This window comes from Martes martes, assembly GCF_963455335.1.
Source record: "Martes martes genome assembly, chromosome: 7".
NCBI classification, from domain to species: Eukaryota; Metazoa; Chordata; class Mammalia; order Carnivora; family Mustelidae; genus Martes; species Martes martes.
This window is the reverse complement of record NC_137894.1, coordinates 87012037-87084125: the sequence shown is the minus strand read 5'-3', so window position 1 is coordinate 87084125 and position 72089 is coordinate 87012037. Positions and strand designations below refer to the sequence as shown.

The 72089-nt window shown below is 38.0% G+C and overlaps 1 protein-coding gene across 1 annotated transcript; it reads left to right on the top strand.

Annotated features, from left to right (window-relative positions):
- Positions 1 to 36858: 36858 nt before the first annotated feature.
- Positions 36859 to 71730, top strand: FBXO33 (F-box protein 33; the record flags this gene model as incomplete). The annotated part of the gene is made up of 4 exons (XM_080809508.1): positions 36859 to 37466; positions 67473 to 67583; positions 68101 to 68786; positions 70357 to 71730. 4 exons carry the CDS (start codon positions 36859 to 36861, stop codon positions 70626 to 70628), a joined length of 1677 nt encoding a protein of 558 aa, XP_080665634.1. The 3' UTR covers positions 70629 to 71730.
- Between the last annotated feature and the right edge of the window lie 359 nt (positions 71731 to 72089).

The window sequence follows — 72089 nt, the reverse complement described above, 5'->3', positions numbered from 1 at the left end:
TTATCATGCAATTCATTGTTACCATGGAAGCTATTTCCTACTTTCCACATTACCATAAGTGACAATGTTGCTGAACTTTCTGGTTACATATCAAGGATATTTTGACTAACTCCAAATGATATTTCTTCACTTTTTTAAAAAACTTCACAGACTTCCTCAAGAGCTATTAGGTTTCTACCAACAATCTTTTCAAAACTCTCCCATCTCCTGCTCATTGTCTAGTCCAAGTTTGGCTTCAGCTACTGCTACATTTTTAGGTTTCTCTTACATGGCACCCCACTTCCAAATGACAGAATCTATTTGTTTCAATAACTGCATAACATACTACCCCAAAATTTAGTGGCTTAAAAGAATATTATTTATTTCGTTCAAGAATCTGCAATTTGGGCAGGGCTTTCTACTCCACTCAAAGAAGATACAAACAGTAACAAAGAATAGATGCTTATAACAGATATTAGTGTATATATGAGGGTCACAAAGGAGTTAGTGATTAATTCCATCTGGGAAATAACAGAAAAAGTAATCCTGAGCCAAAGTTGGGTGCTGACATGAGGAGGAGAAGGAATTTCAAAACGGGATCATACATAAATAACTGCAAGTGTATTGATATAAATAAGTCCACTGAGGAAGAACAGAAAGGAAAGAACTAGTTAAGAGTTGAGGCTAAAAAGGAAGGCTGGGAACAGACAATGTTTCTATAGAAGTAAGCAAGAGGCCTGGGATCAAAACAACTCTACCACTACCAGAAGCTACAACCATGGGGAGTAGCAGCTACTGGAAACTACTGGGAACTGGGAAGAACAACAACTACTTAAGAAAGGCCCCTAAGTTGTAAGAAAGAATGTCAAGAAGTGCTGTCAAAGAGACAGGTTGTCAAAAGGTAACACTTTAGTGGTAACTGATAGAAAAGCCACCAGTAAGAAAAGCAAGAAATGTCTTCAACTGAACAGCCAGGTCAGGCTGGAGTTCCCTATGCCTCCTGTATCTCTAATTCAAACACCCAACCTTTTCCTTAGAGAGAAAGAAGGTTGTTCCCACTATCTACTTAACAGGCAGAGGTGAGAATTTCAACACAATTTCTCTCCAAATAGTCAACAGAAACTCATGAGGCCTGCAGTTATTTATATAGACTGGATTATTCTCTCAGGTTCATGACGAAAAGCATAAAACCTGGAAAAGAAGGTGGTATTTCTCTCTCTTCCCCTGTCTATGTGCACATATGAATCTCTCTCTCTTTAACATACCAGATTTCTATATAATCACAGATTAATAGCTTACTTCAAAGCCACTAGAAGCCAAGAGCATGAACTTTAAACTAAATCCTGACTAAATCTAGTACATGTTTTCTCCTTAAAAGTGAAGTTTTTATTTGGCAGTGGCACTTTTTAGAATTGAAGTGAGAACAACATTTAAGAAAAGATTATTACTCTATAAAATAAACACTATCTTAGTGAGCCTTCCTTTCCAGACAGATACAAAATCTAACTGCACTCCCTGTCCCTAAAGGAGTCATGATAGCAACAGAAGATCCTGTCAGTTCTTATAGCTCAAGTGGACAAGAATTATAGTGGAAACTTCAAACAGAATCACTGGTGCAACAACTGTAGCCACTAAGATAAGGATTTCAAGTAGATATGTATAGAGAATGGAAGCAGGAAAAATTGTCTCACCTTAAACTGACAAACCAGAGCACTACTCCCCGTAACCTAAACCTCACTTATACTTAAAAACAACCTTATATAAAACTTACATAGAATCTAATCAGATAAAAAAAAATTTTTTTTTAAAGATCTGGATTCAGGCAGGTCTAGCAGAAGTTGGTAGGTCTCTATTTTACTGTTCCAACACAGATGTAACTCAGTTATTTATCTGCGTTTTTCTGATTTCTGCTCCTGTAACCAACAGCTCATACTGTTGTACTTCTGTTTAAAAAAAAAAAAAAAATCATCCTCAACAAAGTAGAGATAGAGGCAACAGCTCAACTTCATAAATGCCATACACGAAAGAACCACAGCTCCACAGCTAATATCATCCTCAACGGGGGAAAACCTGAGAGCTTTTCCTCTTCAGTCAACAAAACAGGGACATCTGTTCTCACCACTGCAATCTTACACGGTACTGGAACTGGAAGTCCCCAACCTCAACAATCAGACAACAAAAAGAAATTAAAAAGGCATCCAAATCAGCAATGAAAAGTCAAACTTTCACTATTCACAGATGACATGATACTCTATGTAGAAAATCCAGAACAATCCAAATCAGCAATGAAAAGTCAAACTTTCACTATTCACAGATGACATGATACTCTATGTAGAAAATCCAGAACAGTCCGCCAAAAAATTGCTAGAACTGATACACAAATTTAGCAGAATCACAGGATATAAAGTCAATGTACAGAAATCTGTTGCATTTCTATACACCATTAATGAAGCAGCAGAAAAAGAAATCAAGGAATCAATGCCATTTACAATTTCACCAAAAACAATAAGATACCTAGAAATAAACCCAATTAGAGATGTAAAAGATCTGTACTCTGAAAACTATAAACACTTATGAAAGAAACTAAAGAGCATACAAAGAAATGGGAAAAAATTCCATGCTCATAGATTGGAAGAGCAAACTTAAAATGCCTAAACTACCAAAGCAATCAAACCTTTAATGCAGTCCCTATCAAAATATCACCAGCATTTTTCGCAGAGCTACAGCAATCCTAAAATTTGTACGGAACCACAAAAGACCCTGAATAGTCAAAGCAATCTTGAAAAACAAAACTGGAGGCATCACAATTCCGGACTTCAAGCTCTATTAGAAAGTTGTAGTTATCAAGACAGTATAGTACCAGTACAAACCCAAGACACACAGATAAATGGAAGAGAATAGAGAACCGAGAAATGGACCCACAACTATATGGTCAACTAATCTTCCACAGAGCAGGAAATTATATCTAATGGAAAAAAGAGTTTCTTCAACAAATGGTGTTCAGAAAAGTGGACAGCGATATGCAGAAGAATGAATGGAGACCACTCCACTTTCTTACACAATACACTAAAAGAAATTCAAAACGGATGAAAGACTGGATGCCTGGGTGACTCAGTCAGTTAAGCATCTGCCTTTGGCTCAGGTCATGATCCCAGGGTCCTGGGATCAAGTTCCACATCTGGCTCCTTGCTCAGCAAAGAGCCTGCTTCTCTCTGCCTGACACTCCCTCTGCTTGTGTGCACTCGTGCTCTCTCTCTAACAAACAAATAAAATCTTAAAAAAAAAAAAAATAGATGAAAGACCTAAATGTGAGACAGGAAACCACTAAAATCCTAGAGGAGAACACAGGGAACAACTTCTTTGACTTAGCTGAACCAACTTCTTACTAAAACTAAAAGACAGACTATGGAATGGGAGAAAATACTTGCAAATAACATAACTAAAGGGTTAGTATCTAAAATCTATAATAAACTTATCAAACTCAACATCCAGAAAACAAATAATCCAGTTAAGAAATGGGCAGAAGACATGAACAGACATTTCTCCAAAGAAGACAACCAGATGGCTAACAGACACAAGAAAAAATGCTCAACATCACTTATCATCAGGGAAATACAAATCAAAACCACAATGAGATACTACCTCACACCTGTTAGAATGGCTAAAATTAACAACACAGGAAACAACAGGTGCTGGCGAGGATACACAGAAAGGGGAACCTTCTTACACTGCTGGTGGGAATGCAAACTAGTGCAGCCACTCTGGAGAACATTTTGGAGGTTCCTCTAAAAGTTAAACGTAGAACTATCTTATGACCCAGCAATTGCACTACTAGGTATTTGCCCCAAAATATGGATATAAAAATACGGATTCGAAGTGGCACATGCACCCTGATGTTTATAGCAGCATTAATAACAATAGCCAAATTATGGAAAGAGTCCAAATGTCCATCAACTGATGAAGCAATAAAGAAGACGTGCTATATATGTGTGTGTGTATATATACATATATAATGGAATATTACTTACCCATCCAAAAGAATGAAATCTTGCCATCTGCAACAATGTGGATGGAGGCAGACAGTAAGCAAAATAAGTCAGCCAGAGAAAGACAAATACCATATGATTTCACTCCTATATGGAATTTAGGAACAAAACAGATGAACATAGGGAAGGAAATAAAAAAAGAGAGGAAAGCAAACCCTAAGAGACTCTTAATTACAGAGAACAAACTGAAGGTTTCTGGAGGGGAGGTGGATGGGGGGATATGCTAAATGTGTGATGGGTATTAAGGAGGGCACTAGTTGTGTTGAACACCGGGTGTTATATGTAAATTCTAAATTCTACTCCTGAAACCAATAAATTCTATTCCTGAAACCAATATTACACTATACGTTAACTAACTAGAATTTAAGTAAAAATTTGGGGGAAAAAAAAATCAAAGAAAGAAAGAATCTCATTGACCAGGAACAGGTCAGGGCCCCTATGAGGGCAGTGCCTTCATGGCAGCATCTTGTAGGCTCCTGACCTGGCTGCAGCTAGAGTGAGAAACACTGGATCCAACAATCACCAATCAACTGTAAATGAGTTGGCAGAGTATATGGAACTGCACAGAGCCACGATATACCAGGAACTGCCTAGAACTGCTTCCTTGGCAGGGGCTGTAACCATAACAAGTTCTACACAGAGAGTATAGAGTATAGTATAGTATACTCTATAGAGAGAGAAGTATAGTATCTTCTCAGCTCTTAAGACCTCAGCCCCAAATCAGAGGGAACAGAAAAGTCCCACTTACCAACTTGCTCCATTAGTCTACTCTGAAATTTACATTAAATTATCTTTTAATTGGGCCACCTGGGTAGCTCAGTTGGTTAAGCAACTGCCTTTGGCTCAGGTCATGATCCCGGAGTCCCGGAATCAAGTCCCACATCGGGCTCCCAGCTCCATGGGGAGTCTGCTTCTCCCTCTGACCTTCTCCCCTCTCATTCTCTCTCTCACGCTCTCTCTCAAATAAATAAAATCTTTGAAAAATTTTAAAAAAAAATAAATTAAATTTTAATTATTTATATAGTAGTTCTACTTAATAGCCTCTTCAAAATGGAAATCTTTGGATAAAATCTTATAGACTGTTTCACAGCACAAATCCTTATATTCTTTTGATGTATGCAGTAGTATCTTTATCCCAAAATTGTCCCTGGAAAAATCCTAATATACCTAAAAGGACTCAAAATCCACTCCAAAATAAATAAACAAGAAGTTCCCCGTTCTATCCAAAGGAAAATAAAGAACTGAAAGCCCTTTGAAAGTCTTCTAGCTACAACAGAGTTACAATAGTTACCATTTGCACTAGATGATTAGACTCTTGTGTAATTGGGACGCCTGGGTGGCTCAGTTGGTTGGGAGGCTGCCTTCGGCTCAGGTCATGATCCCAGCGTCCTGGGATCGAGTCCCACATCGGGCTCCTTGCTCCGCAGGGAGCCTGCTTCTCCCTCTGCCACTCTGTCTGCCTGTGCTCGCTCGCACGCTCTCTCTCTCTCTCTCTGACAAATAAATAAATAAAATCTTAAAAAAAAAAAAAAGAATCTTGTGTAATTTATTCTCAGGAGTGAACAAATATATTTTGGCTATTGACAAAAGGATAGACGAGCAGAAAAAAAAAAAAAAAGCAATTGTGTTTGGCTAGTGACCTGGGTAAGAAGAGGTTGGAAGAAAAAAGAACATTCCAAACTACAGTATTAGACATGTACTACAAAGCACATTCTCCCTCACTCAGCTTAAAGATTCTCAAAAACAAATCTATTTTCTGCAAAATCTTCCTAAGATACCTCACAAAACTGCAAAACTCATTTTGGAGGCAAGTGGTCTAATAACAGAGAAACAAGAAATGGACACTGCACAACTCCTAGAAGAAAACAGGGGAAAAGCTCCTTGATATTGCTCTTGGAAATCATTTTATATGACACCAAAAGTACAAGCAACAAAAGAAAAGTAAGTGGGACAACTTCAAATTAAAAATTTCTACACAGCAAAAGAAACGATCAACAAATAAAAAGGCAACCTATAGAAAGCAAGAAAATATCTGCAAACCACATAAGGTAATGGGTTACTATCCAGTAGGAACACAAGGAACTCACAACTTAATAGCAAAAAACTATTTTTTTAAAGATTTTATTTATTTATTTGACAGAGAGAGAGATCACAGGTAGGCAGAGAGGCAGGCAGAGAGAGAGGGGGAAGCAGACTCCTCGCCGAGCAGAGAGCCCAATGCAGGGCTCGATCCCAGGACCCCGAGATCATGACCTGAGCAGAAGGCAGAGGCTTAACCCACTGAGCCACCTGGGTGCCCCAGCAAAAAACAATTCAATTTAAAAAATGGGCAGAGGACCTTAACAGAAATTTTTCTAAGACGTAACAAATGGCCAACAGGTATATGAAAAGATGCTCAACATCACTAATCACTAGGGAAATGCAAATTAAACCCACAAGGAGATAACACCTCACTAGAATGGCTAGTTAACAAAAAGACAAATAACAATTTTGGCAAGAATACAGCACAAAGGGAAATCCTGCACACTGTGTGATAATGTAAACTGCTGTGGCCACCCTGGAAAAATGTATGAAGGCTCCTCAAAAAATTTTAAATAGAAATATCATACAATCTAGCAATTCCACTTCCGGCTGTTTATCTGAAGAAAACAAGACATCAATTTGAAAAGATATATACACAACTATCTTTACTGCGGCATTGTTTACAACAGTAAAAATATGGAAGCAACCTAAGTGTCCATCAAAACACAAATGGTTAAAGAACATGTGGTATATATACATACACAATGGAATATTACTTGGGCTAAAAAAAGAACAAAACCTTGCCATTTGTGACAACATGGATGGACACAAAGGGTATTACGCTAAGTGAAATAAGTCAGAGAAAGGCAAATACCATATGATTTCACTTTTTGTGGAATCTTGAAAAGTGTATATGTATACATTTTTGTTATATACATATATGTGTATATATTCATATATATATGCATGTATATATACACATATGCATATATGCACATATGCATATATACATGCATATATATACACATGCGGGAAGGCAAACAAAACATACATGCATACATATGCATATATATACATATATATACATTGGGGAGGGCAAACAAACAAAACGGAAACAGACTCCTATATACAGAGAACAAAAGGGGTTGCCAAACTGAGGGACTGTAGGGAGTTGGCAAACAGGTGAAGGAGATCAAGAGATACAAACTTCCAGTTATAAAATAAGTCACAGAGTACAGCATACAGAGTATAGTCAATATTTTAATAATGTTGTATGTTAACAGATAGTGACTATACTTATTGTGGGCACTGAGTAACATATATAAATGTTGAATCACTACTGCTTCCTGAAACTACTACTGTGTGTCGGTTATACATATAAAACACAAGTATATGTATACACATATACATATATATACACACACATATATATATGTATACATATACATATGTATACACATATACATATATAATTACGTGTGTGTGTGTGTGTGTATGCAGACACACATGTATACACAACATAGTATTATTCAGCCATGAGAAGGATATCCTGTCACTTATTCCAATATGGGTAGATCTTGATGGCATTATACTAAATGACATAAGTCAGACAAAGAAAGACAAATACTACATAATCTCATTTATATATAGGGTATCTGAAAAAAGCCAAGCTAACAGAAACAATAGAACAGTGATTGGCAAGTGCTGTAAGGTGCTGCAAAGGGCTGCAAGGTGGGGGAAATGGGAAGATGTTAGGCAAAGGTACAAACTTCAGTTATAAGATGAGTAAGTTCTGACGATCTAATGTACAGTATGGTGACTGTAGTTAAAAAAAAAAGTGTATTATGTATTTGAAAACCACTACAAGAATAGATCTTAAGGGGTACGTGGTTGGCTCAGTCGGTTAAGCATCTGCCTTCAGCTCAGGTCATGATCCTGGGGACCTGGGACTGACCCACACTGGGCTCCCTGTTTGGGCGGGGGGGGGGGGGGGGGGGAGTCTGCTTCTCCTTCTTCCTCTGCTCCTCCCCTCTGCTCATGCGCACACGCACACTCTCTCAAATAAATAAATAAAATCTTAAAAAAAAAAAAAAAAGAATGTATCTTAAATGTTCTCACCACAAAGACACAAAAATAGTGATTATGTGAAGTGATAAAGGTGTTAACTAACCCTACGTGGTGGTCATTTCACAATATATATGTACCAAATCATTACACTGTACACCTTAACCTTACACAATTTATCTGTCAATTGTATCTCAATAAAGTGGGGGAAAAAAGAAAATGATTAACAGAAAAACAGGTGTCTATAACATACAAATAATGATCAATTATAAATGTCCATTAATTTTATAAATTTATCCACCTGTGTTAAACCTGTTTGCCTTCACTAACTAAACATTAATTTAGAAGATTATCTTCTTGACTGTAGGTTCTTAAATGTATACATTCAAAACCATGCCATACCAGAAACTGTCTGGCTATCCCACACATTTATACATTTCCCAGATCTCAATAATAATAGCATTTTCTTGTAGGCTTCCTTCACCTTAAGGGTCACAAAAAGTTATTGATACTTTTTAAAGAGAAGAGGATGTGATTAGATTTGCAATATGAAAAGAAGACCCCCAGCTGTAGTGCGGAGGATAAATTTTTGGTGGGGGGGTGGGGCTACAAGGGGTAGATGAATGATGCTATTGTAAAAATTGGTAAAATATTATTGCCATGGTACATGAGTAGAATCTTGGATAATAATCTATGTCCAGATTATTATTATGTTAGTGTGGTAGCAGCTAACATTAAAAAAGGGGATGAATTGTAGAGTAAATAGTAAAATTGACAGGACTTGGCTTTGCATAGCATACAGGGAATGAGGGTGAGAGAGCTCTCTCTCAAAGACAGACAGCTGACCCTTAAACAAGGTGGCCTGAACTGCATGAGTCCACCTACATGTGGATTTATTTACAGTACAGTAATGTAAATGTATTTTCTCTTCCTTATGATTTTTTTTTTAAGATTTTATTTATTTATTTGACAGAGAGATCACAAGTAGGCAGAGAGGCAGGCAGAAAGAGAGGGGGAAGCAGGCTCCTCACTGAGCAGAGAGCCTGATGCAGGGCTTGATCCCAGGACCCTGAGATCATAACCTGAGCCGAAGGCAGAGGCTTAATCCAGTGAGCCACCCAGGCGCCCTTTCCTTATGATTTTCTTAATAACATTTTATTTTCTCTACCTTTCTGTATTGTAAGAATACAGTATATAATACATATAACATACAAAATATGTGTTAATCAACTTTTCATATTACCAGTAAGGCTTCCAGTCAAGAGGAGACTATTACGAGTTTTGGGAGAGTCAAAAGTTGTATGCAAATTTTCAACTGCTCAGGGTCAGCACCTCTAACCCCCACATTGTTCAAGGGTCAACTGTATACAGTTTATACAGATACATACATACACATACAAACACACACACACACAGAGAGATAAAGGAAACTATAAAACTTTATTTTCAAAAGTAAAAAAAATTTAAATATATAATGTAATATATCAATTCCCTGGAAAGGATGGCTGAACCTAATTCTCTACCTCTGAATTAATAGCCTTTGCAATATGACTTCATAGCTCTTCCCATCAAAAGGTACTGTCTATTCCCTTATTCCCTGAATCTGAGCTGGCTTTTTCACTTGTTTTGCCAAGAGTCCAACAAAAGTGACACTGTAAGTTCTAAGCCAGTTTTAAGTCTGTACTTCAGAAGTCCTTCCAATTCTGCCTACCTTGCATAGATCCCTGAAACTGTCACATGAATAAGTCCAGGTCAGCCTGCTGCAGGATGAGAGAGACACTAGGCCCAACTGCCCCCAATGCCTCAGCCAAAAGCTCATCACCCTCATAACACAGCCATCTAGTTTAACAGCTGAACACAAATACATGAGGGAGCCAAGCTGAGACCCAAACCATCCAGCTGATCCCAGCCTGATCTCATCCATAAGATGGTGAAATAAGTAAATAGGTGCTGTTTTAAGCCACTACGCTTTGCCAAACTTTAGGGGAAAGTTTCCTACACGACAAAAGACAACCAATAAATCTATCTAAGCCTTTCAGAGATTTATACTGGCCAGCTAGCTAGATTTAGTGACTGACAGAGTGATAACAACCAGAGTAAAGTCGAAGAGCAATGAATGAACACCAGAGATCAACCAGGCCTCTGCCTATACATTCTAAACTAAAGCTTTCCAGTTGACATAACTCACCCACAGAGACAGAGCTTTCAGTCAGGCTCCCATTCAGAAAGGAAACCTATCAGAAGTATATTTATTTATTCAACAACAGAGAAAACTCATGTCAGCTTCCAGTAATCATCAATGTATCATTTACTCTTAAAAACAAGTTTGAAGAATTTCCAAACGTATGAAGAAAACTAGGAGCAGGTAAGAGGGGAAAAAAAAAAGAAAAATAAACTATTTTCAGAGATCATTCCCAAAGATTATCAGTCCCAAAGAATATTCAGGGAGAAGACAATGTTAAAAAATAAATTCTAACTAGTATCTTTACAGAATTTTAAGATAATGTATCTATAAAACATGAACAGGATACCATAGAAACAAAGAACACTAAAGGAACAGACTTCTTTGAAAATAAATATGACTGCTAAAAAACATTTTTCAAAAGAAGGACTGAAAAATAAAGACAAGGACATTTTCTAGAACATACAGCAAAAAAAGAGAAAAATATAGAACAAATGATACAAGAAATGGAGAATAAATCTAAGAGATGCAGCATCAGACTAAGAGAGGTTCCAGAGAAAGAAAGGCAAGAAAATATAGAGAAATACTCAACGTGAGACAGGAATCCATCAAAACCCTAGAGGAGGGGCGCCTGGGTGGCTCAGTGGGTTAAAGCCTCTGCCTTCGGCTCAGGTCATGATCTCAGGGTGCTGGGATCGAGCCCCGCAATGGGCTCTCTGCTCAGCGGGGAGTCTGCTTCCCCCTCTCTCTCTGCCTGCCTCTCTATTTGTGATCTCTCTCTCTGTCAAATAAATAAATAAATAAATCTTTAAAAAAAAAAAAAAAAAAAACCCTAGAGGAGAACACAGGCAGCGATCTCTGACCTTGGCCACAGCAGCTTCTTACTAGATACATCTCCAGAGGCAAAGGAAACAAAAGCAAAACTGAACTATTGGGACCTAATCAAGATTAAAAGCTTCTAGACATCAAAGGAAACAATCAACAAAACTAAAAGGCAACCCACGGAATGGGAGAAAATGTTTGCGAATGACATATCAAATAAAGGGCTGGTATCCAAAATCTATAAAGAACTTATCAAACTCAACACCCAAAAAAACAAAAAATCTAGTCAAGAAATGGGCAGAAGACATGAACAGACATTTCTCCAAAGAAGATATACAAATGGCTAACAGACACATGACAAAAATAAGATCAATATCTAGACATATTCTTTAGATTACTGAGCATGAGTTTTATAAGGAAAATGACTTAAAACATCCCAGGAAGGCAAGAAATAAGCAGGCATCAAGCCTCTCAATAACAGCACAAAATTCTAGAAGGCAATATAGAAGGTCTTCAAAGTTCCAAAGGAAAATGTTTTGAACTTAAATTCTATATGCACAGGTCCATCAAGTATAAGGATCAAACAAAAACATGTTCAGACACTTAAGAACCATAAAATTTGTTATCAGGCAATGTTCTGAAGATACTGAAAATGTTATTCAGTAAAATGAAGTGAGAAACGAAAACACTGGATCTAAGAAGCAGAAGATCTTCCCCAAGATCATAGCAAAGAAAAAAAAATTCAGAATGACAACTATGCAGCCAACCTAGAGAATAACAGATCCCAAGTGGATCAGAAAGACAAAAGGCTCTAAAAGGACTATCACCCAGAAGAAAGTGGATTTTTATAACCCAGTATGACAGAGAAGGCAAATAATTTTCAGAATGAAGCTATCTTATTCTTTTGCGAATCAGAAGGGAAAAATGGGTCCTAACGCTAAAAGGAAAAATACACAAGAAAGTCAAGGTTTAATCATAAAGAAAATTAAAATATTACATAATTTTGAAAAATTTATGTAGTGTAAGAAAAAAAATCCATTTTACCTTGATCCCAGAGGCATCATCCTTAGGGTGATGACTCGACACAGACCAAGAAATATAATCATAATTTACACTATCTGGTTCTGTATTATATAATCATAATAAGTTAAATAGTTAAATGTTATTTACTGGTTTCAACTTTTAGAATAAACTGAAAGCATGCAGAGTTAACTACAATTACAGAAAAATTATAACACTAATAGAAATTATTCATATAGTACTTATTATGTACCAAGTCCTGTTTTAAAGGCTTTACACATTTTAAATTATTTAAGCATCATAATAATCTTGTGAAATAAATACCATTATTATCCCCATTTTACAGCTGAGGAAAGTGAGACACAAAGAGATTGAATAACCTGCCAGTTCATACAGCTAGAATGTTCTATGGCCTGGATTTAAAACCAGGCATCCTGGCTCTAATGTCTACATTCTTTTTTTTTTTTTTTTTTTTAAGATTTTATTATTTATTTGACAGAGAGAGGTTGCAGGTAGGCAGAGAGGCAGGCAGAGAGAGAGGGTTCGGAAGCAGTCTCCCCACCGAGCAGAGAACCCGATACGGGGCTCGATCCTAGGACCCTGAGATCATAACCTGAGCTCAAGGCAGAGGCTTTTATTTTTTAAGATTTTTTTTTTTTTTAATTTGACAGACAGAGATCACAAGTAGGCAGAGAGGCAGCCAGAGAGAGGAAGAAGCAGGCTCCTGGATGAGCAGAGAGCCCGATGCAGGGCTGGATCCCAGGACCCTGGGATCATGACCTGAGCCGAAGGCAGAGGCTTTAAACCACTGAGCCACCCAGGCGCCCCTCAAGGCAGAGGCTTTAACCCACTGAGCCACCCAGGTGCCCCTAATGTCTACATTATTAACAACAATGTTCTACTGCCGCCTTTAAACAGAATGTAACTATTACCAACTGATACTTTTAAAGTAAATAGATATCTGACAGAAGTTAAAAGGCAGAAAGGAGGTGAAAGAGTTGAAGTAAAGGGTGTAAGTGATATCTGCACTTTCAGAAGAGATACTGCTGAAAGTTAATGGAACATGAAATAGAGGTTTAGGTATACTGGAATCACAAAGATAAAGGAAATAACTTCAATAATATATAACCATATAAAATTTGAAGTAGCACAAGGGTAGCATAAATGAACTAAACCCTCATCTTTAATGGCAGGTCATCAATAGTTCTTGCCTTAGATGATGAATCAAGGAACAGTAATTTAAGTATACTATTTTAAATTATAGAGACATCCATTAGAGGACAAAAATAATTAAAATTTGCTTGCAGCATTTCAGATAGGCTAGTATAGTACAGCATTTAAAAGTGTAAGTTGGGGGGGGAGGAGTCAAGATGGCGGAGAAGTAGCAGGCTGAGACAACATCGGGTAGCAGGAGATCAGCTAGACAACTTATCTAACCATTGTGAACACCTACAAATCCAACGGGAAATCAAAGAGAAGAAGAGCAACAATTCTAGAAACAGAAAATCGATCACTTTCTGAAAGGTAGGACCTGCGGAGAAGTGAATCCAAAGCAACGGGAAAATAGACCCCGGGGGAGGGGCCGGCTCCTGGCAAGCTGCAGAGCAACAGAGCACAAAATTGGGACTTTTAAAAGTCGGCTCCACTGGGAGACATCGCTCCAGAGGCTAAACCGGGGGGAAACCCAGGCGGGGTCACAGAAGGACTGGGGGTGTCTGAGTGCCGCAGAGCTCACAGGTATTAGAACGGGGAAGCTGGCTACAGCGATAAAGCCGAGGAGCGAGCTCTAAGCCCAGGGTTACCTTGAGCCACTCGCAGGCTGGGTGGGCTCGGAGCGCGGAAGGAGGCCACGGAGACGAAAGCAACCCGGAGCTTTTCTCTAGCTCCAGCAATTGACTGCTTTCCTCGAGTCGCGACCGCAAGCCAGGGAGACGGGGCCGTTGGGCGCTTTGTTCTGAGAGCGCACTGAGGAGCGGAACCCCAAGCTCTCGGCTCCTCCGGGCCGAGAGATTGGGAGGCCGCCATCTTCATTCCCGTCCTCCGGAACTCTACGGAAAGCGCTCAGGGAACAAAAGCTCCCGAAAGAAAACCCGAGCGGATTACTTAGCCCGGCCCCTGGCAAGGGCGGTGCAATTCCACCTGCGGCAAAGACACTTGAGAATCATTACAACAGGCCCCTCCCCCAGAAGATCAACAAGAAAGCCATCCAAAACCAACTTCAGTCACCAAGAACAGCGGAATTCCACAGCAGGAGAAAGCAAATCCTACCTGGACAAAATAACAAGGCAGAAAAACACACCTCAAAAAAAAGAACAAGAGGCCTTACCGAAGGCTGGAGACCTAATCAATATGGACATTGGTAACATGACAGATCTAGAGTTCAGAATGACAATTCTCAAGGTTCTAGCCGGACTCGAAAAAGGCATAGAAGATATTAGAGAAACCCTCTCCAGAGAGATAAAAGCCCTTTCTGGAGAAATAAAAGAACTAAAATCTAACCAGTTGAAATCAAAAAAGCTATTAATGAGGTGCAATCAAAAATGGAAGCTCTCACTGCTAGGATAAATGAGGCAGAAGAAAGAATTAGTGACATAGAAGACCAAATGACAGAGAATAAAGAAGCTGAGCAAAAGAGAGACAAATCCTGGACCACGAGGAGAGAATTCGAGAGATAAGCGACACCATAAGAAGACACAACATTAGAATAATCGGGATTCCAGAAGAAGAAGAAAGAGAGAGGGGAGCAGAAGGTATATTGGAGACAATTATTGTAGAGAATTTCCCTAATATGGCAAAGGGAACAAACATCAAAATCCAGGAGATGCTAAGAATGCCCTTCAAAATCAATAAAAATAGGTCCACACCTCATCACCTGATAGTAAAATTTACAAGTTTTAGCGACAAAGAGAAAATCCTGAAAGCAGCCCGGGAAAAGAAGTCTGTAACATACAAGGGTAAAAACATTAGATTGGCAGCGGACCTATCCACAGAGACCTGGCAGGCCAGAAAGAACTGGCATGATATATTCAGAGCACTAAACGAGAAAAACATGCAGCCAAGAATACTATATCCGGCTAGGCTATCATTGAAAATAGAAGGAGAGATAAAGAGCTTCCAGGACAAACAAAAGCTGAAAGAATTTGCAAACACCAAACCAGCTCTACAGGAAATATTGAAAGGGGTCCTCTAAGCAAAGAGAGACCCTAAAAGTAGTAGATCAGAAAGAAACAGAGACAATATACAGTAACAGTCACCTTACAGGCAATACAATGGCAATAAATTCATATCTCTCAATAGTTACCCTGAATGTTAATGGGCTAAATGCCCCAATCAAAAGACACAGGGTATCAGAATGGATAAAAAAACAAAACCCATCAATATGCTGCCTACAAGAAACTCATTTTAGACCCGAAGACACCTCCAGATTTAAAGTGAGGGGGTGGAAAACAATGTACCATGCTAATGGACATCAGAAGAAAGCTGGGGTGGCCATCCTTATATCAGATCAATTAGATTTTAAGCCAAAGACTATAATAAGAGATGAGGAAGGACACTATATCATACTCAAAGGGTCTGTCCAACAAGAAGACCTAACAGTCTTAAATATCTATGCCCCTAACATGGGAGCAGCCAACTATATAAACCAATTAATAACAAAATCAAAGAAATACATCGACAGTAATACAATAATAGCAGGGGACTTTAACACTCCCCTCACTGAAATGGACAGATCATCTAAGCAAAAGATCAATAAGGAAATAAAGGCCTTAAATGACACACTGGACCAGATGGACATCACAGATATATTCAGAACATTCCATCCCAAAGCAACTGAATTTACATTCTTCTCTAGTGCACATGGAACATTCTCCAGAATAGACCACATCCTGGGTCATAAATCAGGTCTCAATTGGTACCAAAAGATTGAGATCATTCCCTGCATATTTTCAGACCACAATGCTCTGAAGCTAGAACTCAATCACAAGAGGAAATTTGGAAAGAACACAAATACATGGAGACTAAACAGCATCCTTCTAAAAAATGAATGGGTCAACCAGGAAATTAAAGAAGAATTGAAAAAATTCATGGAAACAAATGATAATGAAAACACAACGGTTCAAAATTTGTGGGACACAACAAAGGCAGTCCTGAGAGGAAAATATATAGCGGTGCAAGCCTTTCTCAAGAAACAAGAAAGGTCTCAAATACACAACCTAGCACTACACCTAAAGGAGCTGGAGAGAGAACAACAAAGAAAACCTAAACCCAGCAGGAGAAGAGAAATCATAAAGATCAGAGCAGAAATCAATGAAATAGAAACTAAAAAAACAATAGAACAAATCAACAAAACTAGGAGCTGGTTCTTCAAAAGAATTAATAAGATTGATAAGCCCCTGGCCAGACTTATCAAAAAGAAAAGAGAAAGGACGCAAATAAATAAAATCATGAATGAAAGAGGAGAGATCACAACCAACACCAAAGAAATACAAACAATTATAAGAACATACTACGAGCAACTCTACGCCAACAGATTTGACAATCTGGAAGAAATGGATACATTTCTAGAGACGTATAAACTACCACAACAGAACCAGGAAGAAATAGATAACCTGAACAGACCCATAACCAGTAAGGAGTTGAAACAGTCATCAAAAACCTCCAAACAAACAAAAGTCTAGGACCAGATGGCTTCCCAGGGGAATTCTACCAAACATTTAAAGAAGAATTAATTCCTATTCTCCTGAAACTGTTCCAAAAAATAGAAATGGAAGAAAAACTTCCAAACTCATTTTATGAGGCCAGCATCACCTTGATCCCAAAACCAGACAAGGATCCCACCAAAAAAGAGAATTACAGACCAATATCTTTGATGAACACAGATGCGAAAATTCTCACCAAAATACTGGCCAATAGGATCCAACAGTACATTAAAAGGATTATTCACCACGACCAAGTGGGATTTATTCCAGGGCTGCAAGGTTGGTTCAACATCCGCAAATCCATCAATGTGATACAATACATTAATAAAAGAAAGAGTAAGAACCATATGATACTCTCAATAGATGCTGAAAAAGCATTTGACAAAGTGCAGCATCCCTTCCTGATTAAAACTCTTCAAAGTGTAGGGATAGAAGGCACATACCTCAATATTATCAAAGCCATCTATGAAAAACCCACCGCAAATATCATTCTCAATGGAGAAAAACTGAAAGCTTTTCCGCTAAGGTCAGGAACACGGAAGGGATGTCCGTTATCACCACTGCTGTTCAACATAGTACTAGAAGTCCTAGCCTCAGCAATCAGACAACAAAAAGAAATTAAAGGCATCCAAATTGGCAAAGAAGAAGTCAAACTATCACTCTTTGCAGATGATATGATACTATATGTGGAAAACCCAAAAGGCTCCACTCCAAAACTGCTAGAACTTATACAGGAATTCAGTAAAGTGTCAGGATATAAAGTCAATGCACAGAAATCAGTCGCATTTCTTTACATGAACAACAAGACAGAAGAAAGAGAAATTGAGGAGTCAGTCCCATTTACAATCACACCCAAAACCATAAGATACCTAGGAATAAATCTAACCAAAGAGGCAAAGAATCTATACTCAGAAAACTATAAAGTACTCATGAAAGAAATTGAGGAAGACACAAAGAAATGGAAAAATGTTCCATGCTCCCAGATTGGAAGAACAAATATTGTGAAAATGTCTATTCTACCTAAAGCAATCTACACATTTAATGCAATCCTTATCAAAATCCCATCCATTTTTTTTAAAGAAATAGAACAAATAATCCTAAAATTTATATGGAACCAGAAAAGACCTCGAATAGCCAAAGGAATATTGAAAAAGAAAGCCAAAGTCGGTGGCATCACAATTCCAGACTTCAAGCTCTATTGCAAAGCTGTCATCATCAAGACAGTATGGTACTGGCACAAAAACAGACATATAGACCAATGGAACAGAATAGAGAGCCCAGAAATAGACCCTCAACTCTATGGTCAACTAATCTTCGACAAAGCAGGAAAGAATATCCCATGGAAAAAAGACAGCCTCTTCAACAAATGGTGCTGGGAAAATTGGACAGCCACATGCAGAAAAATGAAATTGGACTATTTCCTTACACCACACACGAAAATAGACTCAAAATGGATGAAGGACCTCAATGTGAGAAAGGAATCTATTAAAATCCTTGAGGAGAACGCAGGCAGCAACCTCTTTGACCTCAACCGCAGCAACTTCTTCCTAGGAACATCGCCAAAGGCAACAGAAGCAAGGGCAAAAATGAACTATTGGGATTTCATCAAGATCAAAAGCTTTTGCACAGCAAAGGAAACAGTTAACAAAACCAAAAGACAACTGACAGAATGGGAGAAGATATTTGCAAATGACATAGCAGATAAAAGGCTAGTATCCAAAATCTAGAAAGAGCTTATCAAACTCAATACCCAAAGAACAAATAACCCAGTCAAGAAATGGGCAGAGGACATGAACAGACATTTCTGCAAAGAAGACATCCAGATGGCCAACAGACACATGAAAAAATGCTCCACATCACTCGGCATCAGGGAAATACAAATGAAAACCACAATGAGATACCACCTCACACCAGTCAGAATGGCTAAAATTAACAAGTCAAGAAATGACAGATGCTGGCGAGGATGCGGAGAGAGGGGAACCCTCCTACACTGCTGGTGGGAATGCAAGCTGGTGCAACCACTCTGGAAAACAGTGTGGAGGTTCCTCAAAAAACTGAAAATAGAGCTACCCTACGACCCAGCAATTGCACTACTGGGTATATATCCTAAAGATACAAACGTGGTGCTCCGAAGGGGTACGTGCACCCGAATGTTTATAGCAGCAATGTCTACAATAGCCAAACTGTGGAAAGAGCCTAGATGTCCATCAACAGATGAATGGATAAAGAAGAGGTGGTATATATACACAATGGAATACTATGCAGCCATCAAAAGACATGAAATCTTGCCATTTGCGACGACGTGGATGGAACTAGAGGGTATCATGCTTAGCGAAATAAGTCAATCGGAGAAAGACAACTATCATATGATCTCTTTGATATGAGGAAGTGGAGATGCAAGGCGGGGGGGGATTGGGGGGAGGTAGGAAAAGAAAAAATGAAAAGATGGGATTGGGAGGGAGACAAACCATCAAAGACTCAATCTCAAGAAACAGACTGAGGGTTGCTGGGGGGAGGGGGGACGGGAGAGGGTGGTGGGGAAATGGACATTGGGGAGGGTATGTGCTATGATGAGTGCTGTGAAATGTGTAAACCTGGCGATTCACAGACCTGTACCCCTGGGGATAAAAATACATTATATGTTTATTAAAATAAAAATAATAATAATAATAATAAAGAATTTTTTGGCTAATCATAAAAAAAAATAAAAAATAAAAAATAAAAATAAAAGTGTAAGTTCGGGGTGCCTGGTGGCTCAGTCGGTTAAGCATCTGCCTTTGGCTCAGGTCATGATCCCAGTATCCTGGGATCAAGCCCCACATGGGCACCCTGCCCAGGGGGCAGTCTGCCTCTCCCTCTCCCTCTGCCCTTGCTCATGCTCACACATGCTCTCTCTCTCAAATAAATAGAAAAACAAATAAAATCTTAAAAAATATATATATATAAGCTCTGGATCAAAACTTCCTGGGATCAAAACCCAACTCCTCTACTTAGTATTAATAGCATTACTGAAGAAGTGGCTCAGTAGTTAACCGTCTGCCTTCGGCTAAGGTCATGATGCCAGGGTCCTGGGATAGAGCCCCACGTCGGGCTCCCTGCTCTGAGGGAAGCCCCCTTCTCCCTCCCACTCCTCCTGCTTGCATTCCTGCTCTCGCTGTGTCTCCGTCAAATAAATAAATAAAATCTTTAAAAAAAAAAAAGTTAGGGCGCCTGGGTGGCTCAGTGGGTTAAAGCCTCTGCCTTCAGCTCAGGTCATGATCCCAGGGTCCTCAGCAGGGAGACTGCTTCTCCGTCTCTTCTCTTCCTGCCTCTCTGCCTACTTGTGATCTCTGTCTGTCAAATAAATAAGTAAAACCTTAAAAAAAAAAAAAAAAAGTTACTCACTCTTCTCGATTTCCTTATCTGAAAATGGTTAATTCACTTGGATATTATGATTAAAAGTTAATACTTGGAGAGCATTAGAACTGTGGCTAGCCCATGTAACTAAGCCCTAAATAATGGTTAGGTATCAGCTATGAATTAGAGGAAAGGACACATGAACAAACATATACACGCACACAAGTTTACAATTAGTTCCCAATTTACTCAGCCAAGTATCCAAAATCTTATCAGCAGGGATACTGACAGAGCAGGAATACTAGTAGAGCATCTCAGCACTGCTTCTACTGGCCTCTGGAGTCCAGCACTACCAGCAAGAGAGAAGCATAGGGTCTAGCGATATTCAACAAGCTGAACTGTTATGGTTCTACTCTTCTTTCATGCTCAGGGCTTACATCACCATTTTAGGAAAAACCACACCTAAAACAAGCCATATCCTTTAAAGGGAAGAAATTACAAACATGTGGGTTCTTGTTGGTTCTTGAGCCAAATCCAGTGCCAATAAGGCCGCAACTTTATCCAAGTGGAGAAAATAGAATCAATATCCAGATATCCTGGAATATCCTTCCTTCCTACAAGTTTGTAGTGTTTGGAAAAACTGTTTCTCCATAGATTGCCTCTAAGGAGTAGAACTGGGGTTCTGATCTCTGTAAAAAAACACTGAAAATCATTGCCCCTATATCTCATTAGCTCACTAGGAAAAAAGGACACATATAAAAATACGACGAACTTTACAACACAGACAAGATAAAGGGAATGGAATAAAAGATACAGAATTTTGCAAAATGAAACTGAGTAAAGAGAAGTCAAAGAATTCCAAGGAAAAGGAATACAATGAGCAAAAATATGGAAAGCAACAATGCAAAAGGAGAGCTTGGGCAACATAAGTACTTCAGTTCGACTGAGAGAAAAGATTTATATGAAACTACACTGCAAAAGGCCATGGAGAACCTGCAGCCTTTGGGGGTATGCAATAAGCAGAGATAATCAAGGAGTATGGTATTTCAAAGTTTAATCTTTCTTTCTACATTTATCTCTCTAGATGACTCAATGGTCTCATACTCTTAAATATTATCTCTATGCTGATGACTTCCAGACCTCCTTCCTAAACTTCAGTCTAGTAAACCCACATGAACCTAGGCAGTCTTGCTCAGCATGGATGTCCAGGAGGCATCACAAACTTAGCATATGCCAAGCTTAACTCCTGAAAATCCCCTGCCAAACCTGCTCCTCTCAGAGCCACCTACATTCCCAATAAATGGCAATTCCATCCTTTAGTTCCTTGGGCCAAAGACCTTCAAATGATCTTTGACTCTTCTTTTCCTTTCACACCTCACATCCAATCCGTCAGAAAATTCTGTTGGCTCTACTTCAAATATTCCCAAACCAGAATACCTCTCACCACTCCTACTGCTATCACTGAGGTCTGAGCCACCATTATCTCTGACCAGAATTGGTATCAACGATCCTAACTGATCTCCCTACTTCCCCTTGCTCCTCAATATGGGTACCACAGTGATTCTGTTAACGTGTAAGTCAGATCATTTCACTCGTATGTTTCATTCAGAGTGAAACCACACTCCTAATTGTGACCTACAATCTGTGTCTTCCCACTCAAATCTCTCCTCCTGCTTCCTATTACTAATCTTCCAGCTCACTTTGTTCCTCCCCAGCATTCAAACATGCCAGGCATGCCTGCACCTTGAGGTCCTTTGCACCTGCTGTCCCCTTTGCCTATAGACACTCCTCCTCCAGATATTCCTTTCCCACTCAAGTCTTTATTTGAGTGCCACTTTTATAGAAGGGCTTTCCCAGCCACTTTATCTAAAATGTCAAACTTTCACCCTTGATAATCCTTTCATACTCCCATCATTTATTTGTTTTTCTCCTTTGCAGTTATCACAATTTAACACACTATTATTTTGCTTGTCATTCTTCTATTCTTACTAGAGGAGTCATACATATCTCTTTGTTGACTACCAAATCCTTAGCACCTAAAAGTCCTTGACACATAATAAGCACTCAATAAATATGTGTTAAATGAATGAAAGAACATGACAATACTGTTAAAATCCATTAGAAGGAGAAGTTATAGTTAGAATACCATATTCTCAAAAACATTTGTTGACTACCAACCATGATGCAAATTTTTTGCGGGATACAAAGATGAAAAAGACGATGAAAAAGAGACACAATTGACTATAATCCAAAATAGCTGTTCATAACTTTCATGTGAAAGTTACAGAGAAAGTGGTATAAAAACTCAAGAGAAAATTCTATTGCCAAGAGACTACTGCACTAACGCAGGCATCAGGTGATAAGGCACTATACTAGATAGAGTGCAGTAACAATGGAAAGGGTCAGACGTGATAATGATCATAATAATGGACAGAAATAGTAGGATTTGGTGACTAGCTGAATAGGGAAAGACATGACCACTAAGTGTCAAACTTAGATAATAATAAGAATAGAAGTGCCATTTAGAAAGGAAAAAAGGGAGGGAGGGAGAGAAGAAAAAAGAAAGAAAAGAAGAAAAGAAAAGGAGGAAAGGGGGAGGAGGAGGGAGGAAGGAGGAGAGAAAGGAAAGGAAAGAAAAAGAGAAAAAAGAAAAGAAGAGGAGGTTTAAAGTGGATGGAAAAAAAATGGTAAGTCCAACATTAGACACATTTTGTTTGAGGTAATAGCAGACCATACAAGAGAAAATTTCAGGACACAATTCTAGATTCAGAGCTGTGACTCAGGGTTAAGAAATACAGACTTAAAAGTTATTTTCCCACAGAGAGATAACTGAACTGAAAAAGGTAGGATTTTTAAGCAAAAGACTAAAGGCAAAAGCCATGGGAAATAGGCAAACTTATAGACAGGGGAAGGAAGAGGTACAAATGAATATGACAGAGAAAAACTTGAAAGGAAGAAATAAAACCAGGACACCTCACTATTTATAGATAGATAGATAGATAGATAGATAGATAGATGGATAGATATACCTATACAGATACATAGATATATAGTAGCCATGGCTATAAAAATTTATCCTGGCTTTTAAAAAATAACAAGTTACCATCTATTTTCATGTTTAATAATGTTCATTAGGTACTCAAAATCCCAGATGAAATCAAAGCAATATTTCAGTTCAATCTTATCTTAGAATTGTCAGACTGGTGCAATAAGACATTTTCCTGGTAACCTCCGAAACAAACAAACAAAAAAAACCAGCTGAACTTTTGCACATAAATGGAGTGTGGATGTAAGATAAAGAATATGATACAAGACTGTCACCTAGGAAACCACTTAATATCATGGCAAACTGCTCAGCTTTATAATGTAATTTAACCTTGCTCTGCATCTGCCCCAGTTCTATATATAAGTATTCCATATATATTCATTTATATTGATAGCAAACAGGACAAGTAACAAAACGTAGAAATAGGTAAATTTTAAATAATTGGCTGAGGGCAGAGAAGGGAAATGGGAAGCCACTGTTTAATGGGTACAGAGTTCCAGTTTGGAAAAATGAAAAAGTTCTAGAGACGGGTGGTGGTGACAGTTGCACAATGTGAATATACTTACTGCCACTAAATTGTATATTTAAAACAGTAAATTTTATGTTATGTATTATTTTTCTACAATTAAAGAAACAGCAAGTTCACCTCATATTTTGTGCTACAAGTGAAATGTTAATTCTCTAGAATATTGTTTTATCAGTATTTTTTAAATCCTGCATCTCTGAATTCATAACTATAATTCAGTAATGAGAAAATTCTGATCCAAGATGAAACTGACAAAGGAAAACAGAGAACAAGATGAAAACAGGTTTCTTTTTTTTTTTTTTGCATTTTTACTTTTTTTTTTTTTAACTTTTTATATTTTAAGTAAGTCTATGTACACTGTGGGGCTCAAATTCAAGACCCCAAGATCAGAAGTTGCACACTCCACTGAATGTGCCAGCCAGGCACCCCCCCAAAACAGGTTTTTTAAATTCAAAGTGATTTTTATGATTTATTCTTCCTTAGTTTATTTTTCTTACTTAGCTTCATATTAAAGCTAGAATAAATTTAGCAACAATATACCAATAAGCCAACCATCTAAGTTTTTAAAGGCCGAATTAAAAAGAAATGTTTCAAAGAGGCAAAATTTAAAATGTACTCACTACTACTAGTGCCAAGAGAAATCAGCAACAGACATATGGGAATGAACGATCTTTAGCATACAACAGCTCAAGCAGTCACTAAATAAACAGGAAATACCCATGTTATGTAGTATCTGGTCAGCTCTCTGTGCACTTGATTTTTAACTCTGTCAGGGCTCTTCTCACTGGCACTTCCTCTGTGGTACAAAACATATTAACAAATCTCCTTCATTTGTAGTCCAAAACCTTGTTATCCCTCCTGAAAATGATGCAATGCTTTATAACCATCCAAATCCTATTCACCCTTCAAGAAGAGATCTCATCCTCTTGAAATCTTTTACAAGCCCAAAATACACTGATCTCTTCATTGCTCAATTCTCATATCCTCTGTAGTCTAATTTAGTGCTTCCTGAACTATCTGTAGTGAGATGCCGTTTTTAAAAATCTTCTAATCCATTTTGGACTAATAGTTTCATAAAATGAAATTACCATGAAATTTTTAAACATGCAAAATAGAAGTAACATTTTTAATTATAAATTCAACAGACATAAAATTATGGTCAATTTTCTTTTTTTGAAGATTTTATTTATTTAGCAAGCTAGAGAGAGTGCACATACACACAAGTGGGGGGATGGGCGGAGGGAGGGAGGGAAACAAAGAATCTAAAACAAACTCCACACTGAGTGTGGAACCAGATGCAGGGCTCAATTCCAGGACCCTGAGATCATGACCTGGGCAGAACTCAAGAGTCAGACACTTAACCAACTGAGCCACCCAAGCTCCCACTGTCAAATTTCTATAAATGTTTCTAAAGCTAATTCTCAATTTCCATACTTACATTCCAGCACAGTAGTAAGAGTCAGTGCACCAGCATCAGCCTGCAGTCTGCACTTCAAGTAGCACTGATTTAAACAACTCAAGGCTTCAATGAATCTTTATTACATACTTGGCAAGACCTCTTCGCTATACTAGATACTGGAAGGGAATCAAGGAGGTACATACCATAGGCTTTTTCTTTAAAACCATAAGTTTACCTCTATTTTGTGGGAAAGAACAAGTATGAATAAATGATAAATAATACAGATAAATAAGCTTTGTTTCTGTTCAAAGGAAAAAGATCACTGAAGTCTGGAGTAGTGAAGACAGTACACTTAAAAAAAAAGTGAAATCTTAAATCACCTTCTGTATTTAAATAGGACTCAGATATGAAAAAGATGGTAACTCTAGAGAGTGGAGATTTCATGTACAAAGGCAGAGAAGTGAGAATCAACATTGTATGTTGATAACACCATGAACTGTACAGGTCTCACTAGATAGTCAAGCACTGATAGGCAGGAACTGAAAGCCTGGCAGAGTTACACAGGGAAAAACAAGCAATGTATCAAAGTTTCTCAAGAAGTGCCACAACAGAATTAGTGTTCTAGAAAGGTAAGCCAGTACTGGTATCAAAGTTGGAGTGGAGCAGGTAGAAATTCTTCACTGGCTGGGATCATACATTATACTTTTTCACAAATCCTATAGAACCTAGAGAAGTGCTCAGCCCATGGTGGATAGTAAATGCATCTTCCTTAAGCAGCACATATTAAAAAATAATTAAAATTCTATTAGAAGTACTAATTGAAAATATTCTATATTTACTTCACCTAACTCCTGAAGATTAAAATAAAAAACAATGTATAGATACTTAAGCCTGTATAACAGTAAGAAGAACTCAGCTTGGAAAGAGTTGGTCATTGGCCAGCAAGAGATTTCAACAAGTTTCTGAAAGATAAAAAGTAGACAGAAGAATACTGACAGCTTAAACAGAACATAAAATATTAGGAGGAAGTTGCAACAGAGGTGACAGCTGACCTGCTCACTGGAAGCCCAGTGAGATTCTAAGCTCAGAGTCACTTTGTTCCCTAAGGAATATAAGGAAAGGGGTGAGAAGAGTGGCTAAGAACAGAGATTAATTGAAGACCTCAGTAGAGAAAAATTGTGCCAATCAAATATACCACCTACCCTCCTCCTCCAACTACACCCACAAAGCATACAAGGAGCCTAATATTTACCCCCAGCTAAAAACAGTAAGAGTATAATTCTCCTTTGCAGCAAAGATGGCCATCTGTTGACCAAAATGCATACAACTCCTCCTACAGTATAAATATGTCCCTAAGAAGTAATGCTTAGCCAAAAATAGCATCTCTCAGACCCTCCTGCAAGTAGGTAGGTACATGTGACTAGTTTTAGCTGATGGAATATAAGGAGAAATAATGCCATTTATTTACCAAGGCAATCAAGTGCCTTCTCCATTCTTTGCCCCTTCAAGTAGGAGAAGACAGAGAATCACAAGGCATTTTAAAGATCACAGAACCTCAAGACAGACGGAATTCTCAGCAGGCGGAGAAAAGCTGCCTGCTGAAAGGAAGGTCCTCACTGAACCATTAAACAAGTAAAAAACTATTTTATTAAAAATGGAAATTTTCAGGTTTATTTGTTTCAGCAACTTGTACCTTATTAATTAGAGTCCTTCTCTTAAAAGGAAAAAAGAGAGGGAGGAAAAAACATCATCATAAAAATCAACTTTACACTATGGTTTTAGTGACTCAGAGACAGGCGTTCCTCTTTGTGGCATTTGGAAGACCAGCAGCCTCACAGCTTTCTGTCCACCAACACTAAAGGAAAGACTGCCAACTGGCATGGTCCACCATACATACATATTAAGATCACAAACTAGGCAAATGGAATAGGAGTGATATGAATAATCAGGACCAAGAGGTCAGATACGGTAGACTGAATTGTTCTTGTACCTTATCCTGTAAGGTTATAGGCAACCAGCTCATGTTCTCAGTATTCTGCCTTGAAATTTCCTTGCCCAATACTAACTTCATTAGTTACATCTGCTGTCTTCTATGTTACTACAGACAACAGTTTTATCAAATTTTTTGCTACTACATAATACAGTTTACCATTTTTTCCAGCCTTCTATAATAGTTATCTTATTGACCACCCAGTCCCAAAACAAATGACACATATTTTTAATTTCTGTTACAGCAACACTCTACTTCTAGGTACCCATTTTTATATCAATCAGTTTTTTATGCAAAATAAGCAAGCACAAAATCTCAGTAGCATACATAAAATAAGCATATATTTCTCACTTAGAAATAAATTCTTTAGGTGAATTGAGGAAGCTCTGTTTCACACTGTAGGTCAAGTTGACATCTTCTCCATGTCTCTCCATCAAGGGCTCAATGGGGGCCAAAAAATGACTGGGACATGTTCTTTTATACAAAGGTTGGAAACTCCCTGGGTGACAAATTAGAAACATTTAATGCCTCTTAAGGCCTACACTCAAAACTGGTGCAAAGTCACTTCCTACATTCTCTTAGCCAAACAAGTTGTGAGACCAAGCCTAAAATCATTAATGGGGGTAGAGGGGAAATTATACTCTTCCCTTGACAACAGATGAGAGAGGAGTGAGTAAGTGCTGAACAGTTATCTAATCTGCCATAATCTACCCTCCTGTACACAAAAGAATGTGACACTGTGCAGCGAAAACTGATTAATCTAAGAACCAAGAGAAAAACTAAACTCATAATTAATTATCAAATATTAGTCAAAAGATTGGGGAAAATGGAGGAGTAATTAATTAAACTAAGTCTTCATCTTTTATAAGAGGAAGTAGACAGATGATGTTTAATCAATCAAGGAATGCGGGAAAAGCATGTCACTTAAAGTTACCTGAAGAACAAAACACCCAAATAATTCAAAACGTTTGTTTCTGGAAGTAGGCCTGACAGTGGCAGGAAAGGAATGAAAAACTATTTCTCATCAAAAGTATTTTGTTGTTGTTGTTACCATGTTCATGCATTACTTCAGTTAAACCAAAAAAAAAAAAAAAATGAACTTTCTACTAGAAACTTCTTGCATAAAAACTAGATTTTAGAAATGTTAAAATCTTCCTGTATAGAAAGTAAATATCATGAAAGAAACTCTATCCTTCAAGCGAATGGAAAATTTATTGTATTTTCTTTGTGGTATAAAAGTATGAGTTTCCCTCACCCCACTGCTCCCCTACTAATATTCAATACAAGTAGCAGTTCATATTCCTAAAGAATCCAGTTAAGAGCCAACAAATTTTTATATTGAAAAATTTATTTGATATCACTTTGGCTTTTAAAAATTCTTAATTTGAGAAAAGTTACTTATAAAATTTAATACTTACGGGATATGCCACTACTCACAATATAAGGAATTGGCACAAATACAATCCACTGAAGAATGTATTATACAAATAACAAAAGGAAAGCAGAAAACAAGCACTAATATATTGTATCATTTAGACAATAATTAACTCAGACTGGGGACAGAAAATATAGGTCATTCAGGTCAAGAACTGCAGCCATGACAGACGTCACAATCAAACATGGCACTCTTCCCAGTAGAACAAGAGAACAATCTCAAAATCCAAAATCCTCAACATAGTACTCCTCAGCCTCTAAAACTGATTACAGTCGGACCTGGCAAAGCTCCCCTTTGCCCTGGAGCAAAGTAACACTCCAATTAATGTTATTGTATGAAAATATTCACTTCATTTCTCCTTTTCAGCACCTAATAGGCTTAAGAGATTTTCCCAAAGGATTAAATATTAAATTCTGCAATGAGAATATTGCAGTAACTGACCATGAAGTATACAGGTCTTCATGACAAAGTCTTACAGCTATTCAACCTGGAATGACCTGGAAAAGTCTAGTGGGTATTCCAGCACTAAGGAAAACCAAAGAAACTATTTGAAAACTAGTCAATAGCTATCTAAAAGGTCAGTTATTGGGGTGCCTGGGTGGCTCAGTGGGTTAAAGCCTCTGCCTTCGGCTCCGGTCATGATCCCAGGGTCCTGGGATCGAGCCCCGCATTGGGCTCTCTGCTCAGGGGGAGCCTGATTCCCTTCCTCTCTCTCTGCCTGCCTCTCTGCCTACTTGTGATCTCTGTGTGTCAAATAAATAAATAAAATCTTTAAAAAAATAAATAAATGAATGAATAAATAAATAAATAAAAGGTCAGTTACCAACATAGGGCATTTTTGTTCAATACAGAGTGCAAGACATCTCTGCATAAAAAGTCACTGAGCCATGGTACCCACTCTACTGGATAGATTTCAGAGTGGTTGCTGGCCCACACCCTGTTCTGAAGAAAGCTTCCCCTCTTCATCTGTAATCCCCATATCCATCTGTACAAAGAGTCAGCACATTACTTCATCCTCCTAAATTCAGCTAATTGGGCTAGGGCAAGGTGAAAATTAATTAATGGAAACCTCACTAAAATAGAGTCAGAGGTTCCACAAAGGAGTTCTCATGCCCTACCACTCATAATCAATTGCAAATCCAACAGGAAGAGATGGACCCCTGGATACTACTGTGGATACTACTCCACTGCCCTAGAAAGAGTTTGCAGAAAGCCTTTCCTCCACTGGTAACAGCCCAGCCAATGAGAGACAGTTACAGCTTAGCCAATGAAAAGCCACTATACTTCGAACTCCCAGGTTACTACTTTTTGTTTTAAAAGTGGACTTTTTGTTTTAACAGTCTTCCCAACTTCCCCCTTTCGTCCGCAGAAGAGTGTTCCTCTCCCTTTTCAGGTCCTGCCAATACAGGTTTGCCATAATTTGCTTGTTGTTTGCTCATAAAATAACTGGCAATTTTATTTTTAAAGTTAACAGCAGGAACACTTTGCTTTAATCAATACAAATGCCACCAACTTTTTTAGTATTCTAGACCCAGATAACCCAGAATCTCTCAAGATTTTCAGGTGGAAACAAAGGACAAATTTGCAAATGAAAGTGGATACTTGAGATAGAAGACCTTGTAGACCAGAAAGAGCCAGCAGTTTGGGGCCCTGGGCAAAAGAAAAAGCGAAGAAACCCTACAGAAAAAAGAGACTACTGAACTCGGAGATGAAGAGAGTAAGCTGTTTTTATTTCCCCCTTGGAGTCCCTGGGAGGCTCAGGTATGCTCTGATGTGTGTTTATGGTTGTCCTCTAAACTCCCTATAGTTTCCATGAGAAAAGAAAGGAAAGAGAGAAAGAAAGAAAGAGTTCCCTGATTAAACTACTTAAGCAACCAAAGGAATCCAATTAAGATGATTAATTAGAGACAGTGCCCCTTGAGTAAAAGTCCTATGTACCCCATTGTGGGATGCTACAACATAAGCTATACAACTCCAACTAAAACCATTAATATCAAACAGTTACTGATTTTAACGAGAAGCCAAGGAACTCTATTGGTTGAATCTACTGCATCAAAAACAGCAATACTTAGTTTTTAATAAATTTTTAGCAACACAAGGTAAAACACCCATTCTGCTCTTGAATAAAGGCAAGAAACCAGTAATGCTATAAAATAAACATGCTAAACCTTTTTTTTTTCTTTAAATTCTAAAAGGTATGAATGGAGGAAAAAAACAGCTCTGGAAGTGGACCTAAAAGCACAGGAATTACCTAGTAGGCCTGCTATTAGAAGACAAAGTGGCTCCAGACCACATGTATGAGAGCTCTTAGATAAAGAAGTTGTAACCTCGTATCCTACAGGAAATTTGGTTTGGTTTAGTCCACAGAATGTTTCTAATGTGAATGAGCTAGCAATCAGGACATTTCATCTTTTTAAAAAATTAGTATTTTAGTGTCTTCTGAAAATGTAGAAACTTTCAACTTTCCCAGTGGGGGAAGTATCCTCTGGTAAGTTCCAATCCTCCTCACTCACTATCACATGACTCAGGACCCAATTCTTCTCTCACTGCCTCTGTCTCACTTAGAGTATGACCTATCGATTCCTGCTTTATGGATACAGATCTTCCAATTCAAAAACCTGTACAACAAATTTGTGAGTGGCTTGGTTAGGGTAAGTTCTGCTATCAGCAACATGGTGTACCTAGAGGGGGAAAAAATTGACCCTTTGTCCTGCAGGCAACTCACCAGGGCAGACTTTCCCTACCCTAAAGATAAATTCCCTTCAATCCCTCATTTCTTTTTCCTGTAATATGACCTCACTAGGAACCATTCCAATCCAGCAGACAAGGATGGAGAGAAAAGAAAATCAGGTTCCCAATTCTATTTTCCCAGGAGGCTCCTGGGCCTCTAAGTAAATTTATGGACGCATGCTAAGAGATAATTGGAAGGAAGTTATGTCATCTCTATTTGCCAACAGTATCTGAAACCCAAACCTTGTTCAGAAAAAAAACATTTTTCAAAAGATGTCTCCATTTAGGCAGTTTGCACATTCACTGATAGTCTTGAGCATCTTTTCATGATGTAGCTAAAATAAAATCTGTCATGTGTTTTTTTTTTCTGTTATAATATTGCAAATGATTCAGCATAAAAAAGTTATATATTTTTAACTACTGTTTGACAACTTGCCAAACAATGATATCCTAATAACCTAACAGAAAAAGCACTCAGTGTGGCATGTTAGAAAATATAAGAAAACTAAATGTTCCATTTCTCTTCAAAAAAATACATTAATACAAATTAAGATAACTTGAATAAAACTTGAATCAATCATAATAAACATAATAAGAAAAATGGAACAAACACTTGACCAACAACAGATCAAACCACATCAACCCACCAGGGCACATATCTATCTTGATGTTATAGTCTTATCCACCATTCGTTGCCTGGGTTTCAGATCCAAAAAAGTATGGGTAGTTGCTATAGTAACAATATGCCACTTTTGGAACCAGGAGCTTAGTACTACTGAGTATTTATGAGCTTTATAACGTCAGTACTTCCTCCCACACTTTGAATCTGAATTCAGACATTATAACTTCACAAAATGCAATTTCATTCTGCTGTTTAGAAGTCAATTTTGTCGGTTTATCAAAAAGTTTATACTTTAGTATACATAAATGTGAAGAGAAATAATCTAACTTGTTAAATTAACATGCTAAGAATATACATTCCCAATAAATATTTGATTAATGTTAAAGATGTTGGCTTAATAAAATAAACAAATTGTATCCCATCACTGGAATTTACCGTTTTATTATGGTGACTAGGCAAGAACCATATCTTATTAATTCATGTCTTAGCTTATTTTCATTAGCAATAGTATTACAACCATTCTTCATTTAACATGAAAGTAAAAATATTTTTTAAAAAATGAAAAGCTTTTCAGGGCACCTGGGTGGGTCAGTGGGTTAAAGCCTCTGCCTTCGGCTCAGGTCATAATCCCAGGGTCCTGGGATGGAGCCCCACATTGGGCTCTTGGCTAAGCAGGGAGCCTGCTTCCCTTCCTCTCTCTCTGCCTGCCTCTCTGCCTACCTGTGATCTCTGTCTGTCAAATAAATAAATAAAATCTTTAAAAATAATTAATAAATAAATAAATAATAAAAAATGAAAAGCTTTGGAGCACCTGCGTGGCTCAGTGGGTTGGGCCTCTGCCTTCGGCTCAAGCCATGATCTCAGGGTTCTGGGATGGAGTCCCACATCGGGCTTGCTGTTCAGTGGGGAGCCTGCTTCCATCTTCTCACTGCCTGCCTCTCTGCCCACATGTGATCTCTGTCAAATAAATAAATACAATCTTTAAAAAAAAATGAAAAGCTTTTATTTTATAGCAGATTGATATATTTTTATTTCCTTTAGGAACAATTTCTAATAATTAAAAACTAAGTACCAATGGTATCCGAGAAAAATGCAGTTTCTAGCAAAATGCTAAGAATAAGGAAAAATAATCTCAATCAGAGGATATCTCAAGATCATCAAAAAGTCAGAGCCCAGAAACCCCCATACATTGCTTCTGGGAAGGAAAATGATACATCCACTTTGGAAAACAGTTTGACAGTGTCTCAGAAAGTTTTACGTAGGACTACCATACAACATACCATGCACTTTCCTAGGTGAGAGAAATTAAATGAGAGAGAAATGAAAACACATATCCACAAAAGACGTTCAGAGAAATGTTACTCATAACAGCCGAAATCTGGGAACTAAATGTCCATCAACTGGTGAATACACAGATTTTTTTTTTTTAAAGGGGGCGCGGGGAGGGACGCCTGGGTGGCTCAGTTGGTTAAGCAGCTGCCTTCGGCTCAGGTCATGATCCCGGCATCCTCGGATGGAGTCCGCATGGGGCTCCTTGCTCAGCAGGGAGCCTGCTTCTCCCTCTGCCTCTGCCTGCCTGTGCTCACTCTCTCTGACAAACGAAATAAAAACAAAACAAAACAAAAACAAAAAAAGGGGGGGATACTATTCAGCAATAAAAAAGAGTGAATTAACGACACATGCTACATCATGAATGAACCTCAAAAACATTATGCTAAGTGAAAGAAGACACAAATCATATATTGTATGATTCTGTCAAAATGAAATGTTCAGAAAAGGCAAATCTGTAGAGACAGAAAGTGCATTTGTAGCTGTCTGAGGGTAAGAGTGGGAATTAGCTGTAAATGGGCATGAGGTATCTTATTAAAGGGATGGAAATGTTCTAAAACTGACTTACAGTGATGGCTGCACCATTTATTAAAATTACTAAAAATCACTAACTTGTATACTTCAAATGGGTTAATTTTATGATATGTAAAATACGTCTAAAGTTTTGTCTTCTTTTTAACTCAGAGAATATCAGAGCTGCAGGGAACCTTATCCAAAATCTCTATAGAGATGGGGAAAATAAGGCCCAAAAAGGTTAAGCAAATTGTTTAAATATCACCTAGCTAGATCATAGCAAAACCAAAAAATGATAAAAATCTAGCCTCACTCTCCAACCTAGTCCAGTGTAGCATCTATTAAAAATGCTCAAGGAGTTTTATTATAATAATAATAATCACATAGAATTATTTTAAAGGCACTCTAAAAGCACCAAATTTGTGAATCAAAAATAACTAGGGGCACTAGGGTAGATCAGTGGACTAAGCTTCTGACTCCATGTTGGCTCAGGTCCTGATGTCAGGGTTGAAATCAAGCCTCACGGATGGGCTCGCACTTAGCATGGAGTCTGCTTGAGACTCTTTCCCTCTCCTTCAGCCCCTCCCCCTGCTCACACTGTCTCTCTTTAAATAAGTAAATATTTAAAAAAATAAATAACCAATTAAAATATACCAAAAATCAATAAGTACACGATATTCAAAAAATAAATAAATAAAAGCTAGAAAAACTCATTTATTGCTCCTTGAGGTCCTAAAACTTACTTTCAAAATTGGTAATAAAAGAAAACGAACTAAGCATTTTTTTTCTAACTCTCCAACAGAAGCTGTATTTTGGAGTAACTAAATGTTGTCAGTTTATAAAAGAAAGCTTCTACTATCCAGAAGAATGCAAATTAATAAAGATAGATGAAATTAAAGAATTAGAAACCACCATTTTGCAACCTGTAATAAAATTGTGATTCAGGCAAGAATTATTAATTATTATTAAGGGCATTAAGTGAACGGTTGATGGGAGAGTTAGACATTTTTAGGAAGCCAAATAACACCTTAGAGATTAGTTTTAATGAGAAAAACAAAACATAAATTTAGGAGGTAGCTCAAGATGTCACCAACTTAATCAAACCTGTACCATTAATGTTCAGGTTTATTAGAAATTCAAGGCCTAGAGAGCTAAGCTAAACAAAGAGAAAATAGAAAACAATTATAAACGAGAAAATAGTCAAACAATTATAAACGAGAAGATATTTTATGGGATAATAAATATCCTCTATTCAGCTAATCAGAGAGGAAAAAAAAAATGTGTTGGGGGATGACTATTATAGATTAAGAGACCTGAAATACATAAACAAAAACAAATGTGGTCTTTAACTGGATTCTGGTTTGGATAAAACAGCTGTGAAGGTCATTTGGGAGATAAATGGATAAATGTGAAGACTTATAATATTAGATATTAGAATACTAGATAACATTAAGGGCTTATTTAAAGTGTGATAATATTTTTGTTATATAGTTAAGTACGGTTTTATGGAGATGCATACTGAAGGTCTTAGTATATCTAGAGGTCTATGGTTCATTTCAAAATACTTCAGTGAGTTTAAGAAATAAAAAAATTAAAATCCAAGTCTCAAATTCCTAAATTCACTGCTGCTTCCATAAGTGCTCATTATTCATAAGGTATAATAATTACACAGAACACCCGCACGCAGAGGTTCAGAGAACTGACCTACCACGAATGATGGCTTTTTTTTCTTACAGGTACTTAGCTGATGAGAACTTACAGGTAACAACATAACATCGTTTGGGATATGCACACAGGCACCAGAAGTCATCTTAAGCAGCATGAATGGAGAGTTTTACCTCCAAAGAGCTAAAAATATCTAGAACAGCTTCTTGGTGTTTACTAAAAGAACAAGGCTTTTCCAAGATCATAGTGAAGGCTCTGAAGCGGCAGCCTCACTAAAGCAATCCTCAATTATTACATAAAAATCACTTATTCCTTTCTGACTTCATCGTCCTTTACAATCAGTTAACTACTTCCCAAGTTGTGATCAAGTTAAGGGACATTGTTTTAAAAATCCTTCTCTGAAATTACGGGCGCCAAACTAAGAAAACCTATACCATAACCATCAGCTTCTTTTCAACTAGTGCCTTTAAACCTCAGAACCGGGCACTCCGAGCGTCCCTCAAATCCCGGAGAAGAGGTTGCTAGTCAACCGGAGATAGAACTCATCTGCCTTTACTTCCCTCTCCCCCTCAAAATCCAAAGGGTGGCGCTGTCCTCACTCCTTCCCCAGAGACCAGGTGCTCGCAGAGGTCATTCGCACGAGCGGACCAGTGAGGATGGTCCGCCTGCGGCCTCGGTCTGTGCTCTCGGTCGCCCAGCGCCGCGCTTCTCATTTCCCCACACAGCCCGTCCGAGTTAGTCCGCCCGCTCCCTCTCCTTAGTGGCGCTCTCTCTCATAAACTCTTAACAGTACTCTGGTTGGGCGGGTCCGCTCAGAAACACCACGCACGCCGACACTTTGGCTGAGTCCTCGGCCCTGCAACTGAGAAACTTCGAGACCCCTCGCACTGACCCGAGTTCCGCCACTGCCACCGCCTGAACGTTCAAATTAACTAACTGACTTACACACTTGATGGGACTCAGCCGCCACTAAGAGATGGGATGAGCCGCCTAGCGCCGGCAACAACCGCACTTCCCGCCCCGCCCCGCCGGCCTGCGTGCGTCAGAAGTCACGTGCCGCGTCTCCCTTCCCTACCGGCAACCGGGCGCTCCTCTCTTCCGGAAGTCGCACTCCTCCTCGCAGGGCTCCTCCCACCACCGGTGACGTCAAACTCAGCTTCTACCACTGCTCTGCCTCCGCCTCCAAGCGCGGGGAAGTCTGCCGTTTCTTTACGATAAGTTCTGCCACTTTCTGGGCTCTAAACATTACAAGCGAGGGTTTTGAAGTTACTGAGTATGTAGGCCTTGGACTCGCGTGAGTACAGTTTAGGGGGCCCGAAGCTAGCTATCTGGAAGCTACCCTTTCAGAGACCATCCCCCCTCTTGACAACTTCTGCTGCACTTGGTTCCGCCAAGACCCACGACGGTTCCGCCCCCTTCTTCCTTGTCATTGATGTTGTTGTTCTTGTCAGTGCCGCAGCCCCGACCGCCGGGAGCTCGAACCCGAGCCGGGGCCGCCCGAGTGGCGCGGTGGCGGCGGCAGCGGCTGCGGCTGCAGCAGCTGCGACGGCTGCGGGGGCTGCTCCGGGGACTGCGGGGGCGGCCGGGGGCTGGCAGCCGGCGGCTGGGCCGGATGGCTCTGTGCGGGCAGGCGGCAGGCGCCGCGTCGCTGCCCAGCGAGCTGATCGTGCACATCTTCTCCTTCCTGCCCGCGCCCGACCGGCTGCGGGCCTCAGCTTCCTGCTCGCACTGGCGGGAGTGCCTCTTCTACCCTGCTCTCTGGCCCCAGCTCCGCATCTGTCTCCGCGTCTCCCCTACTGAGCAGCCTCGGCTCGAATTCCTCATGCGTAAGTGCGGCTGGTTCGTGCGAGAGCTGCGTGTTGAGTTCGCGGCTGAGAATTATCTGAGCGGTGGCGGCGGCCCGGGCGACGGAGGCGGCGCGGACACCGGGACTGGCGGGGAAGAAGTCGAGGCCCTGCAGCTCTCAGCCCGTTGGCTGGAAGTGCTGCGCACCTACTTAGAGCTGGTGCTGTGTGTGCTGGTCAGCATCCGGAACAACAGGTAGGCTTATCATGGACCTTCCATCCATCCTCCTTTCCCCTATCCCCTACTTCCGGGCCCTCTTATCGCTTCCTACCTCGCACCCCGAAATAGATTCAGTGCGGATACGCCCGGCTGGATTTAGCGTTGCTTTCTTCAGTCACTGCGGGTGTCAGTTCCAACCCGGCGATTTCCTTGAGGTGGGAGGGCATAACGGGACACATAATACTTTATAATCAGTGATGGACTTGGTGTTTGCCAGACACCACTCCTGGTGCCTTTCAAGCACTGTCTCGTTCATCCTCTCTGTGGCCATGGGATGGAGCTGACAGGCGCCGTCATTCTTCATCTTACAGATGAGAGAGCTGAAGCTTGGGGCGGGAGGCGGGGTCGGGGGTGAGCCCTGCGAGTCTTGAGAGAAACAAAATATAACCTGGTTTTACTGACTCTGAACCTGTCCACTCAGAATAGTTCGTGATGGGGGGAAGAAGTAGGTATGCTACTAGTGTCTCATAGTTACAAGACTCTCCCTAAAAGAAATCTTTGACAGCCATTTTCTTCCCAGGAATAGTTTTCATTAACTGGGCCAGGCACAAAGAGTAGGAGGAGTGTTTGTTAAAGGGATGGGGGAAGAGCCTGATCATTGGGGTTGGAAGTCCCTCCCCTTGCACCTCCAGACTCAACTTGTCTCCAGTGATTCACCTTAAAAGTAGCACAGTACAGCTTAGTGTTTGTGTGTGCTGGGGGAACTGCCCAGTGTCTGCAAAGAGTAAGCACGTAACTGTCCTGGTTTTGCATCAGGACTTTATTGTAATTCTGGGACTAACGTCCTATGTTCTGACCTGTTATCTTTATCAATATTGTCCTTAATTTGTCATCCTCTCCAAAATCCTATTAATTTAATTTTTTTGTATCTGGATGTTCTAACTAGCCTTACAATTGAACTGTTCGTCAGGGAAAAGTTCTAAAAGGAGCAACTTTTAATAATAGTTATATTATATAGCAATTATTATATAGTAATAATAGTTGAGCAGTTTACAAGTACACTATCTTATTTGATCCTTTCAGTGACCCTGTGAGTTAGGCAAGGCAGCTACTATCCCTATTTTATAGAAAGAAAACTGACACTTAACAGGGTCAAGCGATGTACACATTGTCATACAGCATCATTTTTGTACAAGAGCAGGTACTGATTTAATATAAATTCTGTTTCTGAATCAAAAGAGTGAGAGATAAGAATGTAGCTCCAAGTTGTACCTGGAGCACAACTCCATCATTCCAGTGGCCTGTGTATTTCCCCAGCTTTTCACACCAAGCTGTTCCATTTTCTTACTTTGCTTGTATGTAGCAAGAGAGGCTGTTTGAAGCTATAAATTGGAGACTCTCAGAGTTGAAAATATGACTAGAGGACCAAATGACCCGGAGTTTAAAAGATTAAGAGTCACTGAGCCCTTAAACTACTGATGAGACCAAGAGTGGGAGTGAATTCAGTGAGTACTAATTAGATTTTTCTGTTCTGAGATCAGATGGTACCTCTGAGCAACCATCCAAAAAAAAAAAAAAGAGCATGACTTTGGTCCAAGTACGAACAAGCCTTATAGAGTGCCTAGTTTCTTGTCTGTGTTTTAATAACTGGTTGGTTGGATGGAAAACGTTCTATAGGCAAGTAGTGATATATCACCTCTTTCCTTTGTGTATAATTCTTCTCTTCCTCCTTTCCTTACCCCTACCACTTTTTTTTTCAGCTTTATTGAGGTATAAATAACAAAAGTGTACCTACCACTTTTATTATCATCCCAATCTACCTGTCTATAATGTCACCTTATGCCTGCCTGTTTGGGTCAGCTATTACTTCTATACAAATACAACACACTGTTATCTCTGATTTTAAGGTTTTCTTGTCTTTTTCTAGGAAAGGTGGTACTGTGTGTTGTGCTGCTTTGGTAGCACATTCATTGTGTGTGTCTGAAATTAAAGTGTAGTATTATTACATGTATTATCTGTACTAGTGATACGTCAAAGGGTTTTTAAAAATAGATTATATGTTTGGAAATAAGTTAAATTAACCTTTATTTTTGAAAATGTCTTGAGATATTCTAATAATATTGAAAGTGCTACCATGAATATTAAAAACATAAGCGGGAGTAGTTTTCTTTCAATTTTAACAAATTTGAAATGTTTTAGATCAAGTGGTTTATTTGGTAATTTTGTTAAAGCTTATACCTGTTACCTTCCATAAGCACTTAAACTATAGACTCAGGTTCAGTGAAGAAAAAACCAATTTCATTTAGTGTTTTTTGGGTTTTCCAAAACCATTAAATTTACTAACTAATGAGAAAAATGAACATTAGATACTGTTTTTTTACACTTCCAAGTTAAATTTACAGCAATTTTAGTTTATGATTTCTGCCATTATTCCTAACTACTAAGGAGGGTATAAAACCTAACAGTTCACAAGCCTGATGCTTCCAGGCTTTGTGGTAATTTCCTTTATATAATCTATACAACTCAAGACTGTTACTTTGTTGTGTTCCAAATATTTTCATGTCCCCCAGGAAAAGAACTAAAACTATAACCTTGGATTGTGGGAACTTTTCAAGGGTACTCTTCCAAGAGAATAATCTTTAGTTTTTGCTTGATTCCTGGGTTTCATATGCACATGTTCTCTCAGAATGACTGTAGCTTCTTTACAGATATGTTAGATGTTAGGAACAACTGATGAAGATCAAAGAGGTGCAGAAATGCCTCTCAAAGGACGAAACACAGTCCTCTAGGTTTCAGAGTTCCCTTCCTTATGGGAGGCTACAATATCTGCCAGTATTATAAGAAACAGAAAGTAAGAACTGAAATGCAATAGATGTTTCTCATTCAACTGTATTATAAGTTAAATAGGCTGAATTTCTTCTGCAGTTGTTCCATAAGAAATTGTTCTTAAAAGTTCAAAACAACACATGTAAATATTCATTTTTAGGATTTAATTTGGTTGTTGAGTACTGCCTGTTGAAATGCTGTATTTGACTACTTAAGAAAAATGAATTTGTGGATAATAAGATTTATGATAATAGTTAATAGACTCAATCACTAAAAATACTTATTTTTTTCAAAGACTTTATATATTTATTTGTCAGAGAAATAAAGAACGAGCAGGGAGAGTGGCAGGCAGAGGGAAAAGCAGGCTCCCCACTGAGCAAGAAACCCAATGTGGGACTCAATCCCAGGACCCTGGGATCATGACCTGAGTAAAGGCAGACCCTTAACGGACTGAGCCCCCAGGCGTCCCTTAAAATACTTATTTTTAAACAGCAGACATAGGTACATTATCATCATCCAGTTTATGCTTTTCTGGACTGTGTAAGTATTTTTACATTGAGCTTTATTGGATGAAATTCTAATTTGGGGGGATGTATTTTTTTTTTTAAGATTTTATTTATTTGGCAGAGAGAGACACAGCGAGAAAGGGAACACAAGCAGTAGGAAAGGGAGAGGGAGAATGAGGCTTCCCGCTGAGCAGGGAGCCCAACGCAGGGCTCAATCCCAGGACCCTGGAATCATGACCTGAGCTGAAAGCAAACGCTTAACTCACTGAACCACCTTGGCACCCTGGGGGCTGTATTTTTATTAAAGAAAAGTACTGCAGTAGGCCAGAGAGATTTTGTACAAGGGAGATTTTCTTGTTAAAAATCTGGGCTACAGCTCCCAGCTACGTATATGTACATTGACTATTTCGTGGCTATGCCTGCTTACATAACCTCTCAGTAGTATAAGTTGCATTAGTAATTCTTAGATTTTGTCTTATTGATTGGCACGTGCAATGAAGGAAAATCTTCCCTTTTTATTATTTTCTCCGCATCAGTCTACCAAGATCCAAAAACAGATGAGGCCATTTAAAAATGCATCTTAAAATAGATTAAAAATTCTTTGGACTTTTCATATTATTATCTAAGATGGTAGGAAGTACCTGGAAGGTGTTGTATTCAACAACCCGCAGCCTTATTTTTCTTGAAATATCTTCCTCTCTCATAATGTAGTAAGTACATGTAATGATAGCATCTTTTGAGAGCTTTCATTATTTGTGTAAAAAGCCAATTTGCATAATAAATGTTAAAATATATCTGGGCTCTGGGGCGTGTGGGTGGCTCAGTTGGTTAAGCGGCTGCCTTCAGCTCAGGTCATGATCTCAGGGTCCTGGGATCAAGCCCCGCATCAGGCTCCCTGCTGAACAGGTACTCTGCTTTTCCCTTTCCCTCTGCCCCTCTCTCTGATCATGTACGCTCTGTCTCTCTCAAATAATAAAATCTTAAAAAAAAAAAAAAAATCTACCGGGACTCTGACCAGTGTATACTGTCCAAGAGGTGATTGCCCATAGAGAAGAAAGGTGAGATCATGCATATCCAACAGACTCCTTACCTAAAATCTGACAATATAAAGTGGTTCCATAGGCCATTGAGAAAGGAGGAGATCCTAAGCTGTTAAAGAAACTAACCTCCTGGGAGGGCTGCTGAGAAGAATTAGGGTTCTCTGTAGTCCATAGGTACATTCTTACAATGACTGAGAACTGATAGATGGAGAATATGAAATAAAACTCAGCAAAATATTGGTAAAGTAAAATATTACTTTTTCTGTTTAAATGAAGCTGTGAAGTAGCTTTTGAGTGAAGTTATTAAATTATTTCCATTTTACTATGCTAGTTCTAAGGCAGCCTTGAAAGAGCTCACCCAACTCAATTGATTTACTTAGGGCCTAAAATGATAGTTATTTTAAAAAATCTGGTTTTTTTCCTCCAAATATTAAGAGCCTACTATCTGCCAAACAGTGAAGACAAACTTCCCATTCTCATGGAGTCAGCATTGTAGAGGGGAAGGAAAGAAACAAGTAAATAAATGAAAGAAAGATTATTTCAGTTGTGAAATAAAAGAGGACTATGTAATAGTGACTAGGTGGCAACATTAGAAAGGGAAAACATGTATGAAAAGGACATTTGAGCTGCAATGTGAATGATACAAGTCACCCACCTAAAGATCTGGGCAAATAACATTTTAAGCAGGAAAACAAAACAAAACACTAAGCACCAAGGCCTTGGGCCAGACAAATTTTTGCCCCATTGGAGCAGTAGGAAAGAAAGTATGGCAGGACCATGAGAATGAAAGTGGGAGGGGTGTCATGATGCTTTCTGAAATGTAGAAGGAGGAAGGAATGGGATTAGTTACGTGGGCTTATGGAATGAAGTTTAAGCTACATTCTAAGAATAAAAGAAATCACTGAAAAAAAATTTTTTTAAAGATTTTATTTATTTATTTGACAGACAGATCACAAGTAGGCAGAGAGGCAGGCAAAGAGAGAAGGGAGGAAGCAGGCTCCCCACTGAGCAGAGAGCCCGATGCGGGGCTTGATCCCAGGATGCTGGGATCACAACCCGAGCCGAAGGCAGCGGCCTTAACCCACTGAGCCACCCAGGCGCCCCAATCACTGAAAAATATTTAAGGGCAAGAGTAATCTAATTTGCATTTTAAGACACTCACTGTGGTTGCTGTGTAAAAAAATGAATTATGAGGGAAGAACAGAGGACACAGGGAAATTTGGGAAACTTTCAATAATCTAGACAGAGATGATGGTAGCTTAGAGTATGGTGGAAACAGTGGAGATGAAGAAAAGTGGATAGATTCAGAATATATTTTGGAAGTAGAGACAAGAGGACTTGCTGCTTAGATGTAGAGAAAAGGGAAAATCAAATATTTTTTCTCATTACTCCATAAGAATCACTCAGTTTTCTTGCCATTAGTAATGTTAAGCATGTTCAATAAAAATCTTAAATGCCAGTCTTATTTAAATTTTTTTGTGTAATCTCTGGGATTGGAGAGGATAATGGTGTTTCTTAGAAGGTAAATAAGTAAGTGAATTGTAAACCAAATGCTAGGAGATTGCTTTTAGTTACCAGATCCTAATAAAACTAATAAGGAATACTGTGAGAAGCTGATGACTTATTTCTGATCCCCAAAATTCTGCTGTACAGTTTGGTAGCCACCAGTCATGCGTAGTTTTTGAATTTTTAATTTCTTAAATAAAATTAAAGATGTTAGTCACACTAGCCACATTTCAAGTACTCAATAGCCGAATGTGGCTAGTGGCTTCTGTTAATAAACAGCATAGAACAGAGTATTGCTGTCATGGCAGAGAGTTCTATTGGACAATATTTCTCTAAAGTGTTTGTTTTTATTTGTTTTATTTGGCTGTGGTAATTCATTAGCATTTGTGAGAGTAAATATGTTATCAAAAGTGTTACATAGATTTACACACACTTGGTATTGAAAATGGACTGAGAATAGAATTTACCTGAAAGAATTTCTTGCAATGATGTAGATTATTTTAGCTTTTCTCAGTGTAGAAAGTGAAAACGTTACATTTTATGAGCTCCTTTACAGTACTGGGAAAGATTTTAACCATTTTAGGAACATTCTTTTCAAGTACCAAGTTTTCGTGTATGTACTTTTTCATAGGTGATTAGACTTGGCTGTATTAATTTTAGTTCAGGATGGCTATGTTTTGCATTTTTCCACGGATACTACTTATTACATCAAAGAAATAATTTTGGGTCATCTAAAATATAAGAAAACATGCCAAAGTTACTGCCACAGATAAAGTTCCCCAATTCTGAACCACAAAAGAGAGAACAAGGTCATTATGACCAAGATACCAAACTTTTGGGTCCCAGTTGTACTAAATAGTCCAGCAGAATCCCAGAAAAAGATGAAAGGTCTTTAGCCTTCTGTAGTTAGAACTTAAAGCATATTTCTTAGGTTCATAGGTGGTTAGTATTTTTTCAAAGAACTACCAAACTAACCCAATGAGTACCACAGGCATACTTTGTTTTATTGTGCTCTGCTTTAGTGCACTTGGCAGACAGGTTTATTTGCAAATTAACGTTTTGTGGCAACCCTGCGTCGAGCAAGTCTGTCAACACCATTTTTCTGACAGTACTTGCTCACTTTGTATCTCTGTATTGTGTCTCATATTTTGGTAATTCTCACAGTATTTTAAACTTTTTCATTATTATTAGATTTGTTATGGTGATCTGCAGCCAGTGATCTTTGATGTTACTACTGTAATTATTTTGGTGTGCCACAAACCATTTCCACATAGGATAGGAAATTTAATCAGTAAGTGTTGTATTCTGACTGCTCCAATGACCAGCCATTCCTTCATTTCTTTCCTTCTCCTCAGGCCTCTCTGAGATACAACAATATTGAAATTAGGACATTTCATAACTTTGAAATGGTCTCAAGTGAGAGGAAGAGTCACATGTCTCTCACTTTAAATCAGAAGCTAAAGATGATGAACCTTAGTGAGGAAGGCATGTCAAAGGCCAAGACAGGCTGAAAGCTAGACCTCTTGTACCAAATAGCCAAGTTGTGAATGCAAAAGAAATGTTCTCAAAGGAAATTAAAATTGCTGGGAACCTGGTGGCTCAGTCAGTTAAGCAGTTCCCTTTAGCTTAGGTCATGGTCCAGGGGTCCTGGGATCAAGCTCCAGAGTCGGGCTCTCTGCTCAGTGGGGAGTCTGCTTCCACCTCTCCCTTAGCTCATTCTCTCTCTCTCTCTCTCTCTCTCTCTCTCTCTCTCAAAATAAAAAATAAAAATAAATAAAAAATTGCTACCCCAGAAAACACACACATGATAACTGGAACAGTCTTATTACTAATATGGAGAAAGTTTTAGTGGTCTGGATAGAAGATCAAACCAGCCACAACATTCCATTAAGCCAAAGCCTAATCCAGAGCAAGGCCCTAACTATCTTCAGTTCTGTGAAAGCTGAAAGAGGCGAGAAAGCTACAGAAAAAAGTTTGAAGTTAGCAGAAGTTGGTTCATGAGGTTTAAGGAAAGAAATTGTCTCCATAACATCAAGATACATGGTGAAGCAGCAGTTGCTGATACAGAAGCAGCAGCAAAATATCCAGAAGATCTAGCTAAGATAATTAATGAAGATGGCTGAACTAAGCAACAGATTTTCAATATACACAAAACAGCCTACTGTTGGAAGAAAATACTATCTAGGACTTTCAAAGCAAGGGAGGAGAAATCAGTGCTTCACTTCAAAGCTACAAAAGACAGGTGGACTCTCTTATTAAGAGCTAATGCAACTGGTGACTCTAAGTTGAAAACTGCTCAGGGGTGCCTGGGTGGTTCAGTCTTTGGGTGTCTGCCTTTATCCAGGGTCCTGGGATCAAGCCCTGTGTTGGGCTCCCTGCTTGGGGGGAAGCCTGCTTCTCCCTCTCCCACTCCCCCTGCTTGTATTCCCTCTCCTGCTATCTCTTTCTGTGTCAAATAAATAAATCTTTAAAAAAAAGGGGGGGGGGGCGCCTGGGTGGCTCAGTGGGTTAAGGCCTCTGCCTTCGGCTCAGGTCATGATCCCAGGGTCCTGGGATCGAGCCCCACATCGGGCTCTCTGCTCAGCAGGAGGCCTGCTTCTCCCTCTCTCTCTGCCTGTCTCTCTGACTACTTGTGATCTCTCTGTCAAATAAATAAATAAAATCTTTAAAAAAGAGAGAGAGAGAGAGAGAAAACAGTGCTCATTGGCCATTCCCAAAATCATAGGGCCCTTAAGAATTAGGTTAAATCTACTCTGCCTGTGCTCTATAAATGAAACAACAAAGCCTGGATGACAACACATCTGTTTCCAGCATGGTAATATTTTGAATATTTTGAGCCCACTGTTTAGACCTACTGCTCAGAAGAAAAAAAAAATCCTTTTAAAATATTGTAGCTTATGACAATGCACCTTTTTACCCAAGAGCTCTGATGGAGCTGTACGATGAAATCAATGTTGTTTTCATGACTGCTAGCACAATATCCATTCTGTAGCCCATGGATCAAAGAGCAATTTTGACTTCTAAGTATTATTTTTGAAGAACACATATTATAGGCTATCGCTGTCATAAATCATGATTCCTCTGATAATGTGGACAAAGTAAATTGAAAACTTTCTGGAAAAGAATCACCATTCTAGATGTCATTAAGAACAGTCATAATTCACTTGAAGAAGTCAAAATACCAACACCAGAGGAGTTTGGAAGAAGATTCCAATCCTCCTGGATGATTTTAAGGGGTTCAAGATTTCAGTGGAGGTAGTAACTGCAGAGGTGGTGGAAAAATAGCAAAAGAACTAGAAATAGAAGTGGAGCCTGAATATGTGACTGAATCACTGCAGTCTCGTGATAAAACTTTAATGAGTGAGGAGGTGCTTCTTACCACCGATGGGCAAAGAGAGTAGTTTCTTGAAATGGAATCTGTTTCTGGTGAAGATGCTGTGATGATTATTGAAATGACAACAAAGGATTTGGAATATTACATAAACTTAGTTGATAAAGGAGCAGGCTGGTTTGAGAGGATTGACTCCATTGTGGCTAAAATGCTATCAAACAGCCTGGCATGCTACAGAAAAATAATTTGTAAAAGGAAGAGTCAATTGATGTGGCAAACTTTATTGTCTTATTTTTAAAAACTGCCAAATCCACCCCATCTTTCAGCAACCACAATCCTGATCAGTCAGCAGCCATCAACATGGAGGTAAGACCCTCCACCAATTTAAAAAAAATAAAAAGGTAAATGCTCAGTTGATGGGTTTTTGGCAATAAAGTATTTTTTAATTGAGTTATATACACTTTGATGTGATGCTGTTGTACATTTGACAGACTACAATATAGTGCAAAACTAACTTGTATATGCACTGACTGGGAAACCAAAAAATTCATTTTGACTTGGCTTTATTATATTTGCTTTATTGTAGTGATCTAGAACAAGACCCAGAAAGTCTCAGAGGTATGCTTATATGTGTATAGGTTTTTATAAAAGGCTACCATAAGTTGTGATGGTTGTTTAATTCACAGGGGAATTATTATGCTAAAAAGCAAAAAGATAACTCTTTTTAGTGGAATTTTAATATACATATTTACAGTATGCATGCTGTAAAACATACAACTTAAATATGTCTATGAAAATTATATGTATGTTGAAAGTGTTGTTGAAAAGATAAGTGCACACAATCAGTTTGAGAAAAAGAAGGGAGGGAGCAGCCTTCTGTGTCTCTCTGGAAAGTGATTCCTAGAGTAAGTAGCAGCTCTACTGTGGGACTTTGACCAGGGGCATGCTTAAGTAAAATAGCAGGAAATGCCTTGGGTTGTAGAACACTGCCTACCACATAGAGGGGAAGATGAAGTAGTAATCAGTAGCCCTTTATTAGGCTCTTGTAAGGACTTTGACTTTTACTATGAGTGAGATGAGGAGCCATGAAAAAGTTTTGAACCAAGGAGTGACAGTTTCTAATATTTCAAAAGGTACATTCTAACAGAACAAACTGATGGTTTCCAGAGGGAAGGGGGATGGAGAGATGGGCAAAATGGGTAAAGGGGAATAGGAGATATAGGCTTCCAGTTGTGAAACTAATAAGTCATAATAATAGGCACAGCATAGGGAATATAGTCAGTGATACTGCAATAGCATTGTGTGGTGACAGATGGTAGCTACACTTGTGGTGAGCATAGCATGATGTATAGGGAAGTTGAATCTATTTTGTACACTGGGAACTAATGTAACATTGTATGTCAGCTGTACTCAAAGGATTAAAAAAAAAAGGAACATTCCAGATACTGTGTTGGGAATAGTTTGTAGGGAATAGTTGTAGGACAAGGGAAGAAGCAACAGGCTGGGTCAGGAGGCCTTTGCAGTAATCCAGGCAAGGGATGATGTTGCTGTTGACCAGTCTGGGAGAAGTGAAAATGATGAGTAGTCTGATTCTGTATTTTTATCTGGAGACCTTCTAGAAATAGAATGTAAGTATAAAAAATAGACATAATTATTTAACTGATATTACAGTGCCCTTTTAATTACTCCCTAAATATGTCTAAAAGTATTTTTTCCATTGGCTATTTCTTTTTTTTTTTAATTTTAATAAACATATAATGTATTTTTATCCCCAGGGGTACAGGTCTGTGAAACGCCAGGTTTACACATTTCACAACATTCATCATAGCACATACCCTCCCCAATGTCCATATCCCCACCACCCTCTCCCATCCCCCCTCGCCCCAGCATCCCTCAGTCTGTTTTTTGAGATTGAGTCTTTTATGGTTTGTCTTCCATTGGCTATTTCTATTCATTTTGTTTTCCTTTTGTGTTAAAGATTTATACTTTTTTTTAAAGATTTTATTTATTTATTTGACAGCGAGAGAGAGCACAAGTAGGCAGAGAGGTAGGTAGAGGGAGAAGAAGAAGCAGGCTCTCCGCTAAGCAGGGAGCCCAATGCAGGGCTCTATCCCAGGACCCTGGGGTCATGACCTGAGCCGAAGGCAGCCGCTTAACCAACTGGGCCACACAGGGGCCCCGATTCATACTTTTTAATAAAAAGAAAATACCTAGGGTTTGAATAGTTTGTTTTCTGAAAACATGGCTTATCTTTGCTATTTAGTGCCTTGTATCACAAAGTACTTTCAAACAGTGTCCTGTTCACATAGGCCTTATGTAAATTTGGATCAGTTTGTTAAATAGCCCCAGAAAATTCCTGGTCTTCCTTTCTGAAGACACTTGGAATTTTCCTTTCACTCTTTTCTCCTTCACTTCCTGCTTCATATAAACCCGTTACTTCTTTGAATATGCTTCAGTCTGGCCCACATATGAATTACAGCCTCAAAATGGTGGGACTAAGTGGAAAGGAAGAAGCAAGTAGTACTCTGCACAAGGATTCTTTGCTGTATATCATTGGTTTCATTACCTGTAACTGTAAGCCCGGATAAATCTGTTTTCCTACCCAGACATTCATCATGTGTCCTCTTCTATTACATCTCTTCAGTGGACAAGGAACAGGGGAAGAAACAAGGGCAGAATTGAGCTACCTTTTATTTAGGTGTTGCTAGTTACTTCGAAAAAGACTCAGAATCTCACTCTTAGAAACCTCAAAGGGACAGTCTTGATTCAAGGCTAAGAAGAAAGGTAGTCACCTGAAGCAAGAGACTTTGATCTTCCATGGCTTAGACCCACCTTTTCAAGCCATCATCCTTCTGATACCAAACTCCAGTTAGTGTCACCACAAGAGTCATGGGCCTGGGTAAGGTCCAGGCATATTGCCAGCACTGCAGAGAGCTAAGTAGATGTGTTCTTAACAACTCCTAAAATGCTAAACTAGTTTTCCCAGAGAAACAGCAGTATTAAACAACCATAAGGGTAGGTACCATTATTATTGCTATTTTACAGATGCTAAAACTGAACCACAGAATAGTTAAGTTAACTTGCCAGTTATACAGAGAAATGACTGCCTGGTTTTCTTATTTGTTTAATGAAATTTTCTAACACATACAAAAAATAGCTAAAATGGACAACCTATCACCCAGATTCAGTAATTTAAGGAATTTGTCACATGTGCGTTATTTTATCTTTACTGAAGTATTTTAAAACAAATCCAAGGTACCAGAATCATTTTATTCTATACACTTCAGTATAAAGCTCGAAAATTATGTACTTTTTTATATAAACACAGTGCTATTAATATACATTAACAAAGTTATTAATAATTCCTTCTTCTCATCCATTTTTTTTTAAAATGAGTCCTTTTAAAACCTTTATTTCTATGCCAAGAGACTAAACCCATGGACTCTGAGAGCTTAACTGCCATAACTTTTCACATCATTGACACATAATACATATTTTAATATTTGAATGAACAAAGAGTAGGAGAGCAGTCTATAGGCTGAGTTTCTAAGTTGTGAGTACTTAATAATCTGACAGCTCTAGATCTAAAACTGATGGCTTTTTGAAATAGGATTAAAGAAGAATGCAATGAGGTTGAAGAAATTCATTCTCTTTTGGCAGTAGTATGGCCTATTACATGGTTCAGGAGATTGATTATCAAACATTTTTTATGATTTTGTGCTTTCACAACATATGTAAGGTATGTTTCAGAGGCACCTGAGTGGTTTAGTTAGTTAAGCATTTGCCTTCAGCTCAGGTTATAATTCCAGGGTCCTGGGATCAAGCCCTGCATCATGCTCCCTGCTCAGTAGGGAGTCTGCTTCTCCATCTTCCCTGCCCCTCCCCAACTCATACACATACTCATATATGCCCTCTTTCCCTCTCTCTCAAATAAACAAAAAATCTTAAAAGAAAGAAAAAGAGCTAAGGCGTGTTGCAGAGGGACTAGTAATAGTAAGTAGGTTGTATTCTATTAATATTACCTTAGGAACAGAGCTAAACTAATTTGAAGAATTGAGATGAAAGAAAACTTTGCAACCAACTGTAATGTTTTCCCAGTATGTTTTTATTACATACCTTTTGAGCAAGTACATGTTATGGACATTGTGCAGGAAAGAACCCTGTTTATTTCTTTAGTTCACTTGAAAAAGTAGGTCACAGATTTCATATTTAAGTGAAAGGATTTTGGCACAATTCCCTTGTTACCGGTATTATCTCATGGCCTCAAAATGAGGCATCTGTTTATTGTTATGGTTCAGTATATTCTATTCTAGTGTTGTTGCCAGATGTTCTTTTCAGTCCCATTTTTACCATCTGAAACAATGGTGAGTCACCTGGAGGCTATATGCCGTTTTCTTGGCTTCACTATATTATCTATAATCCTATTTCAACACAATATATTTGAAAGCTGCCATTGAGTTGTCAGTGTTCCCCCCTCCCCCAGAGGGAATCAACAGTAATTTAGAGGTTGCAGAAGAAAATATCAGCAATCTGGAAGACAGGATAATAGAAAGCACACAAGCCAAACATCAAAAAAGAGGGAAAAAAATTTTTTTAATTAAAAAAATTTTTGAAATGAGGATCAGTTGAGAGATCTCTTACACAAAATCAAGTCAACAAATGTTCGCATTATAGGGGTCTCAGAAGAAGAAGAGAGAGAAAGGTGTAGAAAACATATTTGAAGAAATAGTATCTGAAAACTTTCCTAACCTAGAGAGAGAAATAGACATCTAAGTCCAAGAAGCAGAGTTCCAAACAAGATGAACCCAAGGAGGTCCACACCACAGCACATAATAATTAAAAAGTCAAAGGTCAAAGATAAAGAGAGAACCTAAAAACCCCTAGAGAGAAACACAAAGTTACCTAGAAAGGACAACCTGTAAAAACACCAGCTGATTTTTCAGCAGAAACTTTGCAAGCCAGAAGAGAGTGGCAAGTGCTAAAAAGAAAATCCTTCAACCAAGAATACTCTACCTGGCAAGATTAGCATTCATATTTGAAGGAGAAATAGTTTCCCAGAAAAGAAAAGATAAAGGAATTTATCACAACTAAACCAGACTTACAAGAAATGTTAAAGTGACTTCTTTAAGTGGAAAAGAAATGGCCATAATTAAACATAGGAAAAATGAATAAAAACACACAAAATATGACAATATATACATAAAAGTGGAGAAGGGAGTAAAAAGAGAAAAGAAGGGGGAAAAAATCTCTTTTTTTTCTTTTTAAGAATGTGTTTGAACTTAAAGGCCACCAAATTAATATGGACTGATATTTACATCAGATGACATATTGAACTTCATGGTAACCATAAACCCAAAACCTATGATAGATACACCAAAAGTAAAGAGAAAGCCAAATAAAACACTGTAGATACTAATCAATCACAAAGAAAGAGAGCAAGAGAAGAAGAACAAAGAAGAACTACAAAAACAGCCAATAAACAAAGTTTTTAAGTGGCAATAAGTACATACCTATCAGTAATTACTTTAAATATAAATGGCCCAAATGCTCCAATCCAGGGACATAGAGTAATGGAATGGATTAAAAAACAAACAAACAAACAAAGACCTATCTATATGCTACCTACAAGAGACTCACCTCAGACCTAATGATGCCTACAGACTAAATAAAAGTGAAGGGATAGAAAACATTGACCATGTAAATAAAGTGTAAAAAAGCTGGAGTAGCAACATTTATGTCAGACAAAACATACTTTTTTTTTTTTTAAGATTTTATTTATTTATTTGACAGACAGAGATCACAAGTAGGCAGAGAGGCAGGCAGAGAAAGGAAGCAGGCTCCCTGCTGAGCAGAGAGCCTGATTCCGGACCTGGTCCCAAGACCCTGGAATCACGACCTGAGCCAAAGACAGAGGCTTTAACCCACTGAGCCACCCAGGCACCCCCAAAACAGACTTTAAAATAAAGATTGTGGTAAGAAACAAAGAAGGGCATTACATAGTAATGAAGGAATCAATCCATCAAGAATCTTTAACAAACTATAAATATCTGTGCACCTGATACTGGAGCACCTATATACATAAAGCAAATATTAATGGACATAAAAAGAGAAATTGATATGATACAGAAACAGTAGATAGAGAACATTTATACTCTACTTACATCAATGGATGGATTCAGACAAAAAAAATAAGGAAATATCTTTGGTTTTGGTTTGTTTTAAAGATTTTATGTATTTATTTTAGAGAGTGTGCATGAGTGGGAGGGCCAGAGGGAAAGGAAAAGAGAATCTCAAGCAGACTTTGAGCTGAGCTCAGATCTCATCTCATCTTATATGGAGCTTGATCTTACAACCCTGAGATCATGACCTGAGCTGAAACCAGGAATTGAACACTTAACCAACTGCACCACCCAGGCACCCCTAAGGAAGTAAGGTCTTTGAATGACATGTTGGACCAGCTGGACATAACAAATATATACAGAACATTCCATCCAAAAACAACAGAGTACACATTCTTTTCAAGTGCAAATGGAACGTTCTCAAGAATAGATCACATATTGGGCCATAAAACAAGTGTCAATAAAGTTAAGAAAATTGAAATCATACCATACCTCTTTTCTAACACATCAGTATAAACCTAGAAATGAATCACAAGGAAAAAAAAAAAAAAAACAGGGAAAACCACAAACACATGAAGACTAAACAACCAGTGGGTCAATGAAACAATCAAAGAAGAAATCAAAAAAATACATGATTACAAATGAAGATGAAAACACAATGATCCAAAATCTTTGAGACACATCAAAAGCAGTTCTGTAGGAATACAGGCCTAAGAAATAAGAAACAAGAAAAAACTCAAAAGATCAATCTTACACCTAAAAGAACTAGAAAGAGGCGAACAAAACCCAAGGCGAATAGAAGAAAGAAAAAGGAAATAATAAAGGTCAGAGCAGATGTAAATGGCATAGAGACTTTAAAAAAAAAAAAAAAAAAGGAAAGAAAAAACTCAATGAAACCAAGAGCTGGTTCTTTGAAAAAATAAACCAGATTGACAGATCCCTAACCAGACTCATTAAGAAACAAAGAGAAAAGACCCAAATAAATAAAATCAGAAATGAGAGAAAAATTAAAATAAAGAAATGAGAGAGGGAAAGTAACAACTCATACAACAGAAATATAAAAGATTATAAGTGAATACTATAAACAATTATATGCCAAAAAATCAGACAACCTAAAAGAAATGGATAAATTCCTAGAAACATAATCTTCCAATACTGAACCAGAAAGAAATAAAAAATCTGAGCAAACTGATTACAAATAATGAAATTTAATCAGTATTTAAAAACAACCAAAGAATAAAAGTCCAATACCACATGGATTCACAGGCAAATTCTACCAGACATTTTAAAAAGAGTTAATACCTGGGGCGCCTGGGTGGCTCAGTGGGTTAAAGCCTCTGCCTTCGGCTCAGGTCATGATCCCAGGGTCCTGGGATCGAGCCCCACATCGGGCTCTCTGCTCAGTAGAGTGCCTGCCTCCTCTCTCTCTCTCTCTGCCTGCCTCTCTGCCTACTTGTGATCTGTCTGTCAAATAAATAAATAAAAATCTTAAAAAAAAAAAAAGAGTTAATACCTATTCTCAAAGTAGTTCCAAAAAAAAAAAAGAGGAAGGAAAACTTCTAAATATATTCTATAATGCCAGCATTACTCTAATACCAAACCTGTACAGACACCACAGAAAAAGAAAACTACAGCCCAGTATCCCTGACAAACCTAGGTGCAGATATCTCAGCAAAATGTTAGCAAACTGCGTACAACAATACATTAAAAAGATCATTCAGGGGGCGCCTGGGTGGCTCAGTGGGTTAAAGCCTCTGCCTTCGGCTCAGGTCATGATCTCAGGGTCCTGGGATCAAGCCCCACATTGGGCTCTCTGCTCAGCAGGGAGCCTGCTTCCCATCCTCTCTCTCACTGCCTGCCTCTCTGCCTACTTGTGATCTCTTTCTGTCAAATGAATAAATAAAATCTTTAAAAAAAAAATCATTCAGCACAATCAGGTGAGATTTATTCTCAGGATGCAAAGATGGTTCAGTATTCACAATCACCATCATAAACCACATCACAAAGTGAAGGATAAAAGTCATATGGTCATTTCAGTAGAAAAAGACATTTGACAAGATTCAACGTCCATTCATGATTTAAAAAAAAAAAAAAAACCTTTCAACAAAACAGTGTTAGAGGGAACATACTTCAACATAATAAAGGCCATATATGAAAAGCCCATAGCTAACATCATCCTCAGTGGTGAAACTGAGAGCTTTCCCTCCAAGGTCAGGAACAAGATGAAGGGTGTCCACTCTCACTGCCTTCTCCAACATAGTACTAAAAATCCTAGCCATAGCAATCAGACCAAAAAAAAAAAAAAAAAAAAAAAAAGAAATGAGGCATCCATATTGCTAAAGAACAAATTAAAGTGTCAGTACTTGCAGGCAACATGACACTATGCATAGAAAATCCTAAAGATTCCATCAAAAAACTACTAGAAGTACTAAATGAATTGAGTAAAGTGGCAGGATATAAAGTTAATACCCCCAAATTGGTAGGATTTCTATATACTAACAATGAAGTTGCAGAAAGAGAAATTTTTTTTAAAAACAGCACCATTTATAGTTACACCAGAAAGAATAAAATACAGAGGAATTAACCAAAGAGGTGAAAGACCTATACTCTAAAAACTATAAAACAGTGATGAAAGAAATTGAAAATGACTCAAAGAAATGGAAAGATATTCCAAGCTCATGGATTAGAAGAATGTCAATATGTTTTTACCCAAAAACAATCTACAGAGTTAATGCAACCGCTATCAAAACACCAACAGTATTTTTCACAGAACTAGAATAATACCAAAATCTGTATCAAACCACAAAAGACCCTGAATAGCCAAAGCAGTCCTGAGAAAGAATAACAAAACTGGAGGTATCACAATTCCAGATTTTAAGTTATAATACAAAGGTGTAGTAATTAAAACAGTATGGTACTGGCACAAAAATAGATATCCATGAAAAACCCATAAATAAACCCACAATTATATGCTCAGTTAACCTTCAGCAAAGCAGGAAAGAATATCCAATGGGGAAAAGGTAGTCTTTTCAACAAGCAGTGTTGGGAAAACTGGTCATCTACATGCAAAAGAATGAAACTGGACTACTTTCTTAGACCATTCACAAAAATAAACTTAAAATGAATTAAAAGACCTAAATGTGAGACCTGAAACCATAAAAATCCTAGAAGAGAACACAAGCAGTAATTTCTCTGATATTAGCCATAGCAACGTTTTTCTAGATGCATCTCCTAAGGCAAGGGAATAAAGGCAAAAATGAACTATTGGGACTACATCAAAATAAAAAGCTATTGCATGGCTAGGGAAGCCATCAAGAAAACAAAAAGACAACCTACTGAATGGGAGAAGGTATTTCTAAATGATACATCTGATAAGGGGTTAATATCCAAAATATATAAAGAACTTAATAAAATTGAGCACACAGACACACACACAAAATCCAATTAAAAAATAGGCAGAGGACCTGAATAGAGATTTTTCCAAAGACATACAGATAGCCAACAGATACATGAAAAGGTGTTCAACATCGCTAATCATCAGGGAAACACAAATCAGAACTGCAGTGAGATACTACCTCATACCTGTTAGAATGGCTAAAATCAAGACAAGAAAGATAAGTGTTGGTGAGGATGTGGAGAAAAAGGAATCCTCTTGCACAATTGATGGGAATGTAAATTGGTACAGCCACTGTGGAAAACAGTGTGGAGGTTCCTCAAAATATTAAAAATACAAATACCATATGATCAAATAATTCCACTGTTGGGTGTTTACCTTAGGAAGATTTTTTTTTCTATTCATTCCCCTTTGTTTATTGCAGCATTATTTATAATAGCCAAGAATTTGAGGCAACCGAAGTGTCCAGCAATAAACAAATGGATAAGGAAAATGTGATGTGTGTGTGTGTGTACACAGTGAAGTATTACACAGCCATAAAGGAAGAAATCATACCATTTGAGACAACCTGGATGAACCTAGGAATATTATGCTAAGTGAAATAAGTCAGACTGAGAAAGACAAATACCATATGATTCTACTCATAAATGGAATCTAAAAGAAGTGCATGAAGAAACAAAAAGCAAAATCAGAACTGTAGGGACGCCTGGGTGGCTCAGTTGGTTAAGCAGCTGCCTTCGGCTCAGGTCATGATCCCAGCGTCCTGGGATCGAGTCCCACATCGGGCTCCTTGCTCGGCGGGGAGCCTGCTTCTCCCTCTGCCTCTGTCTGCCAGTGCTCACTCTCTCTCTCTCGGTCTCTCTCTCTGACAAATAAATAAATTTAAAAAATAAAAAAATAAAAAAAAAATCAGAACTGTAAATACAGACAACAAACTGATGGTTGCCAAAGGGGCTTGGGCAAAATGGGTGAAGGGGAGAGAGAGATACAAGTTTACATTTATGGAATGAGTAAGTCACAAGGATAAAAAGTAGAGCGTAAGGAATACAGTCAATGATATTTTAATAGTGATGTAATGGGACAGATAGTAGCTATACTTGTAAACATAGCATAATGTATAAACTTGTCAAATCACTAAGTTGTACACCTGAAACTAATTTAACACTGTGTGTCACCTATACTCAAATAAATACATTTCTTTTGTGAATTCCCAAGTAATATTTGTTTGTAAAATAGGATATTTGAAAAATACAAGAAAAATAAAGTAAAAAATTCACCAGAGATGATCGCCGGCAAACATGATGTATCTTTTGCAAAACTGGAATAATAATCCATGTGTGGTTTTGTACTTTTTTCCTTTTAATATTATATCTTGTTCATTTTTCACATCATCAAAATCCTGTCATGCACTACAAAGGTAAAAATCTGGAATACTGACAATACCAAATACTGGCAAAGATGGGGAGTAGCAGGAACTCTTGTTGCTAGAGGGATGCAAAATGGTATGGCTACAAAAAAAAAAAAAAATGTTAACAGTTTCTTGAAAAACTAAACATACTCTTACCATACAATCCAGCATTTGTTCTACTTGGTATTTACTAAAAGGAGTTGAAAACATACTTCCACACAAAAACCTGCTCACAGATGGTTATAGTGTCTTTACTCATAATTTCCAAACCTTAGAAACAATCAAGATGTTGTTCAGTTGGTGAATGTATAAATTAACTTTAGTACATCCAGACCGTGGAATATTTAGCATTAAAATGAAATGAGCTATTAAGGCATGAAAAGACATGGAGAAACATTAAGTGCATATTACTAAGTGAAAGAAGGCAATCTGAAAAGTCTGTATACTGTGTGATTCCAACTGTGTGATATTCTGGAAAAGGCAAAACTGAAGACAGTAAAAAAACCAGTAGTTGCAAGGGGTGGGAAGAAGAGAAAGACGAATAGGCAGATCACAGAGGACTTTGAGAACAGTGAAAAACTCTGTACGATATTATAATGATGGATATGTGTCATTATACATTTGTCCAAACCTATAGAATGTACAACACCAAGAGTGAGCCCTAAGTTAGACTATGGACTTTGGGTGATTATGATGGGTCAGAGTAGGTTCATCCTTGCTAAAAAATGTACCATTCTCATTAGTGATGTTGATAATGGGAGAGGTTATACATATATGGGGATAAGGAGGATATGGGAAGTCTGTACTTTCTGATCAGTTTTACTATGAATCTAAAACTGCTCTAAAAATAAATTTTAAAAGATAGGCATATATGTGTTTAAAATTCTGCTCTAAAATATAACGGTATCAATAAAGCATCTTCTGGTTCCAGAGAAGTAAACTCTATATCCCAGAGGATGATTAGCCCTAAAATTGTTTATATTGCAAATACTTTGTGTATTCATCCATAGCATGAAGAATTAGTTGGTTTTATTTGAAGGAAAAAATCAGATTTAAAAATGCCACGATGTAATTATGACTGTACTCTTAATAAACAACAACAACAAAAATTTAAAAGTTTTACAAGCTTTCCACCCATTTCCCAGCTGGAGTCTGAAACAAATGATCCTCAACATCAGTTATACTTCTTCGTGTTTATAAATATTTTCATATGTAAAGGGCTCCTAGTCAGAAGCCAAGAAGACTCTTCTTCATTACAAAAAAAAAAGCCAATATTGTTAAAATGTCCATGCTGCTCAAAGCAGTCTACAGATTTAATGCAACCCCTATCAAAACACCAAAAGTATTTTTCACAGAATTAGAACAAATAATACTAAAATTTATATGGAATCATAAAAGACCCTGAAGAGCCAAAGCAATTGAGAAAGAATAACAAAGCTGGAAGTATCACAATCCCAGAAAAAAAGATATACTACAAAACTGTAGTAATCCAAACAGTATGCTGTAGGCACAAAAATAGACATGTAGATCAGTGGAACAGGACAGAGAGCCCAGAAATAAACCCATGATTTTAAGGTCAATTAATCTTCAACAAAGCACAAGAATATACAGTGGGGGAAAGACAGTCTCTTCGGCAAGTGGTGCTGGGAAAACTGGACAGCTGCATGCAAAAGAATGAAATTGGATCACTTACACCATACACAAAAATAAACTCAAAATGGATTAAAGACCTAAGTGTAAAACCTGAAATCATAAATCTCCTAGAAGAAAATATAGACAGTAATTTCTTTTCAGCCACAGAAACAGTTTTCAAGGGGCTCCTGAGTGGCTCAATGGGTTAAAGCCTCTGCCTTCGCTCGGGTCTTGATCCCAGGATCCTGGGATTGAGCTCCACATCAGGCTCTCTGCTCATCGGGGAGCCTGCTTCCCCATCTCTCTCTCTCTCTCTGCCTGCCTCTCTGCCTACTTGTGATCACTGTCTGTCAAATAAATTTAAAAATCTTAAAATATATATATATTTTTCAAGATAAGTCTTCTCAGGCATGGCAAACAATAAACTATTGGGACTACACCAAAAAAAGCTCTTGCACAGTGAGAGAAACCATCAAAAAACAAAAAGGCAACCTACTGTAATGAAGATATTTTCAAATGATACATCTGATAAGGGGTTAATATTCAAAATATAAAAATAACTTATTGAACTCAACACCAGATAACCCCAGATAATCTAACTGAAAAATGAACAGAGGACCTGACTAGACATTTCTGCAAAGAAGACATACAAGTGACTAACAGATACATGAAAGGATGCTGAAAGTCACTAATCGTTGGGGAAATGCAAATCAAATCTGCAGTGAGATAATCACCTTACCCCAGTCAGAAATGCTAGACAAGAAATAACGAGTGTTGGTGAGCATGTGGAGAAAGTGGAACCTTCGTGTACTGTTGGATGAAATTTCCTTAAAAAATTAAAAAACAATTACCATATGATCCAGTAATTCTACTACTGGGTATTTATCCAAAGAAAATGAAAACACAAATTCAAAAAGATACATGCTTTATTGAAGCATGTTTATTGAAGCATTATTTACAATAACCGAGACATGTAAGTAACTCAAGTGCCCCATCAATAGATGAATGGATAAAGAAGTGATACATACACACAGCCATAAAAAAGAATGAGATCTGACATTTGCAACAACATGGAGGCAACTAGAGGGTATAATGCAAAGTGAGATAAGTCAGAAAGACCCATACCATTATCTCACCAATATGTGTTTTTAAGAAACAGAACAAATGAGCAAAATAAAGAGACCAAAAAACTCGGATTCTTAAACACAGAAAACAAACTGGTGGTTGCCAGAGGGCAAGTGGGTAGGGGGATTGATGAAACCGATAAAGGGGATTAAGAGTGCATTTATTGCGATGAGTATAAGTAATATATAGAAATGTTGAATTGTTATGTTATATACCTGGAACTCATATAACACTATGTTTTTTTTTTAATTTTTAAAATTTATTTATTTGAGAGAGAATGAGAGAGGGAGAGAGAGAGAGAGAGAGAGCATGAGAGGGGGAAGGGTCAGAGGGAGAAACAGACTCCCTGCTGAGCAGGGAGCCAGATGTAGGACTCCATCCCAGAACTCCAGGATCATGACCTGAGCCTAAGGCAGTCCTTTAACCAACTGAACCACCCAGGCCCCCTAACACCGTATGTTTATTATACTTCAGTAAATAAAATGGTTTTCTCAAATAAAAGTAGAAAATACTTAAGACTTCCATTATTAAGTTAATCTTATATACCAAGTTATCTGTGAGAGAACCCAACAAAGTAAATTTGCCCATTTGCTTAGATTTTTACATAGGTATTAATCAAGATTTTACCAAAAAATACAGCCTGAAAATATTAAAGTAAATTGTCTTAGGGGCGCCTGGGTGGCTCAGTGGGTTAAAGCCTCTGCCTTTGGCTCAGGTCATGATCCCAGGGTCCTGGAATCAAGCCTCACATCAGGCTCTCTGCTCAGCAGGGAGCCTGCTTCTCTTCCTCTCTCTCTGCCTGCCTTTCTGCCTACTTGTGATCTATGTCTGTCAAATAAATAAATAAAATCTTTAAAAAACAAAAAAGTAATTTGTCTTATAAAAATCCTAAATTAAGGGGAAGGTATGTGCTATGATGAGTGCTGTGAAGTGTGTAAACCTGGAGATTCACAGACCTGAGCCCCTGGGGCTAATAATACATTATATGTTAATAAAAAATAAAAAATTACATTTTAAAAAATCCTAAATTAAGCTTATCTTGTGAGCTAATGTGAATACCGAAACAACAACATAATCACCTTAAAGTACCAAATTTAAGAGGCCTTATTTTCTTTGAGGGGTTAACTGAGAAGACAATAGACAGTCCAGCATTTTTGTAGAGAAAAGGTATGGCTCATTTATATATGAGATTTTATCATCTTCAAAAAATCCTAGCCATACCTTTTCTCTACAATATATATACATATATATGACCATATATATGGTCATATATATATGTGTGTGTGTGTGTGTGTGTGTGTGTGTGTGTGTGTGTGTGTGTATATATATATATATATATATATATATGACAAAGTTCTTTTAGAATTTCCAAAGTAAACTGGGAAACTCCTTAAGCTGAACATTTTTGTTGTGGTGGTGGTGATTGATAACTGTGACATGGGTTGATTGAAAAGTGGCATTTCTGATAGAAAAGTCCTTTTATTGGAATTTGAAGACTTGCCAACAAAATTGACAAACACTCAGCACTTTAGGCTCAAAATAAATTAGGTATTGGTTCTAACATAAATGTACTTAATTTTTCTTCTCCTTTTACCTACTTTTGTGGGCAAGATTTCAAATATGACTAAAGTATCACCATGTTTAGAAGAAGAAATTAGGTGTTGCTAATGTAATAGGATTTTGTCTTTTTAAATAACTTAAAAACTTTTATTTCACACGTAAGAAAACTCCAGTCAGTGGATTTTTCGCATTTGGGACGCTTGATTTCTCACTTAGTGCTCTATCAACACTACTTTTATTTCTCCTAACCAACCCTTTAAAAATTTGGATAACATTATTCTTGCTGATTATAATGTGGTTTATGTTGATTGTCTCAATAAGTGACACTAAGTACTTCATTCAGACCAGTGTGGATAGTATATGAAAAAAAGAATTATAAATACTTAAATATATGTGCCAAGCAAATGTAATATTTAACATTTTTGAGCATCATTACTTAACACTGCGAGCTTCACAATGAGCATTATTTGGTAAATAGGTTCCAGCTAGGGCAAGATATTGGACTGGGAAGGGGTAAGTGTGATATGGGACTTAAAATGAATGGATAAAATCTTTCATATACAATTTTGTAGTGGAATTGTCAAGTTCATTTTCGGGTAATATTATCTAGTTATTTGATTACATATGGAAGCACGGAATTGTGGTCTGAATGATAAGGAATTTTAAATTGCTGTGTACCTGAAGAAATTCAGTGCTGCTTGTCAATAAAATTTAAGTACTTAAGAAAATGACATTGCAAGAATATCTTAGTCACAATTGAAAAGGAAAGCTGAGATAGAGAAAACTTTTATGTTCTAGATTCAGTAAATCTAAGTACCAGCTGTGAAACAAATTAATTGGGGCAATGTTTTATTAAACCCTACTTTTTTTTTAAAGATTTTATTTATTTAATTGACAGACAGAGATCACAAGTAGGCAGAAAGGCAGGCAGAGAAGGGGTGGGGGGGAAGCAGACTCCCTGCTGAGCAGAGAGCCCGATGCGGGGCTCAATCCCAGGACCCTGAGATCATGACCTGAGCTGAAGGCAGAGGCTTTAACCCACTGAGCCACCCAGACGCCCCTAAACTCTACTTTTAATTTTAAATGCTAGTAGCTATAATGAAGATATCATCACCATTATGCCAAGAATTGTCAAAATGTCAAAACTTTTTGTTAATAGCCTTGGCTATTAGCCATGATTGTGAAAGACCATTCTTCTGCTTTTGTTTTTTTTTTAATTTATGAGGACTTTAGTATTCCATGACTAGGAGATAGGTGCGTTTTATTTACCACATGTAGTTCAGCAAAATTAAAATCACAGTTCATTAAATGAACTCTGTTCCATTGTGGCACCTTGATAAGTAGAAATCTTTGATAGTATACTTAAGGAAGTCTGGGGACTAAATGGATTGAAGGAGTAGAAAGAAGAGATTAGAAGACAAAAGAGAGGATAGATGTCTTGGAGAATGTGGATAATCTCCCTCCACTGTAGCAAAGACAGCACAATGCAGGAAAAAAGGAATTACCCAGACCTTGATGTCAGTGATGTAGATTGAAATGTTTGGGAAAATTTAAAAAAACAAAACAAAACAAAACACCAGCATAGTCATCTTAAATTCTGTGGGCCTAACTATAGTAAATAAGTGGAGAAAACTTGCCATTTAGAGGAAATTTTCATTTCCCCTGCCCATATGTTTTTCCATTCCTCTTTCTCTCAAGAGAATGAGAAAATGAAGACTCCTACCTCCTAGGGGAGGACTTGGTTTTGAATCAGTCATAGCTGGCAGGCTGCATTTTTCTAGGTCTGAGATAGAAACAGTGGGGATTAAATATGATGTCTTCAAAAGAAATGAGTTACAGTAAATAGAAAGAAATGACATCACGGGTGGAGAAAGGTGGCTTATTTGCTCTATTCATTCAAAATGGTTGTCCTCTTGATCATTTGTACTTTTTTTCAGGTTGTTGGATTTGGTTTGTATTTGAGTTAATGGGAGAAATGGGGGAAGACCGTGGGTTTGTCTATGTCTGCTTTATATCTGTAACCTATATTAGCAGTATAACCACAATGTGTTTGGAGTTGTAGGATTTTTGCTTAATTATGGATAACATTTTCTTAAGTCAACTCCTACTTTTTTATAGTTAAAAACTAGTCATTGGTCTTAGATTTAGAAAGAAAGAAAGCTGAAAAATGGTGTGGACCTTCTATTAAATATTTTAACCATAAGAGCAGTAGTATTAGCTGTACACCCTTAATTATATTTCTGCTGATGACAATATGTTTTTAAATGAAGCTAACCAGAAAACTAGAATATGCACATTATAGTCTTTAGAGCAGTACTGTCCAATAAAAATATAATATAGATTACACATGTAATTTAGATTTTTCTAGTAGTCACATTAAAAAATTAAAAAGAGGGGCGTCTGGGTGGCTCAGTGGGATAAAGCCGCTGCCTTTGGCTCAGGTCATGATTCCAGCGTCCTGGGATCGAGCCCCACATCGGGCTCTCTGCTCACCAGGGAGCCTGCTTCCTCCCTTCTCTCTCTGCCTGCCTCTCTGCCTACTTGTGATCTGTCTGTCAAAATAAATAAATAAAATATTTAAAAATAAATAATTAATTAATTAAAAAGAAATTATGAAATTAATCTTACTATACTTAACCCAATATATCCAAATATTATATAACCAATATAAAAAATTTAATGAGATTTTATATTTTTGTACTGTCTTCCAAATAATTTTTTATACTGAGAACAAATCTCAGTTCTGACTACACAAGTATTAGTAGCTATATTTCCTATATTGAATGATGCAGATTTAGAATATGATAGGAAGAATATTACTACTATGATAATAATATGATAATACTACTATGATAGTTCAGGTTGGTTCCCATCTATCATGGGTCCCTTAAAAAGTCTTTTTGTGAAGATTTTTTATCAATATCTTTTCATAAATAATAAATTTAAATACTTTTATGGGAGTATCTTGGTAGTAAATTTAGTGAAATATTTTCTGCTCACCTGGTATTTATCGTCTTACTAGTCTGTGGAAATCTATGAAGAAGTGATTCTAAGCCCTTTGTGGTGCTAACCTTTTATTTTTTTCCCTTTAAGGCAGATTTGGTTCTCTGTTTCATAAAAGAACTCCTAATAGGAAAAACAAAGTATTGGAGGACATAATTACTTGGAATAGCTGTCAATATCATAAACTCATCTTTAATTTCCCTTTACAAAGAGGATCTATCCAGAAGATAACTTTGTTATTTTTTTTAAATTGATTGAAAACATTACCCTTAAAATAATGCTCCACATGATGTGATTATCTTTCCAAAATCTATCCCAGGCCCACCTCCCCTTATGTATCTATGTCCCATTATTCTCATTTAATTATGGTCTTGATTACAATTTCTATCTAGGTAACTCTTGAAATTACCTTCTCAAAGTATTCATTTGTTTAAAAAATACTCATTGAACACCTATCTTGTGCCAAAAAGTATTGCCAGGTTCTTATAAGAAACAGGAGTTTACCCCTCTCATGAGAAAGGTAAGAAATCACAGTAAAGCATATTAGTTTAATAAAAGCATTTTACAAGGTACCTGGGTGCCTCAGTCACTAAGTGTCTGCCTTCGGCTCAGGTCATGATCCCAGGGTCCTGGGATCTAGGCCCACATCAGGTTCTCTGCTTGGTGGGAAGCCTGCTTCTCCCTCTCCCAGTCCCCCTGCTTGTGTTTCCTCTTTCTCTGTGTCTCTCTCTGTCAAATACATAAATCTAAAAAAAAAAAAGGGGGGGGGGAAGCATTTTACAGAGTCCCATGGGATGGCTAAATCCACAGAGGCTGAAAGAATTGACTCAGAAAAGGCTTTAATACCATTCAGGTATAGAAGGCTCAATAGCGGTTTACCAAACAGACCTGAGAGGGAATAATACTACATTTAAAAAATAGTAAGTAAGGGTGCCTTGGTGGCTCAGTCGGTTAAGCGTCTGCGTTGGGCTTGGGTCATGATCTCAGGGTCCTGGGATCGGCCCCCGCATTGGGCTCTCTGCTCAGCAGGGATCCTGCTTCTCCCTCTCCCATTCCCCCTGCTGTGTTCTCTCTGTCAAATAAATAAAAACAAAATCTTGATTAAAAAATAGTAAGTAGCCCAGTATAACTTTTTTTGAACCACATTTTGAAGAATCTCATTGTACCAAGCTAGCCATTTGCCTTTTTCTTGTAGCCAATAGGGTGTGATCTCTTAGGGATTTTTTTTTTTAAGATTTTATTTATTTATCAGATAGAGATCACAAGTAGGCAGAGAGAGAGGGGGAAGCAGGCTCCCTGTTGAGCAGAGAGCCTGAAGCGGGGCTCGATCCCAGGACCCTGGGATCACGACCCGAGCTGAAGGCAGAGGCGATAACCCACTGAGCCACCCAGGCGCCCCCTCTTAGGGATTTTTAATCAAGGCAATACTCAAGTTTGTATACAGCTATGATCCAAGAGCATTTCTACCTGCCTAGGAACCTTTGGGAGATACCTGTTTGTACCCCAGGGCAGACCCATTAACATTGGTCTAAATGGATCCTGAAGCAGCCCTGTGAACCACCTCCATCCCCACTCAGCCATGCTCTAGGGCAGTCTCATCTAGAAACCCAGCAGGTGGCATAACTGTCAGTGCCCCTGGAGATAGACCTGCAGAATCTGGTCCCAGCTCTAGACCCTGAAACAAGCCTGACACTCAGTTCTAGCCTCTCTCAGCTGCAATCCTGGGCACTCCTGCCCTTCCTGGGATCCACCCAGTGGCAGAACAGTGGCCTTCCCAGGGATCTGACAAAAACCACTCCTGCCCACACACCTAGTAATAGGCCAGCTGTCCGCGGACCTAATGACATTGTCCCAGCACCAGCCCTACTGACCAAGGACTCAGAGGCAATCCTTTCCACCAGGAGACCAGACAGGATCCATGCCTGCCCAGGTGCCTGGTAATGAGGTCCACAAACCATAGACCCCAGTGCAGGCCCAGCAGCAGCCATGTGACCCGGCCTCAGTCCAACTTGAATGTGGTCCTAGAGGAGATCTCATCAGTCTGGAGACCCAGTAGGAGGAGATCTTTAGCAGCAGAAACCTATCTATAAAAATTCGAAGAGGTGTTTGTTCCTCCAAATATAAACACCAATTCAAAGCTACAAAGATCATTGAAGATCAGGCACACGTGGACCCACCAAAGGAAACTAATAAAGCTCCAGTAACCAACCCCAAGAAAATAGAGATTATGAATTGCCTGCCAAATCATTCAAAGTAATCATCTCAAAAGAAGCTCAGTTACATGCAAGAGAACACAGACAACTAAATAAAATCCGGAAAACAATGCATGAACATCTTTCCATGGTCATTGAAATACTGAGTTTCTGAACTGAGCATACAGCTTAGTGTAAAACCTCAGTACTCATTCTGTCAAGCTTTTACTGCTTCTGTATTATGTTGCTTTTCATTGTATGTAAAAAGCAATCTGAAAGTACTTAATTGGATTTTAAATGAGTTATAAGGTGGAAACTTTTGTAGATATCCCTTATACATTTCTATTTTTAATATTTATATTTGTATATATTAGTCATTTTAAATTGCTTTTTTTTGTAGGAACCTCCAGAAGTTTAGCCTTTTTGGAGACATAAGTGTTCTACAACAGCAAGGAAGTTTGTCAAATACATACCTCAGCAAGGTGGATCCTGATGGCAAAAAAATTAAACAGTAAGTTACATGGCTAGTGGAAAGGGGCTTATATTAATAATAATTTTAGTTTTTTCTGAGAAATTGTAAGATACAATCAGGAGAGTAATGATATTTTTCCCAAAAAATGTGTCCTGTAAACTGAAAGTGTTTTAACTATGAAATATCCTATTCCACATCATAAACCTTTAAGATAAATCAAAGACTTTGCTGGGTAATTATTGCTATTTAACAGTGTTACTTCTCTCCTTGCCTTCATTATAACATAAATTGTCTATCATCAATCTTTTCTACCATACTGGTACAAAATGCTGCTTTCATTGGTTGAAGAACTTATTTTTGGATATTTAATACAGTTTATTCATTATATTTTAATGTGAATTTTAGTAGTATTTATGATAATATTACTTGTGGGTTAGATTGAGAGAAAATGGATCTCAACATTGCATACCATTTCATTGCCCAGTTTCAGAAGTCAGTGTTAAAAGATTAGTGCTAAACGTTAACGGGATCATTGTGGCATGTGTTTTCCATACAGAATTCAGCAGCTGTTTGAAGAAATACTGAGTAATAGCAGGCAACTGAAATGGCTGTCCTGTGGGTTTATGCTGGAAATAGTAACCCCAACATCACTGTCATCTCTCTCAAACTCTATTGCCAACACCATGGAGCACCTGAGCTTGCTAGACAACAATATTCCTGGTAATAGCACCCTTATCACCACAGTCGAACTGGAGCGATTCGTGAATCTGCGCTCACTTGCCCTGGATTTCTGTGACTTTACAGCTGAGATGGCAAGAGTCTTAACTGATAGCAACCATGTGCCTTTGCAGCGACTGTCTCTCCTGGTCCACAATGTTTCCGTGATGCACAAGTCTCTGGACAACATGCCAAATGACGAGCATTGGAAAGCCTTGTCACGAAAGAGCACCAGCCTTCGGGTCTACATAATGGCCTTTGATATCAAGAGTGAAGATATGTTAAAGATTCTGAAACCCAGTATACCACTAGAGAGGATTCATTTTGACAGCTACATCACTTGTGTTTCAGGAGCTATTGTTGATCTTATATCCAGGCAGTATGATAAGTTCCTCACTCATTTTATACTAATGAATGATGTGATTGACACGTCTGGTTTTCCAGATCTTAGTGACAACCGAAATGAAGATCCATTGGTTTTATTAGCATGGAGGTGCACAAAGCTCTCTCTTCTGGCAATTCACGGTAGGTGATTTTTGTTCAGTTTGCTATTTATATCTAAAACATCTTAAACCAGCAAAAAGTACTGACATTTGTAGTGTTGAATAATCTTCTAACAAGTTGAAATGCAGGCTTTTACAATTTTTTAAAAAAGATTTTATTTATTTATTCGACAGACAGAGATAACAAGTAGGCAGAGAGGTAGGCAGAGAGAGAGGAGGAAGCAGGCTCCCCGCAGAGCAGAGAGCCAGATGTGGGGCTCAATCCCGGGACCCTGGGATCATGACCTGAGCTGAAGGCAGAGGCTTTAACCCATTGAGCCACCCAGGCGCCCCGGCTTTTATACTTTTTAACTTACAAGATATACCACTTACAAGTAGAAGGTCATATTTCCACTCTAAGTGTTTTGTTCCAGCTTCCATGTTGCTTTTTTCTTCCACCATGGGATTGATGGTATTTCATGAGAGTGGCATTTGAAATTAATTTATCTAAGAAAAGTTACATATCTACTTGCAGTAGATACATTTCTTCCTCTAATCACAAGATCTCTTAAAAACATAATACAGAAGGAAGAGAAAGTATGATTTCTTGCTTGCTTGCTGCCTCATCTTCTAGATTCTAGATATTAACATATTAATTTGTATATTTTTTTAAATGATGATTCCATTGATTGGGTATATGCCTTTTTCTTACTGGTGCCTTTCATCTTAATATTAACTATACTCATTTAGAGAGAGTTGCTATTCTGACAGAAGAACATTTTAGTTCCTTTTCTGGAACATGTAAGACATTTACAGCATACAAAATAGACTATTAGTTGTGTTTCCTTATTTTTAAAATATTTTTAGCCTGCATTAGTGCAGGAAAGTATGTGTCTTGCTTTTCAAGTTTTGCTTTATAATTTGGCCAGTCATGAGAGGTAGCAGCAGAGAAATGCATTTCAACTTGTTATAAGATTACTCCAACACTATATATTAAAGATTAATTTCAGCCAATCTAAGCTTTTTTTCTTACAAGAAATACTAAATAAGATGTTAGATACAGCTAAAGCTCCTATACCCATTCCCCTTTTTTCTTTCCCAAAGTTTATCCATGACTCTTTAATACTTTACATATTTTCTATTGGCAATTAACAGTTTAAAGTTTTGCTTCTTAACTTCGGACTGTGAAGCATCATAGGAGAGGATTTTTTACTCACTAAAAATGTTTTCTATGTATTGTTAATGGATACATACATATGAAATAAAAGTTTGTTTTTTTATGATACAGCACTATCCAAAGCTGTAAAGTTTGACTTTAAATGTCTTCAGTCTTACTAAATGTACTGATATCGGAATAGCATTACAGCATCTACCAATTCACCAGCCACAGTGATGTTGTTGGAAACAATATCAAACTTAGTCTTTTTTTATTTTTTTTTTTTTTTTTTTTTGGAGCTACACAGTCACACTTCCTTTTCCAATCTCGGTATATTTTTAAAGGTAAAGGACCAAAGTGGTCAGTGAGATACAAGTTTGTGGAAAAGACTAACTTATCAAATAGAAAAAATAAATTACAAGGAAATGACAGTGCTTGTCTTTTGTTTATTTTGAAGGTTACACAGTGTGGGCGCACAACCTCATTGCCATTGCTCGTCTTCGTGGCTCTGATCTAAAAGTACTTGAAGTCACTGAAGAAAGCATTGATTTTGACCAAGGTGAACTGGCCGACCAGGATGTGGATCCAGTGCATAACCTTATTGAGCAGGTATCCCTGGGCCTGGGTCAACCTTGGCATGCGGTCATGGACATCGAATCACTCAGTGTCTTCACTGAACCGAATCGTCATTTTTACAGAGAGATGCAAAGCTTCAGCGAAGACATTTAGCTTTTTTTTAAATGTACAATTCCTGTGGTTACATATGCAAGTAGGGTCCTATTATGTTTTTTTTTCAGTAGTGTGAATTAATCCCTTTGTGCTGTGTTTAATCAGTATTAGCTTTATAGAATTATACATGTATATTCTACTTCTTGATCAAAGAACGTAGTCGGGTATTGGTTTAGAAGTTCAAAGTGACAATGTGTAGGGCTTTCACGGTTAATGGACTTGTTATCAAACCTTAAGGATATACAACCGAAGGTTGTCTGAGGTTGCTGGCTAACTTTATTTTTCACTGAGTTACTCTGCCTTTTGATGTTTTTATTCTTTGTGTGTCAGAGTTCAGAGCTCAGGAGCCAAAATATTTTTATACATATATAGATTTATATCCATAGCCTGGTGGATTTGTATGCAATGCACTGCATTCATGCTTGATAGCATTTCATTAATTTTTTTTTTGAAATGGAAGAAGGGAGGATAGTATGATCCCAAATGAGTGACCCTTAACAGAAAAGCCAAGACTTTAACTTTTATTACATATAATAGTTGATATCATCAATTACCATTCTGAATTTTGTGTAGTATTAGGTTAGAATACTGCTTAATCCTTTTTTTAAAAAATGCATTTACATAAACATGAATACTCAAACTATTAGACTTTTTTTAAACTGTATCTGACATAATTTTATTCATCCATTACATTATACATTCAAGTTAGCTTTTTAGCCCAGATTTCAAATAGTGGAGGAAGAAACTGTATTCCAGGGTAAAACCTCCTTAAAAGAAAATCAAAAAACAGAGCCGTAAACACACATGCTTGCAAACAAACATTAGTCGTGAAATCCCTAGCAACGAGTCACTGGATTTTTCTCTGTCAGCGCGCGTGTCAGCTGCCAAAGAATAGACTTAACTGAAGAAGTGCCCACATGCTGGCAGGGGCCGGCCCACTCTGGCCAGCCAGATACTGCTAGATTGTAATATTTAAGGTCGAATTTCGACCTGTGGTACACAGCTGTGCTGTGGCTCAGTCAGCAACCTCAGAACTCTGAAAAAACAAAACAAAAAAAAAGAAAAAAAAACCATGCACCTGTTTCACTGTGAATAGTGAATGTAAAGGAAAGAAAGGAAGAACTGAAAGCTTGTTCTATCACAGGTATGAGCTGCTATGATACATGAAGAACATTCCATGAAGTATGTTTTAAAACCTTGTTATATCTGAGAGGCTTTAAAAGCCGACTTAACTGTTTCAGGGCAACCGCGGTACAGACGTGGTCTCTGTGAGACTTCCACCTGACCCCAGTTTTAAGTGGTACGAATGTTGTGCATTTAATGTTAAAGGACAGTCTGCAATAATAAAGTAAGTAGCCAACGTGGGTGCCCAGCAGTGCTGAGACCTGGCTGCTCTATTGTAAGCTTTGGAAACACAATTTATGCAACAGATGTCCAGATATGATTCTATTTATGGAAAAA